Consider the following 72089-nt stretch of genomic DNA (forward strand, 5'->3'; position numbering starts at 1 on the left):
TTTTATGGGACCCTTCCCTATTTCTCAAGGTTTTCTATACATTTTAGTCGCTGTAGACTATGTGTCCAAATGGATTGAGGCACTTTCGCGTGTCTCGAATGACCATAAGACTGTCGTTGAGATTTGTAAAGAAAACATTTTCTCGTTTTGGTGTTCCCAAAGCTATCATCGGTGATGGGGTACACATTTTGTAACAAAATTTTTGGGTTTTAATGAAGAAATATGGAGTTACTCACAAGGTTGCTACTCCATACCACCCACAAACGAGTGGCCAAGTGGAAGTCTCCAATGGAGATAAAGTCTATTACGGAGAAAACTGTCAACCCATCAAGAAAGGATGGTCTCTCCGGCTTATCGGATGCCTTGTGGGCATACCGAACACAGCATTTAAGACACCTATAGGGATGTCTCCTTACCGCGTTGTTTTGGAAAACCTTGTCATCTGCGCGGTTGAAACTTGAGCATCGTGCCTTTTGGGCCATCAAAAGCCTCAATTACAATATCATCGAGGCGGTGTGAAGCGAAAACTGCAATTAAATGAGCTTGAGGAGATTGAGTGATGATGCTTATGATCTCTCGAAATCCTAAAAAATATGAAAAGAGTGCACGACAAGCACATTTTGCGTAAGGATTTCAATATTGGCCAAAAAGTTTTACTGTGTCTGACTCCGTTACACATCTTTCTGGTAAAATTGAAAACCGATGGTGCGGTCCTTTCATTGTGTGTCACCGTGAAACATTATGGGGCAATCTCTTTGCTTAATCAAAAGATAACAATGAATTTCAAGTCAATGGACAACGCCTAAAACATTACCACAATTACGCTCACCGGATGTTGAACGGACTCTTCTTCGAACCCAAAGATATACATCGACTAGATGTTTTTGTTTTTGGCGTACTCAATCTTGTTCTATAGAATGGTGCGCCATTTTGGTAGCCGGGCCATCTTCTATCTTATGATCTCCAAAGTTCTTTGAAGTGTGTGGTTGCAAGCGCGGAACCTTAGTCCACGGAAACTCTTTTTTCGAGCGGATTATAAATGTGATTCCAACCGCGAGCAAACGTGCCTTTTCGTAAACGATGGGTACCTAAAATTTCACCTCCTTCCTTTTCTTCCCTTTTTCTACTCTCTACCTCGCGAACTTCAGCTAATCATTTGGTGTAAGTCTCACCCATCACAAATAGGGAATGGTCGTAGTTCTTTTGCTCGTAAACGACGTGCGCGAAGGATGGGCTGGTGTATGCATTGCCAAACACCCCTCTGTCTAGGTCCGGACTTCCTATCCGATACTAGCCAGTTTAAGGTATACTTTTGTCTAACACCAGCTGCGCAGGATAATCTTCGTCGCCACGCCGTTTCTCCCACAGGTTGGGATTCGTCTTGAGAATCTGACGTTAAAAGACTCGATTCGTCTTGAGGATCTGACGTTAAAAGACTCACTTTGTACATATGTTTATTTTGTTACCTTTTCCCTTTGCATTAAGTTTTGCACAAGGGATTCGTGTTAAACCTCAGATGTTGCATAATTGGAACACAAACGGGCAATGGATTCCACCAGACCAACCCTAGAATTGGTTACTTTGAGTCCATTGGGGCGGTTTGAGGATAGCCGTATGTAAAAAGGGCAATTTTAATAGGCGTATAGCATGTCGGTCCAGGATGGTACCGTCCTGCCTAACCCCATAATACATAGAGGTGAAGCCCGCGGTCACGGCTGGATTGGGTTAAGCTCGAGAGCCGACATGACAGTTGTCTCACGATTTAAGATGGTGACTCCACGGACATTCGGTGTTTTCACGTATATCTCCCTTGTATGTAAATAAAACCCTTACAATTTCCTTCAAAAAAAAAAAAAAAAAAAAAAAATTGTGACTTTTAAGAATGACTCATACAATTGGATAGAATTTTTCGTGCCGATCATTTCGATATCTCATTCGTCCAATTCGGAGCCCAAACGAGTCATGGGTACGCATTTAGATTTTTAGGTTTAAATCAGGCTTTAGGCTTGATTTGGGCTTCGAGAAAATTTTTGGCCCAACCCAAATATCGATTTCTCGGCCCATTTAAACCCAACCAACCCGATAACACGCGTCACTATTCCACGATTCGTCTCCCTAAAAAACCGGATCTTGCCCCCTCTCGCATCAGTCTCGCACGAGATAGGCCCACACTAAAACCAGGTCTCGCGCGAGACCCTCACAGCTCCGATCAAAATTTCCTTCCGTCAGATCATCCCAATTCTCCCCCTCATCAATAATCCATAGCCATCCTCCCTCTTAGATCAGCAATGGCTGGAAACAGACGGATTTGTGTGGAAAAATTTTTGGAAATTTGTTTGAAAACGGGATGTTTGCTCCATTCTTTGATCCACGAAATTCACTCTAGAGGATGGGAGAGTTTGTTATATGCCAATGGAGGGCTTTATTCTAAGGATTTGGTGATGAAATTCTACGACAATGGAAGCTTTAATGGCGACCATTTTTGGATCACCGTCGAGGGTGTGCGCCACGAAGTCACACCGGTGTTGCTCTCCGGATCACGGGCATTCCAGCGGTGGACCCGCGGGACCGACTCCGGCAGCGGTCCGTGTACCCACGGACTTTCGACCTAATGCTCGACACGCTTTATCGAGGGAGAGTACAACATCGACGGAAAAATCTTGGCGTATCAACGGCTTCGGTCGAATTTTAACCAAATTGATAACTTCAATGGTAAAATTTGAACGTCATTGGCACCTCGAAGCCTTCCGACATCAACAAGACCTTCCTCCACCTTCTTTGGATCCTCCAAGGCGAAAGGGTAACTTCTCGCATCGTTACCTTTCTTTTTGATATTATCACACATGCCACTCTTAGAATCTGCGCCCCTTGCCGTTCTAGTAACGCAAGTCATGATTAATCTGGGATTTTTATGCGCCACCCCACTACTCCCTATACCACAATATGAGAATATCTTTGGTGTTTAAGAAATGCATACAAGACCCTTGGGAACCCACAAAGACCTAGGGCAGCCGAAAGCGCGCTAAGCGTAGGATCCTCTCACCCACCATACTTTGATGAGACTGCCATGAGTAAGATCACCCAACCCATAGAGGCCCTACGTCGCGGTGAGCGATGGTCGAGAGACATGTACACTCGCCAGGTATCGATGAGACGTACCTTGGGCGAGTTAAGGACAGATATGACCACTCGCCACGAGTCGATGACAGACAGCATGGGTGAATTCCAGCAGGAGATGAGAGCCTCCATGACTACATTTCAGGACAGTATGCTTTCTCGCCAGAACCAGTTTCAGCGAATGTTCATGGCGAGCCGAAAGATCGATTTCAGGCTCGGTGATGGATACTCTTGGTGATATCCAGGCGATTAGCCTCCACGGGAGCTCTTTGCCGCGGCGACGTCGGGACTCCCTTCTTCTTCTGCCCCCCCGAGGATTACGCTTTCTGACACAAAGACCGGAGGATCATCAGTAGCTAGTTTTATTTATTCCGGTCTTGTATAATATTATATCAGACATTTTATTTACGTGTTTGTACTTTCTAGCTTAATAGAGATAGTTCCTAAAATATTTTTATTTTGACATATTAGCTATATCTAATATTATAGTATATAGGTAGGAACATATATTAGTAGTAATAAATTATATACATATATATATATATATATAAATATATTTCATATGTCATACTTAAACAACAAATTTTAACGTAACTAACACGTTCAGAAACCAATAATGAAAACGCATCTATAAAAACGGTCGAAAAACGGTCATGAACCACATCTAAAAACGGTCAGAAAACGGTCATGACCACATCTAGAAAACGGTCAGAAAACGGTCAGAAAACGGCAATTTTCTTTCTATAAATAAGTTCAACTCTTCCTCCATATTCACTTATATTCTTCCCTCTACACTTCTTATTCTACAATCCGTTTTTGGATCACTCCAAGCTCAAGATTCATGGATGCACTAGAAAAGTTTGAGCAGCAACAGCTTGAATATGCTACTCAAGTTTTCATGCTCGGTTGTTTTATTATAGTCATGTTGTTAATGTGGCATATAGTTCTATCTAATATTTAGGTTTGTAGTTAAGTCATCGTATCATTATGTTGTGTTTCCATACCATTGTACGTTCTTACATCCTATTGTGATAATATATCTACGTTTTCCTTGTCCTTCTACTACGTTTAAAAAAAAAAAAAAATAAAAAAAAAAAAAAAAAATAATAATAATAATAAAAAAAAAATAAAATAAAAAAAAAAAAGGGCACTCCTTGTCATATGCCCCATTCTTCTTATCCACACTTCATCCACTTTTGCGCATATCTTAGAAGATACACGTGGTCCCTGTGACACCTCGATACGTATCTTTTACATTTTTCGGATGGGTGCCTATTTATACCAAGGATAGACACCTCAAAAATTTAACTTCCCTGTTTCCAAAATAATTTTTCACCACTCCATCTTTAATGGCCCTCACTAGAAGTTTCGTGCCTGAGCAAAATTTTATGGAAAATTTTCAAAATGGTCTTTTCATCCTTTCTTTGACATCTTGAAATATTACGTAGAGGATGGTACCCTCTTTTTACACCATAAGCAAACATTTTATTCCGAGAATTAGTCTTGTTATTTTATAAAAGCGGTTATTTCCAAAACGGACAATTCTTTGTCCGCTAATGGATCGGCGTGAATTGACTATGGAAATCATCTCGAGGTACTTCAAATTCCTATTACAAACCAAGGAGTACACCTTCCGGATTCACCTTTTCGATAATATCCGGCATCGATGTTTGCAACTATCCTTCACGGCCGAATACAACCGAAGAACCGTATTGTTTATCGGCGATCCTTACAAAAGAACCAATTATCTGTGATCCAATGGGTAGCTCATAATGTCCTAGGCACATCTAAGACTTCGAAATAACAAAACCACTCCTCCATTTACTCAGGGTGTTGCGGACTAACCGCAATGAATTTTGCATTATTAAATTTCTCCGGAATCACGATTGCGTGCTAGGAAAAAGGCAGCTCCTTTACCAACCATTGTAACACTTATCATGATAAATTGGGGTTTTTCTAGCAGTTCTCCTCATACACCTCTTGAGCGGCTAACATTCTTACCATTCACTCAAGTGTAGGTAACGGATTACGAACCCCGACGTTGCAAAGAACCATGTCGGTCACGGGGACCAAACGGCGATTGTTCCACCGATAACATTTTACTGAAAATGCATTATGCAACGTATTTAATCCAATGGAAGGGCTTCGCTTTAATTCAACAAGGACTGATGACATTATTCAAACGTCGAACATTATTATCACCCGACCTTCTTGAATTTCGGACTGCGGACAATAAACGAAGAGGAACAAGCACAATTTTTGCACAGCCACAACCAGTTCTTGGCAAATCACACTCTCATAATGGAGAACCACGCCAAGATTTACCAAACAGAAAGCAAAATGTTGCAACAGGCTGTTGCACGGATTGACGGCATAGAAAATCTTATAAACGGATCCCTTCCACAACAGGATCCTCGCCGTTACTTGGGCCAATGAAACCATTTAAATTTTGAAATTTTATATTATTTATCATTTTCTTTTTAGTTTTTAATTTTCGTATGGTAAATTGTTTCTACGTAATTATTCTCATCATGCTCTAATATTTGTTTATCCTTGTCTAAACAGGTCACATTTTTTTCACACAATGGAAGCTCCAAAGATGATTCCAGAACAATCCTTCCATTCATTGTTGAATTCTCCGGCATATGGACATCTTTTCAGAGACTACATCACTCAAGTTGGGTGGAACTCTCTCATTCTACACCGGCGAGACATATACCCCCGTTTTGGCGTTTTATTTTATAATAACATGGAAGATCTACCACCTGTCCAGGGTTTCCCTTTGAATGGATTTACACTACGTATTGGAAACACCCGACACGCTTTTTATGAGCCAACAGTGGCTATGGCTCTAGACCTTCCTCCTCTTCAGCCAGACCTCCCCATCCAATACATGATAGAGAATGACCTTAATGACTACTCTAGGGAGGATTTTGCTGCCCGCTATGGCGATGGCCTTGCCCACGTCAAAGAACGTGCCGAAGCTGGCCGATGGCCAGAATTCACTATTCCACTAGCCAGTATGACCATGAATGTGGGAACTGCCATGTTATTTATTCTTCTACAACATCATGGGAGATTGGCATTTTCCCGGCATCAAAGGAAGCGTGTAAGACATTCCATTCATTGGCCCGAAGAACGTACCACCTTCGACATTCTGAACTAGTAATTGAGAATCTTAAGAAGGTTCGGTCTTTTTCGGCAAGACTATATCACCACCCGATTCTGATGCGGGATAGTGAGGACATACTTCCCTCGAGTTTGCAGCCACCTTTCAAGACTGGGTAAAGGTCGACTCTATGTGTCCAACAAACAAGATAATTAAGTTCCTTGCGATTTGGGACATGGACACGCCACGCAAGGTATCTCAAGAAAGTTAGTTCGTTCCTAATAATGATGATAAAATGATAGCTCATCTAGACAATGCAAAGAAAAGGAAGTGGAGTGAAGTCCGGAAAGCTATGATAGATTGGCGGGATCTTGAAGGAATGGCATTTCTCTGAGGACGAGGCAAGGAAGGACTATCCCCCGTTCAAGGCGGAGCAATGTGAGTTGATGCATGTACATATTTGTTTTATGTTTTGATGTGAAATAAATAAGTGACCTAACGATTGTGCTACTCTAACGATTGTGCTTCTACTTTTATGATGTATAATGTATAGTGTGATACAATAAATTTCTGTGGAAGATGTCAGCTTTATTTTTGCTCAAAGCCTCTCAGGTACACTCTTTCTTCCTCTTAAACACTTTGAGGACACAGATGTCCGGATTGTTTGGGGTGGTGAGAACCTTTTGCAAAAATTAGGCATGCATAGTTGTATATAGTTTACTTAATATCTAAATAAACGTATTTAGTGACAAATTCTCGTTTCTCTTTCTATGATGAAAAATATTTAGAAATCTTACCCTAGCATCAGAATTAGGACTTGTTCTTAGAAACTTAATTTAATCATTATGCAATAGTTTTTACATCTTTTCATGAGCATTCATGCACCGACTATCATTAAATGTATCTGGCCAGTAAGTTTAAGGACCCAAGGTTAGACAACTTAGTTTCCATATCCCCGTAAGAATCTAACCAAAAGCCTCAAATGTATGATATATGAGTAATGACCGCGAGGGAGTAGTTCTTCGAATAGAAAGTTCACACGTCTACTTACTTGATCACTACCCAAATCCTAGGCGAGAATTTAGGCCTTCTTTGGATCGATATAGCCAAAAATTCGCACTGTAAAAAATTTTTTTTTCCGCTAGTAAGCCCAATTGAACCTTTCATTAATCCTTTCTACTTCACCAATAAAATCATTACCCATCTAGTAACCACAAATAAATAAGCCTACCTAGATGATGAGTATGAGAAATAGGATGAAGTCTTGAAAAATGAAGAGAAAACCTTGTCACAAATCAAAATCGGTTACTGTTTGAGAAAAAAGAAAAAAAAAATAGAAATATGTTTCCAAAAATCAAAAGAAATATCAAGGTTAGAATTTCCCCCAAAGATCAAATCAAAAGGGAATACAAAAGCTTGAAAAATCCAAGTGTGGAAACCATGTTAGAAGCAAGAAAGAAAAAAAAGGATTTCTCTAGTATAAATATCTCGAAGACCTTATTCTCTCATACTTATCATTTTTTTGAATTTTCCATTTAAGTTTCTTTTACACTACCACCTAAGCCCCATAACACCTAATAAAGACCTCTAGCTCAATTAGGAATAGGATAGTGTGATAATAAGTAGTAGTTGTGACTTCTCGACCTCGACCTCGGCTCCTCATTTGTCATTGAGTATGTGAGGAAAGCGTGTGCCCACTGCACACTGGAGATAGCAAAGCTTGAGTGGAAAAATAAGAGAGAAATTGTGTTTCGACACATACCTGTGAGAACCTACTTAAGGACGCTATCCAAAGGATCCAGAAACGGCCCTGCTCGTACATTTCATTATTTAGATCACTGCATGCATGCTCATACGTAGATGTTTCGATTATTGTATGTATATTAACTTGAATTTCGAAAGAATAAAATCCTTGTTTCCCTTGCTAGTGAGATGTCTAGATACCTGAGATTAATTAAAGAAACAAGCCTTTGTTACTGAGTCGTTGTAGTATAAATGAAGTTTGTGAGTATCTTCTCTGGAAAACTCTCACGAGGCTATAACTCGTCCACTAGGGAATTCCTAGTGGTTCAAGGCCTTGTTGCATATGGTCAATGCAACCGCACTCTGCGAAATGAGATTTAGCTTAGGACAACACATTTTTGATCACTTATCGTTTTAATGTCTCTTCTTTGCTTGAGGACAAGCAAAGTCTTTGTTTTGGGGTGGTGTGATAAGCACCCAAAACCTGTAATATTAAACCTCGAGAGACATAGCATTTTGGTCATTATGTGTTTAATAATCATGTAATAATTATATTTTCGTACTTTTGCGGTTTCCATGAATTAAAATGAAGATAGCGATAAAACATGCATCAAAGTACGAGAATACGGGAATATTTGGAGTTTCCACTCGACCCGTAAAGTCGAAGTTTCCAAAAAACGAACGAAACCCGGTCGAAGCGGGCCCACATATGAAGAAGCTTCGAACTTCCGATGCTCGATCGGATAAATCTAGGTGCCGCGTTGGCTAGTGAAGTCGCCAAATACAAGAATCTGGGAATATTGGAATTCCCGCTCAATCCCCGTAAAAAGCCAAACAAAGCCCCGACTAGAGCGAAGTTTCCAAAAGAAACGAGAACCGGTCACGAGCGAACGGGCCCACATATAAAGAGGCAGGAAACTTCCGAAGCTCAAATCGGATAAATCTAGGTGCCGACGTGGGCTAGTGAAGCTGCCATAGCGACCCGGGCGACGAACTCTGCGCAAGGACAAAAGTAGTAAAAACGCCAATTTAGTGCCGCCATCGACACACTAAGTGGACACACTCCGGAGGCCCGTAAGGCATGATGAGTCGGCATAGGCGGTGGCAATTGATGGTTTCAAATTGATACCATCTGTCAAGAAAGAAGACACGTATCAATTCAAACCTGGTGGTTTGAATTAACATAAGCTAAAAACAAAACATTAAAATGGCAAAAGGACAAAAACTTAAAACCGTTGAAAACAAAGTTTGGTTTGAACCATTCAATTAGCAAAAGAACAAAATCTTAAATATTCACGGGTCTTTTTTGTATTGCCTATATATATGAAGGCTTAGCGCCGTTCATTAGAAGGCCTTCACATTTTCATGCTTTAGCTTGGCTTCAATTTAGTTTCTTTCGATTACTTACATTACATCATTTTTATTTCAAGACTTAATACGATAAGTTATTTTACCTTAATAACAGTTATTTCTTTCCTTGTTTAATTTACGTCCGCGAATTATTTACTTAATGTATACAGACAAGTTTTATTATTCCTCCTATGATGATGAGCTAATCCCCCGAGGGGAGGGTTATCTTTGCTCGATGTAAAAATCGGATTGACTTCGTTAATATTCTAGAATCACTACTTAGGAATTAGACATAGAATTAACATCCGGTCCCAAAATGGCCGAGGCAGTACAAAGTTAGATCTTTGATGCTCGGAGACGGTCTGTAGCGACCAAAAAATGTCTCGCGACTTTCTGCAGTGTTAGACATGACTCTCCAATTCGTCGGTGATGTGAACTGTGCGGGGCGAAAATAATATACCGAGATGAGGTATTATCGAAACTCCTTATGCTAGTGAAATGCGACCTAGAGATGTGGGCATGCACTAGGGATCAATACGGCGGCGTCGTCTCGAAACGAGACGAACTAGAGATATAGTGATTTAGTAATAAAAGCTGTTGAAAAATGATTCTTGCATGAGCATGATTAACTCTCTCCCTGTCTCTACTTTTTATTTACCTACATATAATCGCCCGTAGTAATTTATATTATTTGCATTACCGTTATTTTAATTAAAACCAACTAAAAGAAACCTAAAAAATCCTACTCACCTAAAGTTGTAACTCCGGTGTGAACCTTTCCGAACCCTTAGGGTTGGGCCATCCCTTACCCGACCTATCCTACCAATCCCACGGGAGTAAGGTAACTTGACTAAAACGTTACGACTATACGGACGTTGGACTTTGGACTTTGGACTTGGACTGTGGACCTCGGACTTTGGACTGTGGACCTCGGACTTAAGGAAATAAGTAACTGAAACCAATAAACGTGCCTAAAAAGCGTTTTATCACGTCTCCTGCGTTCACTACATCAACATTTTCTACATCTCTTTATTCTCTATCCCATCAACACAAAAGGTTCGGGGAGGAGCTTTAAACATCAAGAGTATGGAGAATTGATTAGTTTTTAGTCGTTATGGTATAGTATTAGAAAGATGGTAGAAGTAGTAGTAATAAGTTTATTTCCTGCTGTCATGGGCTTAGTTGTTTTTTTTTCTTATATTATCAATAGTTTATGAATATGATTTTTTTTTTTTTTTTTATGAATAAGAAGTTCAATTTATATGAGCCTAGAAGTGTTATGTGATGCATCTGTATCACTGCGTGAACTAGTGAGGTGAAATTCCTCTCTGTTTCGGTCAAGTGAGGTAGAATACTTTTGTGTTTCGGAACCAAATCCTACTCTAAGTATCGATCCAGTTAAATGGGCCTGAATACTATAAAAAAGCCCAATAAAAAAAAAGAAAAAAAAGACTGATCTTTTTCTTCTTTCAGCCGCACCCACCATTCCTTCTTCTTCTAGCCGCATTCACAGCTCCCTCATCGTTATCACAATGAGTTATCCTCATAACATAGGATCCACCACTCCCTCATCATTATCACCACTTCACCCCACCCATTAATAGGCGTTGCAAACTCCAGTGATCGTTATCAGGACTTGCTAACTGGCAAGATTGACCGCCGGTCAGTTCCCAATTGTTTCAAATTCTATATTTTGGAATTCCACAATTCCAAACAGTATTTCGGACATCCTGCTTTCCCGATTAACCACTTAAATTTTTGCTAGATACATTGCTCAGCTTCGGTTGCGGGTTGTCAAAATTCTCGATTTGAATTTGGGTTTCTATCTTTTTAATGTTGTATGGAGGGAGACTGTAGGAAATAAAGGGCGATAATGTGATGAAGTATGGGTATTTATTTAGGCTTGAGAGGATTTTGAGAGAAAGAAGTTCCTGAACCTTAAGGACTTGTTCGCTCTTTTGTGATCCAATTTTGAACTTTAATGACTGATTCACCATCCTTCACTGATTCGGTGTGCTGTATTGGTTTTTTTCTTAAGTTTGGCCAATATATAATACGCCAGCTCAAGGACAAGTTGGAAAACAGTTAGACATGACGACCGAACGAAAAATTCAGGCAGAACTATGTTATGGAGAATTGTTTGATAACAATGACATGAATGGATTTTTTTAAAACAAGAATGTGAAAATCGTCGTTGGGATTGTTTCTTTTATTCTAAGGGGACAAATGTCACGAAGATATTGTTTGATGTTTTTATGATTGTCGAATCGATTATGAGAAGGCGAGTGGCCTGGGAAAATGGAGTTGTATTGGGATAATCAATTCGAGCTTATTAACTGATTTTCTGGTAGAGAAATTTGGACTCTCGCAGTTCCGCATTTTCTTAATAAATATTTTTTATCACTCGTGTACTTGATTGTCTAATATGGCTTTATTTATTTTTAAGACAGAGACAAATCTTGTATTCCGTGCAACAATGAAATTATTATTATTATTATTATTATTATATAATAATTATTATTATTATTCATTGTTTAAATTTTTATTTTTATTTTTCAGTCATGGCATTTGTACATGTGACTCTTACATTCCACTCTAGTACATTTTCTCTGTCTTTTTAGAGACGTATAACTCTACGGATTGAGCACGTGACAAATATTTAGTTGTTGTAGTAATTATTGATCCTTATGAATCATCACTCTTATTTGTTTTGTTAAGGATATAAATTCTACAGATTTTAGCTGATGTAATTTTGCACGCATTTAAGGTAATATCCCTTCTTCTCTAATCATTTAAATTATGGTAAGCTTTCAGTTATTTTATTTAGTCATTGAGGACAATGCCTAATTTGGTTAGTGGGGTGAGAATTAAAATTTTGCAATATTTTAATTATAATATTTGGAAAGTTTATATGTGAATTATGGTGATTCTAGGTGAAAAGTATATTTTTATCGTTTAAACTGGTTAATGAAATAGGAAATTATAAGTCATGACCAGGATTAGTAAGACTTTTAGACTAAGTTTCTATTACTAGAAATAGATCTCACTAATAAAAGTCTTAGTCTAAAGTAAGTTCATATAATACACCACTAGAGGAATTTCAAATGAAAGAGCAACTTAAACTTCTACCAAACTAGAGGATTAGTATAGAGACTTGACCTGTGAGACTTGAGCCTTTCAATTTTAATTCCTTGGAGAGTCTTTATGTAAATTTGAGTCGAAGTTGACTCAACCATTTTTTTGTCCTTAAATTCGTTGTGTAGTCTCATTTATTCTTGATTTGGTCAATCACGAGGTGGCATCAACTGGGGAGATAGCCATTAGGTCTTGTAGTCTATTCAAAGTGGAATATCATACTGATAAGTTAAGTAGTGAACCAATCAGCCTTTATCCCACGCCTAGTAGGATTATCATGTTAACCACTTTTGAGCCTTATATATTAAACCTTTTATTCTTAAACCAATCATCTTAAACCCAACTCCAGATAAGGAGTATATCCCATATTATTAGCCTTATCCATATTTTTGAGGATTTCTAAAGAACTAAAGAGAAAGCTAGAACGAAGAAGATTTTGAAGGAAATTTTACCAAAGTCAAATGAAGAAAATCATTCCTTTTTCTCAAAGAAAAAAAAAAAAAAAAAAAAAAAAAAAAAAAAATATATAAATAATTGAGCAGAAGTAGTGATAGAGTTTAAGTGTTGCAGTCTACAAGTGAAAAAAATCTCCAAGAAGATCAAAAACAAAAAGTCTTTAGTATATTCTCAGAAATTTTTGAATCCTTTTTACCATTTTCTTGTTAACCTGTCCTAATCCCCGTTTTGATACCCAGACTTATCACTAAAGTATGATATGAAGTTTAGAATAGGTGAGAGGATGCTAAAGTGAAGGACCCAACACTTCAAATGTGATTGACATTCTTTCCATGAGACTTTATTTATATATTTGTAAATTTCCGTCTTTCTGACTAAATATGTGGGATGCTCTACTTTTTACTCATTTCCTTGCATATGGAGGCAAAATATAAAACTTATCTGAGAGAGATTTTCTTGTGAGTGTATGAAATGGTGAGATTTGAAGTCAAAATACTAATCCAAAGGTGAGGTAGAAATTTCGTTGCTTGGAAAAGAGAAAGGAATCAAAATGGTTAAAAATGAATAAGCTCTAGTTAGGATGATTAGTCAGTCTTTTCTATCTTTATGAATAGAACCTTAGCCTAATGTTTTATGATTATGGGTATGATAAGTAATAACTTTTTGATTTAGATATTTTAACTGAAAAAGTTGTTTTATCTAGATTTCACCATAGTTCATATATAAAATTGATTTTGTGGGTATATCAACTGAAAACCCTCACGAGGTTATAACTCGTCCTTTAAGGGTAACTTAAAGGTTTAAAGCCTTGTTGCATATGGTAAATGCAACCGCGATGCCTGTGAAAGTGAGTTAGTTTATTATTTAATTAGTATTGTTAGCTTTGAATACTTCTCTAGTATACCACATATTTGCTAAGAGACTAGCAAAATGCTAATTGGGGGTTGTGATAAGTGCTCAAAAGTAATGATTTATAACCCCAATTATGTGTATGTTAGTCTCTATTTTATAATTAAATATTATAATATGATGCAATTTGTGTTTTTACAGGTCAAAGAACCTAAATATAAAATATGGAGGGAATAGAAGTCAAACAAGTCAAAAAGGAGTCACTGGGAATTACAGCTAAAGGCCTAGGGCAAAAATGTCATATTTGTCTCTATAAGTGTCAAGCCTAATGAGACTCTAAAAGAGGATAATAATTGAGTTAGAAGAGTCTTCAATCTGATCTCAAAGCCTTAATTTCGATTTCATAGGAAGATGAGATCAACATGGAAAAGAAGTCAGAGTTTCACAAGAATTAGGAAACTGAAAGCTGTCAAAAGCTGCGGCTTGGGAAATAACCTGCAAGGCAAAGTGGGCCACGTCCAACTTTGGTCCAACCAAATTTAACTTTTCTAGGATTGCTTCTAGAAAGATTACAGAGAGTTTGACACCAAATAAACATAGGATTCGAATCTCTATCCAGACGAGCATGTAAGCCAATATATAAGGCACAAAAACCTCAGTTTACATCATCTAGGAAATTGAGTGTTTGCATCTTAGATCTAGAATTAAGAGAGAAGAAAGTTGAGACCTTTTCACCATTAATAGCTATAAAGATTATTCCTTTTCATATTGTGTTCATAGCATAGTATGAGGTGCTAATCTCCCTTCTCTTGGGAGGGGAGATGAAGCCTTTTTCGTATGTTTTAGTTTAATTCTTCTTCTATCATGTTTGAGTTTAAATCCCTCATTGAGTTTCTTCTTATTCGTCCATTTATCTAACGCTCCTATGGAGGTTAGGAGGTCTTAGGGTAATTCATGATTGTGTAGAGCCAAATACCACAAACCTTAGATTCTTTTCTTCTAGTTTTTAGCGTTATAGTGTGATGATTGGATTCTTTATGGCACCTCAATTAGTTGTATGGTTAATGTAATGCCCGTATTTAAAAATACATATTTATTTATTAATTAATTAATTTATTTATTTATTTAAAATTCGCTGAATTGGATTTGGGATATGTGGGCACGGTTTAAGGCCGGCCCGAAGTCATGGTTGGCTTGGGTTTCAAACCCAAGTATATATTCGTATTGTTCGGAGAATAGGGTTCTTAGATAATAAAATAATAAAATGGAGGCGCTTGTTTGCTCGGCGTTGGAACACGGCAATTCCAACTATGATGAATTAAGTAGGAGCCGCTATCTGGTGCGAGTAGTTAGTTTTTCTACTTCACGTGTATCTGAAAACTTTTTAATGTTCAATGTTTTCACTCATTTTTACTTGTTCGCTCTTCCTCGCCGCTTTGTCGTTATTGTTAAACTATGTTGAAAACTTTGAAATCGACATTTAACCGTCGAAGTTTGATTGGCTTGTTAATGGCGCCGTCCTTGAGCCCAAGATAAGGGAATTGTCCTACCTTTACTTGCCTTATTGTTGTTTGAACTTTTTCATTGCGGTGGGTTTGTATTGGTTGATGTCGGGGTCAAATGCTTGATGATTGGTTATTGACGGTGGTGTGGGTGTTGTTGGAAGACTCGAAGAAGTCATTAATGGAGGCGCCAGCCCATAGAAATCGGCCCATGTATCTTTGCTTGAACTTTTAAGTACATTTAATATGCTGTGTGTTGGTTGGATGATGTTGGGTGGTTGTGGGGAAGTGTTGGGTAGGTGGTATTGACGTGGGTTTGAAGGATGTCGAAGCTTGAAGGAACTGTTATTGGCGGCATGCCCAGACATCCTCCAGTAAACTAATTAGAACTGTTTTTGGTTGATTTTGTTGGTTGATTGATAATGGGTTGAAGTGGGGTAGTGTAGGGTGTGTGAGGGATGTCGGATGGGGCTGTCGGAGGTTGTAGAAGCCATTAATGGCGGCCATAAATTTCCCAGATCTAGTTTTGGTGAAGATGGGGAATTCAAGAATTGAAGTTTTCGCTTTTGTTAAAGTGGTTGGGGTTTTTCCCCTGATCATTTTCGGTTAGGTTGGGAATTTTGAGGGTGGCTGATTAGTGGTGGCTGGCGGTGGAGGAAGAGAGCTGGTGAGGGAGATAACCAGCTGGGCTTGGGCTTTGGGCCAAAGCCTTTTGGTTTTGTTAGTTGGGCCGGATTCATTCCTATTGTTTTGGGCCTAAACATGAGTTAGTGGTTGGGCCAAATTCTATTATTTAGTTTTGGGCCAGTTCAGCTTAAAGTTTTTGGGCCGGTTTCAGTTCAATTTTTGGGCCGAACCCATTTGTGTTTTGGGCCAGTTCAGTTTAAGTTTTTGGGCCAGTTTCTAATATTGTTTGGGGCCAGTCCATAGGACTTAATAGAGATCCAAATAGGTCTTTCAACATTTAGACTTTTGGGTTCTAAGGTTTTGGGTTTGGGCTTGGCTAGTTGGGTCTGAACCATTTTTCCTTAGTCATGAGCCATGCATTTTTGCCCTTAGCCATGAACCATGGCGATGACCCTGAACCTGTTGAACATGGAAACGACAATTTGACTTTGACAATGACGTGTTGATTTTGACTTTGATCGTTGACTGTTGACCGTTGACCGTTGTCTATGGAATGTTGACTTTTTCCAATTTTTCACATATTTAAGAATATGGGCAAATGTAGTATTAAAATACTGTCGAAATTGTATAACCTTGTTTGTCATTATTTAATTAAGATTTGACGTAAGTAGTGTGTAAAGCATATAAATATTGGCACGTAACAAGAGGGGAATTCTGATAATAAGACTTAGATATATATATGTTTTTATGAGTATTAAACTACATACGGACTTAGATTCATGGACTTTAGATTTTTGGGCTTTGATTGTGGACGGTGGACTGTTTAATTGTGTTACGTTTTACGTTGTAAATTGTATGGACAAATCAAATGTTAAAATGTTGTGGAAGCTTGTATAAATTTGGTTGTCATTATCTAAGAAAGATTTGACGTTGATATTGTGTATATTTTGACACGTGACGAGATAGAAACTTTAGGAGATACAATATTCCTAAAATGCTATAAAAATGTTATGCGATACGTTTGAAGCAATTGTGACATTATATAACATGTTGGGATATATATATTAAATGCAATAGTTTTGGAGAAATAAATGGATATAAACGCTCCATTATTATATATGTGAGATGCTACTATGAGGTAGTATAGTATGTGTCGATATTTTCCCACGGGATTGTGGCTCAGTGCAATAATATATTGGCACGTGAAAGAATGAAAATTGTTATGAGATGTATTGAGATAATTCTAAATATATTTGGCTTAGTGCAATAATGTATTTGACATGCACGGGATATAGTGAAATGATTATTATGAGATATAAAAATATGTCACCTGAATAAATTACGTAACGAAAATCCTAGAACCTAGCTACCACAACTCATATGATTTGGCCTTTGTGATGGGCGTATGTGATATAATTGGCCCTTCGGGCATTTCAGTGAATCTGAATGGCCCTTCTGGCGTTTCAGTGAAGCTGAATGGCCCTTCTGGCATAGCCGAATGGTGGCTTGATTATTCCGTTCGCAAAATTAGAATGAGACACGCGATATATGCCGAATAGTGGCAGTACTTGCATAATGGCTTTCGTGTGAGGGTTACCTGGTGTGCGGCATTCCGCTCAGGGTAGTTACGCACGGTGTGGTTCATTATGTGAGGGGAGGCATGTGGATGTACATGTTCGGCGTTGGGAAGCGATTGTGGTAGCCATGGAAACTAGGTAAGACATATATACAACATGAATTTTAGGGACACACAAAGAAAGCTTTAATTAATATAATTATGGTAATATGTTGGTTAATGATATATCTTTAGATAGATGATTGTATATGGTTTGGCAGAAGGGTGGGTCAAACTAATTACTTGTGCAGAGACGACTCACTCTGTAATTGAGCATGAAATGCGGTAAGTATAGAATATACTTGGCTGGTTATTAGTTTAGTTAGAACCTAAGGCGCCTCGTGGAGGAACTAAATGCCTTTTATTATGCGTATGGTTTGTTGTGTGGTTAGTGGGAAGTTAAGGCACCTCAGTGGAGGAACTACCTGCCTTAGTTATTGTACTTAAGGATCTTTGTATTAGTCGCTGAAAGTTAAGGCGCCTCGGTGGAGGAACTAACTGCCGTATGGATTGTGTATATATTTGGTATAAGTATATGTTGTATTTTAGAGCTACTCACACCAGCATTTTTAAAATGCTGACCCGATTTGCATGTTTGCTTATCGGGTGTGTTCATTAAATGAACATAGTTGATAAGTCTTGACAGGTTTAGTGTTGAAGAAGATTGGTTGCTGCTTGTGGTTTGCGTTAGCGTCGCATTTCAGGATATGTTTTGTTTTCCCTTGAGGTGATATAGATTTTCAATTGAGACAAGATTATTTGTATTTTCATTTGTAAATTTAAATAAAGAGTTATTGAAAAGAGATTTGTAACCTAATCTTATTTGTGAATTTTTGTAATGAAGAGGACTTTTGTTTACTTGAAATTTTTATTAGTTTTTAATTATCCGCATATTTAAACTGTTTATGGATTTTTGGGAGTTGAGAGTGCGTCACAGCTCGAAGATCGAAGAGTCGGGAACAAATATTGTTTTTTCCGAATTCTGTCGAAAATTCGGGGTGTGACAGTTAATGCCACATGTGGATTTTCCATGGCACCTAGAGTTGTATATTGAATGCCACTTAAAGCACAATTTGGTTAGATAGAAGATATCATTAGAGATTGAAGAAGTATTTGATGGAAAGATAGAAAGCACATTGAAAGCCACATATTATCATCATGGTTATGAGCATAAGGTTTGTAGGTATGGTGAGTTTCTATTGGTGATTTATATTAAACATGATAGGTAGATCTATTAGACTAATTCTATGATTTTGGTGGATTCATCTCTCTAAAGATATTCTCTCTCTTGATTCATATTCATATATTTAAAGTAGTTTATTTTATGTATAGTTTAAATCTCAAATCAAATCAACCATATAGTAATTATTACTTAGCCACATCACATCTTTTACTTGCATCCATTAGAGTAATTTAGATTAGAAATTTCTATTATAATCAACTAGTTATTTAGAGTAGGATTGATACCTTGTTAGCCACTATACTAATCAATATTTAATAGGCTAAGTAAGATTTGCAAATGATACGTAACACAAACAACGACATAAATAATAACGTGTTGCGTGCTTTTTCAAATATATAGTGCTATAAAATCCGTATTTGGATAACCTGAAAATACACGCTTAATACGCTTTTCATCCCTATTTTGCTTTACTTTTACAACATGTGGAAAGAATCCAATGATCAAAGTGACTTAGGACATTTAGGATGTTGCTATTAAACTGACATTTAACTCGAATGTAATAGAAACATTTATAAGTGTAATGAATTTAAATGTAAACAATTAATTTTAGCCTATTATTTTTTCAAGGACACGGTTACCTGCAGTGCTTCTCCAAATGATTTTCTTAGATGAAGAACTCAATAATGAAAGATAATATATCTTATAAGAGAAGAAATGAAGGGAAAAAAGATAGGGGAAGGAATTTGGGGGGAAAGAAATAAAGTTTTCATTGGAGACTATTGTTAAGAGAGAAGAAGAAACGTTCAGTTTGGGTAAGAATAGGAGAGAGAAAAAAACTTCTGATGTAAAAGATGTGACAAGAGGGTGTATATGTAAATTCGTATAATGATATATTATATTTTCAAAAAACAAAACACTAATACCTTGAAGAGTATTAGGGATATTTCATATACAAGAAATTGGCTATAGAGCTGCTTCAAAAATAAAATTACTTTTAAAGACCTGGAAATATTATTTTTGGGTTTTAATACCATTTTGGACTTTTTCATTACTAAAAGTCGTTATTTTTAAAATGTTTTCGAAATTGGGGGTACGACTCGAGACCGACCGCGAAACCTTTTTTTTCAAACTTTTTCGTCTTCTCTTTTTACCCTTTAACCGTTTTTGATAGAAAAAAAAAAAAAAAAAAAAAAAAAAAAAAAAAAAAAAAAAAAAAAATCTATTTCACAATTTCCGTGATTCATATTCTTCACTTAAATTCCTTCTTTTTATTTCTAATTTATTTCTTCCACAATCTCAGTGTTCAAAAAATTTGTCAATACTCCGGTATTAATAAGGTTAGACTCTTTTCTCATTTTAAAATGCATTATATTGCTATTTCACTCATATTTCATATAAGTGCATATTGTGTTGAAATGGAATTGTTTTGAATTGTTAATTCACTCATATTTCATACATACATCATAAGAACGTTTTTTTTCGTGCAATTGCAATGGAAAATACTAATACACATACAATTCAAAAGGAAAATCATGTTTTTGCTGTGATATCATATATGTATGATACACTTGCTATTCGTATTGGGTTGGATTCTACAGTTAGCGCACTAAAGTGCAACATATATGATAAATGGAGAGATGTTACCCCATTGGCTTGTAAGCTTTATTTTATTCGTGATGAGAAAAAGTCTTCAATTGATACTGATTCAGAGTTACAATCATTAGCTTTATTTCTTTGTGCAAAAGGAATTTCCTCCTTTAAGATTTTTGTTGGTTTGGATGACTCAATTCAAAATTTAATTTGTGATGAGGTTGAGAATTGTAACATGTTGTTTGCACCAACTCCGAAAGTATGCAAGCCTTTGAAATCTAGTTTGTGGGCAACATTGATTACTGGGGTTGGACAAAGGTTTTCTGGTGGTGCGGTTGAATTTAGGAATATTTTATTGAAATATTGCAATGAGAATGGATTTGTTTACAATCTGAAAAAGAATAACCCCTATTTAGTGACAGCGGTTTGTGGTAACTATATGGAGATGGGGTGTCCTTAGAGAATTCGTGCAACTGCGAGGTTTAAGATTACCCAATTATTTGAAATTACTAAAATGGAATCTAATCATACATGTGGTGTTGTTTTAAGGATTCATTGAATCCTAGGATGACGAGTCAACTTGTGAAGAGTGTTTTTATTGATCAAGTGAAGGACAACCTGCTGTTGAAACCCAAAAACATAATAAAAGAATTCAAAAGAGATTATGGATTGGATTTAAATTATTATTATGCGTACACAGGTAAAGAATTGGCTATGAAGGAGGTATATGGGGATAATGTTTTTTCTTATACACTGTTGGAATGGTATATTGATGCTTTACAGAGAACCAACCCTGGTAGTCATATTCAGTTGGAGTTGGACAAGAATACACGCCAGTTTGTGAGACTTTTTATATCATTTGAGGCATGTATTCATGGATTTAATTATTGTCGTCCTATGGTCTGCTTGAATGACACTTTTTTGAAGGCGAAATACAAGGGTTGTTTGTTATCGGCAACATCGAAAAATGCTGATCAAGGTATGTTCAAAATTCATTTTATAGATGTGTTAGTTAAATAGAATGTAATTTTGCTTTAATATTTGAGCATCAAATTTTTTACTTTTTTTTTTGGTGTTGTTACTTAAATGATTGCTACTAAGTATTTCAATTATGAACTTAGGGATATTTCCATTGGCCTTTGCAATAGTAGTTTCAGAGGATGACGCAAATTGGGAGTGGTTTTTAGAGAATTTGAAGAAGGTTGTTTCGCCTCAAAGGAGAATTACATTTTTTTTCTGATAGGCATCATGGGTTGGTTACATATATCCCAAAGGTTTTTCCTGACTCATACCATAGTTTCTGCCTTTGGCATCTAAATAAGAATGTAGTATCAAAAGTCTCAAGCATGGATACAAGGCGTTCCTACATTGAGAAGTTGTTTGCAGATTGTGCTTATGCTGCAACTCATGATGAATTCCTGAAAGCCATGGAGGTTTTAAGACTTGTTAGCAGTGGAGTTATAATTATTTGAATGAGGATGTGCCTTTTGAGAATTGGGCTAATGCATATTTTCCGGGAAATAGGTACTTATTTATATTATTGTAATTTTGTTTTTTATACTATTTAATCATGTTAAGTATTGCTATTTGAATACATTTGAATATTCTACTATTTGATTTTGTTTCTTATTTTTTTTTAATTATCGAATTTAATTATTTATTGGTAAAATTTTCTTTTTAAATAAGGTACGGAGAGATGTGTTCAAATATTGCTGAATGTTTCAATTCTTAGATAGCTGCTGAACGATACATGCCGGTTACATCAATGGTTGATAAAATTCGTATTAAGATTATGGATATGATATCTAAGAGTCGGGAAAAATGTAGGGGATGGAGTTGTAAGCTATGTCCTAAAATGGAGAAGGTGTTGGCTCAGAACACTACTGCAGGTCAGACATGGAAAGTGACAAAATCATCTGATTTTGTGTTTAAAGTTCACTCTGAGCAGTCTCACTGTGTTGATTTGAGTTGTTTAGGTGCAGTTGTGGACGTTGGCTTATTCAAGGGTTTCCTTGTGTGCATGCTTTACAATGCATTTTACAGATTGGTGAAGATGTTTATAAGTTATTGATAAGTGCTCAAAAAGTGCTATTTAACCCTCGATTATGTCTCTTGTTTAGCCATCTTAGTGGACTAATAGTGTTTATAAGTTGTGTTTTAAGATTCTACAGGTGAAAAAGAGAGTTTTGTAGAATATTAGAGAAAATGGGGTAAAACGGCAATTCGAGCATTAATGATCACATGGGAGGTCCGTGGACAATCATGGAGAAGGCCAAGGAATTGGAGCTATTAAATATGCGACTTGGACCTATTTTAAAGTCTATTTGGAAGCCCAAGGCCAAAGGATTCGTTGCTTGGACCAAAGCCCGCAAAAGAGGATAGAAGGATAGAGCAGAAGAGAGAAAATCGGCTTATCGTGCGGGGATGGATGGATCGGCGTCGGATGCATTGATTGCATCTGGGACGCATAGATCGAGCGTCCAGACACATCGATTAAGTCTGGGACGCATGGATAATGCGTCCAAACGCATGAATCGACACTGTAGCCAATTCCTTCTCAGTTTTGGACATGAAGTTGGACTTTGAAAGAAGTCTATTTGTATTAGGAAACAAATGACGGTTTGGAATGCTTCTAGAGCTCATTGTAACCCCTATAAATAGAGGACCTAAGTGCCTCATGTAATTTGCCAATTCACTTATATTCTTGTCTCCAGAACTTGAGGCAGAGAGTTAATAAATTAGTCTTTCTAGTCTTATGTTCTTCAACTCTTCTTCTTCTCGTCCTTCGTGTTCTTCCTTCTATATGGAAGGCTAGTCTTCTCCTTCAAGGGAGGAGATGAAGCCAGTGCTTAAGGTTTAATGATTCTTTTGGTTCATGGTGTTCTTCAATCAGGTTAGTTCTTTATGTTTTTAGTTATTAGTTCTATTGCCCACACCAGGGGATGGAAGTATAGATTAAGGTTTTTATTTATTACAATTGAATATCATGCTAGTTTAGGGTTTTATTTATTGCAATTGAATATTTGCTAGTAACATGCTTTTATTTATTGCAATTGAATATAATGCTAGAATAGAGTTTTATTTATTGTAATTGAATATTATACTATTATTCTCTACTTTTCTTCTAATTGTGTAGTGTTTTAGAGTAAGGGAAGTATTCCTTGTGTTTGCCTTAGATGGTGATTCATTGAATAGCTGCCCAAGCTCACATAAAAGGAAAGAAGATACTAGTAACATGAACATAGGAACAACCTTAAGTAGAGTTAATTGTTTAACGATGTTTCACCCAAAAAGGCATCAACACTTGCTTGATTGCCCGATTGTAGTCTACTTGGAGAACAACATGAAGCAAAAGGTCATTGAATCAAAAGCATTGGTGGATTCTAATATCTTGAATTCCCTCTCTTATAAATTCTCAATAGTTTAGTTAGTTTAACTTAGTTTAGTATCTACAATCTCTACAATATTAGTTTTAATCCCTCAAACCCTCTTTCCAAATTCTCGTTCTTCACATAACATACACTTAAAAGTGGAACGATACCCTACTCATCCTTTACTTATTGAGGGATAATTAGGTTTTGATACGCTTCTTTTTGTTCAACGACCATCATCTATCTACATCATCCATATACCACATCTCACACACAAAAAGAGGCTGTGTCAGTTATGTGATTCATATTTTTTAGTGAATGCATTTTGTGAGTCGTACTCACATGCCATTGAGCCGGTTCCTGATTACGAGAAGTCGCTAGAGGTGCTCATAATTTGCCCACTGAAACTAGGAGAACTCCAGGTCGTAGAAGGAACAAAAGAATAGAGAGTAAGGGTGTGAAAATTAGAAAGCTTCGCAAGTGCAGTAGGTGCAATCAAAAGGTTTATCATAATCGTGCTACTTGTCCTTTAGAAATATCTTAGTCAATTTATTAATATTTATGTATTATTTGTTTTATTTCTTTCTATATGGGATTTGTTATATCAATTGATTGGTGTTATATTATTTTAGTATTAAAGTTTGTTTCTTGTTTATGTTCATATACTTTAAGAAAATTGCAAGAGTTGTCAAATTTTGGTTACTCTTGACGATGTTAATTTTGAATTACAAATTACTTGCACCAAGACCTGCACAGTGCATTTTAAAATGCAATGCAAATATTGTAATTTGCATCTTAAAATGCATAACAAAATTTGTGAATTGAAGTATATGGTTTAGGTATTTAGGGTGTAGGGTTCAAAGTTAATGATTTTTGGTTTATTGATTAGGTAGTTTAAGGTTAAGTTTTTAGGGCTTTAGGGTTAAACTATGAAGTCATTGTTTTAAAAAAATTGCAAAATTTGGGAATCACATTTTAAAATGTGGTTTAGTGTTTTTATATGCACAACAAGAAAACTGTGAATGCATTTTAAAATGTGCAGCAAAAAATGTGAATTGAAGAGCATTGTCTAGGTGTTGAAAGGTTTATTGTTTACTAGGTTTAGAGTTTAGGGTCTAGGTTTTAGTTGGTTTAGGGTTTAGTGTTTAGGATTTATGGGTGTTTAGTGGGATTGGGGATTAGTAATAGCTTTGTCATGTTGCTTAGCATTTTGAAATGCATAGCTTGTTTTTTACCTCCATTACTTTTGATTTATAGTTTGAATTCGTGCTGAGATGAAGAAAAATAAATGTGAAGCTTTTCAAAGTACTGCAACGATATTTGTAGGTATTGTAAGTAAACATGTATAGTTTTCAACGTAGCATTGGAATGTAGAATATTTTCTCATTGAGTTAATTGTCTTTTTTGTATATATTAGCTAGCTATATGTTGGTAGCTTATAGATTATTCAAGAATGACAACACTTATCTTTTAATTGCAAAGAAATGCAGCAGATCCTAAATAAACAATGACAAAGTCCGCGACAGATCGAAATGATTCCCTAGTATAACAGCAAAGTGTGTGTTTGTCAGAAGCATCGATGTAGGAATCAAATTTCTAGTAGAACAATTTATAGTAATTCCAAACTTTCAAATTCACATACATTATAAACTAAACTTGAAATCCAAAATCGAAACACTCAGTTTCAAGTGATTCATTCTTCCTTTCCAATCACCGCATTATATTCAGGCTTTAAGCTCCAACTTCTGTTCTTGTCAGACATGATCTTGTATGTCAACTTTGCACGAGCTTTTTGAATTTTTTCTCCACAATTGCTTGTTGTGAATAAGAAGGCATTGTTTTTTTTATACGACTATTGCATGAACTTGCATACATAAATTGCACAGTCCACCCTGAAATCATAATTGATATTAGAGTCCTTATAATGAGTCAATAATTTACAGAAACTTTAAAAGTATTGGGACTATGGGCATACGATGATTCTTGTTGGGGGCAGTCCATAACTTGAATTGGCGAATCAAGAAGCCACAGTTTTTTGCCTTCTTTACTGCGATGTTTGTTAACCAACTTGGTCACTTTATTTCTCTATAAATTCAATCATTTAGTTATACTAGGGAAGAATAACAAAGGCAGATTAACAATCAAGAAATTGGGTCAATGAGCTTCTTTTAGAAAAGTTTACAAATCTATATCTTAATATTAAAGCTCCCACAAGGGGTATTTTTCAAGCTCTATTAAAATTCCACGTCATCTCCTATTAAAACGGAAATTTCTCTCTTATTATAATGGGAATTCCTCTTATATTAAAACAAATTCTAGCATTTCTAATTAAAGCGGGAATCATTCTCCTATTAAAATGGGAATTCCTCCCCAATTGAAAAGGAAAAATCTAGCATATCTAATTAAAATGGGAATTATTCTTCTATTAAAACATGATTTCTCTCCCAATTGAAAAAAAAGTTTTTTAAAACTTAATTAAAACAATTTGTTAGAAAATTAAAACGGGTTGGCGACTAAAACGGTAGTCCCAATTTTCTAAAAAAAAATATAAATATTTTCAAAAGAGTCGGTGCGTATGCACGAGCTTACAAGCTAGTAATCAATTATAACCACCTATTTTGCATTTTTAAATGCATATTGCACAAATATAAACCACCAGAGTTAAAATACTAATGCATTTTAAAATGTATATGCGTAATGATACGCATTTTTCACAAAATGCATTTTATTATTTAGTAGTTTCGACCAACTATCATGAAATGCAATGAGTTGGTTTAGGGTTAGTGTCTAGAGGTTTAGGGTTTAGGCTTAGGGTCTAGTTTATAGGGTTTAGGATTCAGTGTCTTAATATTTAGGGTTTATGCACTTGGGGTTTAGTGTCTAGACGTTTTTAAGGTTCAAGCTTAGGGTCTAGTTTATTGGGGTTTAAAGTTTATTATTAGGGTCTAATTTACAGGGATTTAGGGTTTAGTGTGTAGAGGTTTAGGGTTTAGGCTTAGGGTCTAGTGTCAACAAGTTTAATTTGTGATACACTATATGCAATTTAAAATGCAAAGTTATTGCTAACACTCTAGGTAAGGCAGCAAAAATGAAATATGCAGAATGCAAGCCCCCTTATACATAAGGTGCCAGAACCAACACAGGTTGTTATGGAACTCCAATATACAATTTTTTGAAAAAAAAAATGTTCTCCTATATACAAGAGGCTAAAAACATTTCTCTAGTGTGCCTCAAACTAACAATGAAAGCCCAATGAAATAGGCAAAGAGCCAAGCCAAACAGTGATATGGGCAACTACCTGCTGGGCAGTTAAACTTTAAGTATGTTTTGAGCTAAAAAATGAAATTTTTGGAAAGCAATCAAAAACATTTTCAGCTTTCTGGTGGAGGGTGCCCCTGATGCATGTAAACAAAACAAAAGCAGAATCAATAGGTAGATGAATCCTAAGATGAAGATTGCCGAGTTGATGAAGACGCCAAATTAAGAAACTAATTAACCAACTAAGTAGCAATTAATGAAGCATCTGGTCAACAATTTTACTAAATGGTTTTGCAATACTGAAGCAATTATTATCAAGCAGTGTAAAGAGTTTGTTTGTCACTTCATATTGGTGTTTATATTTTGAAATTCAAGTATTTGTCATACTATTGTTTCAGCATCTCTTATGTACTTGTTTGATCCACTTCTTGGCTTCATTGAATTGAAAAAGAGTCATTCCCAAGTATCCCAATCCAGTCTGAGTAGTGTCCAATAGTAGCTCTCTTTCGACTTAATGGTTTTCGGTGTGTTCATTGGAAAGAAACAGAATTCGACATCATCATCAACTTCTTCCAAAACATCTTCTAGGAAGATCTTCACATATTTTTCGTTGCCTTGAGCTACGAACGTCTGTGAAAAAGAAATTACATTTACTGTAAAAGAAAATGATTAATGACTCGGTTAATATATCATTTGGGATTTTTGAGAACCTTTACCTTACACATTGCTCCAAAGAATTTGCTCTTTGCATTGTTTGTGCCATTTTCTTTCAAATAGGAGGTGAACCAGTCAATTATCTTATAAACCAAAAAAGTAATATGTTAATAAACGTGTGCAAATATTTTTAATTTTGATGTTATGTAAATTAGTTTTTAGAATAGATATTAAAATTCATTCACAAATATTACCTCGTCACTGATGAATCAATTAAACATTAGATCTTCAAGTAGGAATCCTTTAATGGTTAGATCACCGCTTGTCCATGCACTTGTGCTGCCAAATCAAATTTTGATAAAAAAAAAAATCAAAAGTAGAATTATAACAAAGGGATTTAGATTAACCAAAAAATCAAATGGCAATTACCTTTTAGTAGCTTGATTGAAGAAAGTTTTCACTACTAACTTTTGGTCGCCATTCAGATATACCTCCATAGTGGGCTTTTACATACGTCTTTCAATTTTTCTTTTTATATATCTAGTGCTGGTGTTTCATAATGATCAGCATCGATTATTCCTTTCCCTTTTCCATACTCGGTTCTTGATTTTTTAGATTCCGAGCCAGAGTAAACGTTGTCTGTGTGTTGTTGCTTTGTCGCTCTCTTAGACAATCTTATTTTCTCTTTCTCGACCAGATCATCACCCAAAAGGACTTTATCCATGTCTTCTCTTATGCTTAAATCATTTTCTGACTCTTTTTTTTTTCAACTCCATATTTTCTATTTGTGTCAATATGAATTGTTCCAGCAGCACATGCTTCTCAAACTCCAGTTTTCCAATCGCAACCCTTAGTCGATATAACTCTCCACCTTCATTGTCTTCAATTGTTGCCTCTCCTATCAGTTTTTTCTCTTCGTCATTTAAGGCAAGTATACATTTTTCTGAAACCTTCAAATATTTGTATAATCAACATTATTCAGTATAAAAACAAAATTGTATTTTGGTTACAATCACTAATCAATATACTAGCATAGTTAAGCCAAATATATATTATATTACAAATTTGTTTACCTTGTTATTCGGTAAGTTCAGTAGCATCTCCTTGGATATTGCTTTAGTAAGTTTTGTTAAGTTCCATCTTGCAACACGTGGATAGGTGATTGCATATATTTGTAGTGGCTGAATTACTGATGTATGCTCACACACACCTAATACTACAGTGCGAAAAAATTATTAAAAACAAATTAACAAGTAACCTAGGTATTATAGCTAGATTATTGAGATATAAGATTACTTATGAGAAGCTGCAAAACACATCCTATAACCTTTGTAGGCTTTGAGCGATGACTTCTTATTTTGCTCATTAAATCATGCTGGATTACAGAAGGCCAGCAGATGCCCTTAATGGTATCAAAATCATCAACGTGTTGGATAAATGAGCTTGCTAATGTCCCTGCAGCACTTGGGAAGAAGATGGATGCAGCCATTACATTATAACTAGTTTTACAAAATCTCCCAATGCGTACATATCGCGTCTAATTAATGAGTTCTTTATTGCATCCACCACAACAGATTTCTGTAAGACTCCTTCCCCCTCGAAATTCCTCAAATAGAAATCACTCTTTGGCGCTTTGTATGTGTTCCTTGGGAAAACTTGTACCATTTTTCCTTCTAGTGGGAGCCTAAACGTTAATGCAATATCTTTCTCTGATAGTTTCAAGAGTTTATCACCAATTCTGAAGGCATCTTCCTTATAAGAGTATGTTCCTATAACAGATATTATGTTGCTTGCTGTTTTGGTCACGATAGAGTCCCTATCAAATCTTTTTTTGTAGAACAACATGAAGAAACTCCCAAAAGGTGTACCTCTAAATAAGTACAAGTGGTGCTCATTGATTTTGTCCCGGATCCCATTAATTAAGTCGTATAGTCCCTTGAGATTGCATAAATATTCCCCAAATGAGCTACTTTATGTATCTTCTTCAACTGGTTTTGGAATCTCCTTCTGAACTTTATGTTTTGGATCATCTTCAAAATCTGAGTCAGAGTTTTCCCTATCTGCACTGCTAAAATGAAATACAAAATGAATTTGCATTTTGAAATGTATGACCAATGAAGGGATTTTACAATTTTAAATGTTGCCAGAGATTTCACATTTCAAAAAGTTGGCATATGCATTCCTAAAACAAATTGAAACATTTATTTACTAATTACAATGTAAGCAATGCTTGTAAACAATTCAAATTTTTTTTTTTTTTTTTTTTTTTCCCACAATAAAATAACAGTTAATGTTAACCAATCAAATAAAAGCTTTATAAAGAAAGTGAGTGAAACATCTACGTTTTTTTAAAATGTTTTTGAAAATATGAATTCTGATTTTGGAAATAAATGAGAAATTAATGGAAGATGCTAATTGCTATACGTTGAATTCACTAATTAATAAATTTCTATATATGATAATATTAATCTTTGTTAAAATTGGAAACAAATTTATTACATACCTTTGATCACGATTCGCAATTGACGTCTTCTTCATTTTTGATCTCTCACAAACTTAATTTTCTCGAGAATTTAGTTCTCTAAATTGAGCAACTTTTCATATCTAAATTTTTTGATTAAGTTTCCTTTTTTGTGTGAAAATCAAAATTTTGTTTTACATCCCACTACGTTACCGGATAGATAGTCGGTTCTGCTTGTTTATAAATGAAGATATTTTCGTATATTCATGGTAAAGTTGGGTAACAGGTGTCAGTTCCATATTCTAGTCAAATTAGGATATTAAATTTTAAAAAAATTTAAGAGGAGTCTTAGGACTACTAAATATTTATAATTACTAATTTTCAGATTTCATACAATTAGCACAAGTGAGCCACGTCCGGCAGTGGAATAAAATCTGTCTCACAAATTCAACGGGCTGCAGTCCTAATATATAACTCAACGTCCGATTCAGGCATTTTCCGATACAAAAAAGCCTTTTTATCCAACTCAACTTCAAACCAACCATGCTGAACTGCACTACATTTCCCTCCTTTCTTCCCTCTCCTCCTTTCTCTCTCCCCACGCTAAAACCCCTACTCAACTTCTGACCACCGTTTCTTCCACAACTCCAAAACCCTTACCCAAAACCGTAATTCCACTTTCTTTAGTAAACAAAGCAACTAGAATAAAAACACTAGTTGAAGAAGCAGAAAATGCTTTGACTTCACTAGAAAGTAACTTTTCTGCTTCAACTATCGTGAGAAACTTCTACAGTGGAATTAACGAACATGATCTTGATTCTGTTAAAGATCTTATTTCCGAGAATTGCGTTTACGAAGATCTTGTTTTTCCTCAACCCTTTGTTGGTCGTCAGGTAAAATTATTCTTTTGCAATTATTGTTTTATTATGATTCTTGAGATTTTCACATTTTGTTTGGACTTTGATAAATGTGCAGGCAATTCTAGACTTCTTCAAGAAATTTACTGATTCTATTAGTAAAGACTTACAATTTGTTATTGATGACATTTCTAATGAAGACTCCCTTGCAGTTGGTGTTACGTGGCACTTAGGTAATGTTCTTAAGTTTTGTTCAAGAATATTTAGTGCTTCATTTTGTTTTTTTTTTAAAAAAAACTTATTAACTGTGATGTTAACAGAATGGAAGGGAAGGCCATTTCCATTTAGCAGAGGATGCAGTTTTTATCGATTGGAGGTAGTGAATGGGAAGAAACAAATAATGTAAGTTCAACTTTTTCAGATTAGGAGGCTAATGTGTTTTTTAAGCAATTAAGCATGATAAACTAGAAATTCGCGTTCAACTACTTGATAAAAAAAAAATGTTACCACTGGGACAATAGTACAATCTATTTTGTAAGTAGTGTAGGCCAAATGTGAACGGAAATCCTGGTCATATCCCATCCTTTGAAATTTGTAGGAATGCATAAACTATTCTTGAGGAGTTTAAATTCTTGAAGGTTTTATGTCCAAACAGTCTCTGACAATGTTTTGTAACCCAAGTGTTGAAGATAGGGAAGCATGGTTTACGAGGTTCGCCTCCATATGCAAGATATAAACCTGTATCACTTTACAAAAAATGGTGTAATACATAAAAATTGACAAAATAGACATAATGATGTTTCTTTTAAGATTTACTTTAGCTAGGTATAGTTAGAAATTAATAATGGAATGATCATATAGATTTTCCACCCCCTTATGCTTGAACATATGTATAGATTTTGATCAGAAGATTTATCTTTATTGAGTGAGTTTAATGTAAGTCTTTGGTAAATCCACAGTATATAGCATATACTATAAAGTCGGGTATCTTGCCGCTTTTCCTCCACATAACATGGTTTCTGTGGAAGAAGCTATGGCATTTTCTGTAGCATCCTGAAAGGGTGATTTTGATTAGAAAGATAGTAATGCAGATCTTCTGTTGAATTAGTTTCTTCAACTAGCAACTAATGCACATGTATATTTTTTTTGCTTGGTAAGGTTAAAGATATATTGAAAAAAGGAAGAATGTACAGTGGTTTTGAGGAGAGTTACAGCTAATGTACATGTATGAACTTTACATCTTTTTGTACTATAAAACAGTTATGGGCGAGACAGCGTGGAACCATCTTTCAAGCCTGGAGAGACAGCACTGGTATGTGCATCATTACTTAGTTTCGTCACTAATACCTGGATATGACAAGTAACACAGTCTCAAAATTCTTGTTTGGTTTTATTTTCCTCTATATCTTGGGAAATCAGCTTGCTTTTAAGAAATTTTTTACATCTCAAGTCCATGGGCAGTTTTATAATGCACATAGACAAGCTTAATTTATATCAGATAAGTCAACATGCATGAGAATGAAATTATCTGTATATACAAGTCAACATGAGAAACTATCTGTGTATATAACATGAGAAATTGTCTACCCAGGTAAAAATCGGATAATTTAATACCAAAATTTTGTCAGCTGAGTGATTCTCTCTATGTTCTGTCACTACTTACGAAAATTGTAAAGTTGCCTTTGTTTAGCTCTATACCTTGCTCTATCTATTTTGGTTAGCTCTTATGAGCTGTTTTAGGACACTATCCTATCTAAATGCATCTATTGTTGAAGGAGTTACATCTGCATCCTCCCAGTTCGAAAGATAAGCTGTCTTAAATTTGACATATCCTTACTCTACAATGGTTCTCTTCAGTTTCTTATGTTTTTTGCATCATGGCTCTTTTGAGAGTTATTTTCAGTTTACACGTTTTGCCCATATTATACAGGTTGCTATCAAGGGAGTGACTTGGTTACTACAACAGTTTCCGCAGCTTGCAGACCGGCTATGATAGTATACTAAAGTGATGTCAAAACTCTAGAACTGTAATTTTAGTCTGTTCTGTACATACATATATACATAAGAGCATTGTAACTGTTTAGGATTTTGTTTCTACTATACAACTGTAATCAGCTAATTATTTTATTATACGCGGGAATACACGCACTGTGCTTCTCTAATGAAAGTTATCAGTTTCTGATCTTGCTTACCATCTTTATAGTATTTGTTTATCCAAGTTAACTTGTACAATGATTGTCAGTGAGAATCTGTTCGTTTTTCTTGGAGTACCTATGGATAGTGCCATGTAAGTGTACCTTTCTTCACCTTGATTGGTATATGTTGTAATAGGTTTGCCTGCTGTCTAGTACTCTAGTCTGAGTTCGTTATGCGAGAGAATGGGAGACAATACAACTCTGTTGCGGCTGAGGTCGAAGCATCTTCAATCCCTTTACCAGCAGTATCTTCCACCCCTGTTCTCCACCAAATCTAAACTCTGCTTGCGAAGTTATAGCAACAATGGACTTAAGAATGGCGCCTTTCCATTGTAGTGGACAGGGAACTACATTTAAGGGAATAGTTGTCTTATCTGTTACGAACCTGGACTCCATGCCCAGCACTTAATAAGAGATATGGGGCTCACAAAAAAAAAGAAAAAGAAAAAAAGGAGATATGTGGTTCTTCACTGAACATGCTACTATGGGGTCACTTGGTCTTGCAAATAGAGTTGCCGAGTTTGTTTAGTCCATGGACCAAAATATCGCCTATATATCCGATATATATCGGTATTTTGGTATACCAATATCGATATTTTTGATATATATCCACTGAATATAAAACTCTTTTTTTTTTATATATATTGGAATTTCCGAAATATTGATATATATTGACTAATATATACGATATATCCGATATAAATTATTGACTTTGATTGATATTGTTGATTTTGACCAAATATTGTTGATTTTGACCGATATATTATCGATATATATGATATAATAGACGATATTTTTGATATAATTGATAATATTTCAGATATATTGACATACAAAACAAAATTTTGATTGGTCACAAAAAAAATAGATATATCTAATATATATCGGTTTTTAAGTATACCGATATATTCATCCATATCGATATTTTGGGCCTTGGTTTAGTCAACTCAATTCATGACATCCAGGCATCCAGCATTTGATTACTGAACCTAATAATTTTGGCTACCCCAGTCCCCACAGCATCGATACCGTCTTGTCAATTTTCATTATGCTGGTCGATAAATTGAAATATATCTAACTATTGATATACATCTGGTGCGTACAAAGATCGTTTCCTTGTTTTTAGCACCCAGCATGAGCGCCACACGTAAACAGAATGACATTCAAGTCAAAGTAGTCAACCAACCGCCCCAACAACGACTTAAGGACTCCAATGTAAATTCACAGAGCAGCACAGCTATGAAAACGTTACCGACAGCAAAGAGAAAAGGGTCGACGTCAGACACCAGAGAGAGAGAGAGAGAGCTTTCGCTTTGGTGTCTCCGTCTTTCTTTCCTACATTCCAAAGTAAGCTCCCCATTTTCTCAAAACTCTCTTTCTCTTCTTATTTTTTTTTCATCTTCACTAAAAAAATTCAATTAACATTGTTTTAGCAGCAAAATGGCTGGACATGTTTCAAATCTTCCAGCTATTTCTCGTGTCAAAGTTTCGGTTAGTCATTCCGTCCGGAGTTTCAATATAAGGCCCAATGCGTTGTCTTTTCGCACGTGTCAATTAAATAAAGGATCATGCAAGATCATTTGTATGGCATTAGTAGATGACAGAGTGGCCAGCAGCGGTCAAGATGTGGTTAATAATAAGCAGTCTGAAATATTAGTAAGTAATAACATTTTTCGTTTATGTGTTCACAAAATGCAAGTAAATGAATGTTTTTTTTTTTAAAAAAATTTGCAGGCTTATGAACTTGTTCAAGGACCACTAGTAAGTTAACTCCATTTTGTTTATGAGACATAATTTGGATGCATAACTTGGATTTTCCCCCCGGAACAATCTATATAAGGGATGCTTGAATGAGAATATTAAGGTGTCTGCAGGTTAAGTGGAGTTCTGTTGCAAATGACTCAATATCTGATCCACCTACTGCTGTTCTTCTGCATGGTATTCTTGGTGGCAGGAAGAACTGGGGTGGGTATTCTTAAGAACTAGGTTAATCTAAAATAAATGAGAAACTCACAGGAATTTGCTTCCCACTACGTATTTTGTCTCTGCATGATACTTTGCAGTTGAACCATAGCCAAAGTCTTTAGCATGATGTCAAGTTCTCTTAGTGTTTTCTTGAGGGATGCATTTGTAATGAGGCACTCATGATACATAGTCCAGCTTCCTTCTAGCATCTTCTTTGCCCTTACTTGTATTACATTATCACTATTTCAGGGTCCTTTGCGCGGAGGTTGGGACAAGAATTTCCTATGTGGCAGGTATTTCACAATGAAGTTTCTGCTTTATGCAGTGTGTGTGTGTTTTCCACATCAAATTGATAATGTTTCCAATTAAGCAATATTTGTTTATCTTCATCCATACGCCATCCAGTTAGGACTTTTGGTTTGTTTTAGGCTTGTTCAACTGTTCGGGGACTGAATTGGGCTGGATTAGACTCATTTGCATAGCTGCAAAACTAATCCGTGACTCCGATTAGGTTTGATCATACAGGTCATCGTTTATTGCATATGGCAGGCCGGCAGGGACAGGGGTTGACTTTAACTGCTCAAGTAATTTAGACCATGTCTGGCATGTTCATGTTTGCACCAGTTCCTGCTGCCACTTAGCATCATCATTTCCGCCTGAGTCTAATTATTGAATCTGGTGAAGTCAGTTAATAGTGTTCATATGCTTTGAAGGTAAATTAACTTGTTTATGTTACATTACTTGACACAGTTTCTCTTGGTGGATCTGCGTTGCCATGGCGATTCCACATCAATTAAGAAGAGAGGCCCTCATACTGTTGCAGCAGCCGCTCTTGACGTTTTGAAGCTAGTGTGTACCGCCTGTAATTACTAATAGTAATATGTTTTTTTGACAAGGCCCTGATTTCCATCTATTAAGTTGGGTTTCTTACATTTCTAAAGAGTCAACAATACTAAGCTGTCCACACTTAAAATAAATTCCCCAAACCTTTGTCATGCTCAAATATTGTCAGTAAATGCATCAGAAAAGTATGCCAACAGGTAATAATCTTCTGTGTTCTTACATGTAATACATGAAAATGAAAATTGGCTGTTACAGAAAATTCATCAGTCCCTTGAAAATTCAACTTACATACACACTGCAAGTATGTTGCTCTTTCTCAGTAGACACCTTGAATAACCTACACTCGATAACTTTGTGAGCATTCTTTCTACGCTGTCTGTAAAGGCTGGTGGTCATTTTTTTTTGGTGGATTTGAAAAGTAAACTATATAGACGATAAGTTTTGTTGAGCTTGTCTGTATCAAGTAAAAACTAATAACTAAAACATTTTCTTGCAGCAGAATACAGTAGTACTGAAATTATCTTTTGCCTGGAACAGGTTGCACAGCTTAGAGTAACTCCGCGAGTTCTAGTTGGGCATAGTTTTGGAGGCAAAGGTATATATGTTTCTCCTTGCATGCAAATCCTTAGTAAAAGGGTATATTTCATATTGTTTGAATTGGTTCAAATTTGAATCATCTGACAAGGCAGCAATTAAGCTTCTGACTAATCATCTTTGCAGTTGCATTGAGTATGGTGGAACAAGCTGCAAAACCTCTTGCACGACCTGTTAAAGTAAGAATACACTCTGTTAATTTTTTTTGGTCCCAGGAAATGAGGGATGGCCTCAGCCTTAGAGGGCATTGATGTCATAAGTCTACATTCTTCTTTCTGTTTAACACTATTGTCTTGCCTGAAGGTCTGGGTTCTGGATGCTACTCCTGGAAAAGTCCGTCCTGGTGGGGATGGTGAGGATCATCCTGCTGAACTCATTGCTTTCCTAGCTTCAATGCCAAAGCAGGTGGCTTTCTTTTGTCGTCTTTATCTATCTAAGCACATGAACAAAGAAAGATGGAAACAAGCAACAAGAAAGCTAGGCTACTTCCATTGAAAACTAAAAACAAAATATAGTAGTACATCTTATCTCAAGGGTGTAAAGTGACTTTACCTAATAGCTTGCTTTGAATAGCCTGCTAATCTCAAAAGATCAACCATATTTTGTATTCTAGAACCTATACTTGCTCAATTTATTTGATTTACTCATATGATGTCATAAACTTTTATTATTTTTGAAAAATGGTGAAACACTAAAGATCTTTTATTTTGGGGTTAGGTTTCATCAAAGCGTGAAGTTGTGGGTGCTCTTATTCAAGCTGGGTTTTCTAAAGATGTTGCACAGGTAATGCAGAATATGAGTAATAGAACTTTTAGGAAGTACTTAATTTGGGTTAGATCATATATGTTTAGAAATTTTCTTGGTGTCAAATAGGTAACTATGTTGGATCTTGAAGGCACAATTTGAAACTTTGCGACCTTTTTGAACTTTCAAGTCAAACACAATGGTAGAATCTTGCAATTGTGTATGTCTAAAGGGAAGTTAAGATGGGAAGGTGGGTGAGGATGGTTCCAGAGGCCTAGGTGCTTGTGGACGAATGGAACGCCAAAGAGGTGGTTGGTTCCTGTGGGTTCTCTCGAATACCTTCTGAATGAAATACCTGAAAAACAGAAAGGAGGGAAGGAAGAAGAGAATAAAAACCAATATGTTGAATTCTGATGGGGTTGTTGTTGGGGTGAGACTAGGGTGGTTGGTTTGGTGCTCTATGTAAAGTATTGAATAAAGGAAGCACCAATATTCTATGCTGATATTTCTTTTGACACTTTCTTTCAGAGAGCACCCATCCTCTTCTCAGTACATGTATGCATGAAAGTACATGATACACACTTTTTAGAGAATTCTTGGTTTGGCCACATTATGAAGCCTAAACTTTCCTTTATTCAGCCGCAGAACTGTTTGTGTTTGTATGTTGCTTGCTTTTTACATTATATTCTTATTTTCGTAGGGAAAGAGTGCACTGATTTAGTTTTTGCTACATGGATAATACGTGTAGCGCACCAGACGCATGATATGTTCTTATGTCCTGTCTTGATTTCTTCATAGTGGGTGGTAACAAATCTTCGCCAGACCAGCCTCCCAAGTTCCTCTTCATCAAGCTTCTCATGGGTCTTTGACCTAAAGGGCATCTCTGAGATGTATAACTCATATGAAGAAACAAACTTATGGTATTGCCTCAGCAGTGTGTTACTTTCTGTTCATTTTTTCATTTTGTGAATTTTCTACTGTTTAATCAAAAGAAATAAAACGAATCCTCTCATGATCTATTTTCTTGTTATATAAGTGAATTCCAATCGCTCACCAAAATAAGTGAATTCCTTATGCACATTATTCATTATCGAACTTCCAGGAATGTTGTTGACAGTGTGCCTCAAGGAGTTCATGTCAACTTTTTGAGAGCTGAACGGAGCTTACACCGATGGGCTCTCGAAGATATTCAGAGGATTCACGCTGCCGAGGATCTGGCTTCCAACGAGGGAGGTGGGGTTGAAATGCATGTGCTTGAAGATGCGGGACATTGGGTATGTTGCGGGCTGACAATAAAACTTAATGCATAATGTGTAAAATGATGATGGTTTTTGCTTAGACTATTTGGGTTAAAAATATTCTGGTAATTCTTCTTAAAAGAAATTGAAGTATTTTAATTGCTATAGGATAGGGCTCTCATACCTGTTGAATTATTTCATTGCATCAAGTAGTGTTTCTCATACCTGTTGTGAACTTTTTGACAGGTGCATGCAGATAATCCAGATGGTCTCTTCAAGATACTGTCAAGTTCTTTTCAGTGAGAAACCGTACAACTTTACAAGCATATCCACAACTGCAATCTAACTCAGAAGTATTCAGCTTAAAAAGAAACAAGAAATAGGAAAAATAGCAGAGCTGTTGTAAAAACGAGAAGTGATTTACAGTAGTCTGTTCCTGTATAATGGTGTATCCATTTCCATACCTTTTTTTTTTTTGTATATTGTTGGTATGTCCTTTGTCTATGCAACTTTAGGAGTCCATTGTTTATGAAGTTATATTGATTTCGTCATCGAGCAATCTAAATCTAATCTGAGTTCCATTTTGTCTTTGTAACTTAATTTTTCCAACAAAAAGAGTGGAGTAACTCGCCAGATACTGATATACTGGGGCGGCGGGCTTTTTAAATCCACGCCTGCCAATCTTGATGCTGCCCAGGATCGAACTGGGAACCCTTAGTGTGTAAGACTAACGTGATAACCACAGCATTATTTGTTGGCAAAAGTGAGAAATCACTTAACTTTCATTGGCTATACAAACTTGAATTAATTCAGTTGAATACTTGGGATTATCAAGTAAATAAATAAACTGGAATATGTTTAAGAAATGGAATTGTTAATAAAATGGACCAGAAACGAGTTTGTAATTTGATCTTTAAAAAAAATTCAAAACTGTTGTCTATGTCTGTATGACCGGAAGGTATAAATACACGCTGCAAAAACCAGGACCATAACCCCATGCCCTCCTCACTCATTATCCACACTCTGTGGACATGGCTTTCCCAGCCTTTTACCCATTTCTCTCTCTCTCTCTCTCTTGGACTTTCACTTTCTTTTTTTTTTTCCCTCCACCATTTTCATGGCTTCCACAACTTCAAGACTCACCACCAATTCCTTCCCTATTTCTCCCTCTTTACATCAAAACCCGAAGTCCCTCACACCCCTTCTCTACAAACTCTACTCCAAGAAATCCTCTTCGTCGCTTTCGAGGTCTTGTAACTTGTTCAACAAGTCTAGACATGTTGTTGTTTGTAAAGCTACTGAAGTTTCTGTAGCTGAAGAAGAATCTCCTGTTTCTAAAGATGGGAAGAATTGGGTTCCGGTTGTTCCGCTGGCTGCATTGCCGAAAGGGGAGAGGAGAGTGATTATTCAAGATGGGGAAACTATTTTGCTGTTATGGTATAAAGATGAGGTGTTCGCTATCGAAAATAGGTCGCCAGCTGAAGGTGCTTATAGTGAAGGGTTGCTTAATGCAAAGCTAACTCAGGTAATCATAATCATTTCGCGTACAGTTATTTATACATTGTCATTTTTCAACACATTCAATGTGGAAAATGATACATGAGAGTTAGTGAGGAGCTGCATATGCATATTTAGAATCGTAACGTCCAGAGTATTTCCAAGTTGAGTTTGTGCCCGTCAGGTTTGAACCTATAGTTTATGAAATTTTTTGTAGGCATTTAATTGAAACCATATAACGAGAAGAGTGTCTGGCCCAAAGAATATGAGAAAATGGACTACAGTGGTATATAAACTGAAGTTGGTCCCTGGGCTATATTCTTACAAGACACATGTTTCTGGCACAACTATAAGATTGTCGCTATGACATAGTTTGGGCGGATTTAAAGCAAAATAATCTATGATACTTTTCTTTTTCAGGATGGTTGTATAGTTTGTCCATCTACAGACAGTACATATGATCTAAGAACTGGGGAGGTGAAAGATTGGTATCCGAAGAATGTTGTGCTGAGAGTCCTAACACCCTCTTTGAGACCGCTCTTTGTGTATTCTGTGAAATTGGATGCTGATAACATTTACATCAGCTTGGAAGACGGTGTTCCATATGGTGCCTCTGCCGAGATTGTCTTTAGTGGGAAGGCTCAACCAGGTGCAACTGCATCTGATGTCAATGTGGATGAGGTAACTGAGAGTTGATTGTTTCACTCAAAAAGACAAAATATTTCTAAGTACTAATTTGCGTTTTACAACTTTTTCTCTGTTCATGGATTTCAGGTAAGAATGATAGTTGATGAGGGTGAAACTGGTTTTGGTTTCACAAAGAGGAATGAATTAATAAATGGAAAGACAGCCGCAATTGGTTTCCTCTTGTTGTTAGATTTTGAGCTCTTGACTGGTAAAGGTCTTCTCAAGGGAACAGGTTTCTTGGATTTCCTTTATGCTGTTTCAAATGCTTTCAATTAGGTGTCAGTTTTCTCCACAAAAGCTGCAGTTACACAGAGGTAAAGACCGTTTTATTCGAAGTAAAACATTTTGATAGAGGTGGATCAATTCTTTTTGCACTAGTCTGGTTTGAGTTTAAAATGGTTATCACTGACTTTTAGTTATAATGTCTGGTGTTGGATTTCGGTTGGTTTCAGCTAGCTAAAGGTAAAAAGGACGTCGGTATATGTCTGATGTTAATGATGGTCTTAATTGGACATCAAGGGGTCATTCGTTCTTTGCATATGGCCTATGGCTACAGCAGTACAGCCTACAACAGCTTAGTAATAGTGTTGCTAAGCTAGTGTGATTTTACTCTTTTCAATTCTCAAATTCATAAAAAGGTTGTTCAACAATAAGGTATATATTGGAGATAAACATACGTCCATCAAACATGTATCACTTTCTTGATAGAGCTAGTTTTGGAAGGTTATTAATCATTTAGGTTGCATATTCCATAAACTGGTATGAGACAGAGCTCTATCATTTTTCTCACTTCATATAGGATAGGATGGTGATGAACCTGCCTTGTTGACTGAAACATTGTGAAGCTTGAAAATAAGTTAACTCCTTAACATGTGTGAAATGTGGATGTTTAAAGCCTAGCATGTGAAGATGTATTGTCATTGTTAATTGTAAATCTTTCAAGCTTCTGCTATGTACCTTTGGATTTGAAGTACATATCTGCTCGCCTCTTTTTTTTTTTTTTTTTATCCTGACTGGTCTCTAAGTCTAGTTCGTTTGGCAGGAAAACCATGATGGTCGGAAGGATGAGTTCGATACTACTTGTTTGGAAGAATGGCTCATCTACTATATCAAAGTGCATAGCACCCCAGATTTGGTTTGAACTTTGAAATGTGATTTAAATGGTCTCAAATTTTGTAAAAAATAACCAGGAAAGACTCACAATTGTTGGTTCAGATCAACAGAAGCTTGTACGAGTTGATTGTCAATATTTTTACATCAGACATTGAAAGAAACATTTGTAGTTTCTCTTATTATAATGTCTCTCCAAAACTGTATACATCAATAAAATCTCCAAGTTGTATGAATATTGAATCTCTCTTAGAACCCCTGCAGTTACATGAAGTTTCTGAATCGCTTGAGTTTCAGAAACGATGCCTTGGCTATCTATAAATAGTCATCTCCAAGCAAAACCCTAAGAGAAAAACAGAGCACCAGGCCGTCATTAGGAGAAATGGAAAACGAGGAAGGATCAAACACCTGTCATGGAATCCTCAGTACGCCCCTACACAGTCACCTTCAACCTGTAAGAAGATCAATATTAAACAACATGTTGATGAGGGAGCTAGTGTTTGCAGACCTGCCTCGGCTATTACTTTTTACTTGTTCTTGCTTGCGGGCACAATATTGAAAATGTTCCTGAAATTACACTTTTGCTGCTATTGTGTTAGACAAAACATCTTAAAGGTTCACTAGAGTTATAGTTTGTGACGTGCTTCCCGAATATCTGTGCCTGGAGGCTAGGTATTGTCTGGTTTGGATGTTGGTGGAGCATTTCACAGGCTAAGGTTGAATTTGTATGGTGTTTCAAAGTTATTATTGACACACGCTTTAGATATGTGCTAGTGACACCATAGAGATCATCATTATAAGAATTAACCATTTGAATGTTTGTGGCCTACAAGATCACCATAGAGATCAACCATTTGGATGTTTGTGGCCTACAAGATTTTTTGCAAAAACTAACCTTTAAATTTCTCTTATTTTCTTTCATTTCCATTTCGTTTTCTTAATATTGAGCATTAGATTTTCATCACCATTTGGATGTTTGTGGCCTACAAGATTTTTTGCAAAAACTAACCTTTAAATTTCTCTTATTTTCTTTCATTTCCATTTTCGTTTTCTTAATCTTGAGCATTAGATTTTCATCAGCTGTAGGATACAAATAGGAAGGATTAAAAAGTAATCTTTGTTGATGAACAATTTATTTTTTACAAAATTGATTTCCACATCTACCGTTTTTTTATAATGCTCACTCAAATTCACAACTCATGTGTGGAAAATTCTTTTAATCAAGAAATTTATACAAAAGAGGATATCAAATTTGAAATGTCTCCCCGAGCAAAAATTTAAGACAATAAGTGCATAACGTTTACTCGATGGTTAATCATTCTCGGCTATTTTATAGGTTTTCATCACACATACATATATATTTTCGAAGGGAATATGCTTTTAGCATATTATATTACTAACGAGCTACCACTCAAATTGACTCCAAAAGTGGTGAAGTATAAGTCAGATATATCGACGATTTATAGTGCAAAGTGCAAACAATTTGCTGCCAACTGAAATTTCATTTCGAGCTATAGCTTTCATATTGTAAATGTCCCATCGTTTGCCAGCTATACTTTTCGAACTCTCAAAAACTCACCAAAGCCAATTAACAACAAAGCAATTGCATGCGTTGATCATAACGACCGAACTTTTCAACGACCCATTTTACGCGACCAGAACCATTCGTTTCTACGCAAATAACAATGATCTTCATTCAGCACGACACGTGTTTGATAAAGTTCACAACCGAAGTGTCTACCTTTGGAATTCCATGATTAGAGCTTATGCTCAACACCACCAGTTCAGAGACGCATTCTCTTTATTCCAAAAAATGCGTACTTGTTCTCAAGTGAAACCTGATAACTACACATTTGCATGCATTTCACGTGCATGCATGGAGAACTTTGATTGTTCTAGCTTGAGAGTTGTTCATGGGGGAGTTATAGTGATAGGTTTGGGATTGGATTCGGTTTCTAGTAGTGCACTTGTTACGGGTTATTCGAAACTAGGCCTTGTTGACGAAGCTTTTAAGGTGTTCAATGGGATAGCTGAACCTGATTTAGTTTTATGGAATACAATGATTACAGGCTTTGGGTGTGTTGGTGTTTGGGATAAGGGCCTTGAGTTGTTTGGTAGGATGCGAAAAGTGGGTACGAAGCCAGATGGGTATACGCTCGTTGGGCTGGTTTCGGGGTTTGTTGATCCTTGCTTGTTAGAAACTGGTCAAGGAATCCATGGTCTTTGCTTGAAATATGGATTTGATTCTAATCCTCATGTACGAAGTTCTCTTGTGAGTATGTACTCAAGGTGTAAATGTTTGCATTCAGCTTATACCGTTTTTAGTAATTTGTCCTGTCCTGATTTAGTTCAATGGTCTGCTTTGATTACTGGATTTTCTCAGTTTGGAGAATGTGAATTTGCATTGGTCTTATTCAAGGATATGAATATGGAAGGAGAAAAAGCAGATAATGTCTTGATTGCCAGTGTACTGGCTGCGTGCGCACGGTTGGCAAATGTGAGGCCAGGTAGAGAAATACATGGTTATGTTTTGCGACGTGGATTTGAATCAGACGTTATGGTTGCATCTGCTGTTATGGACATGTACTTTAAGTGTGGTTTTTCTGGCTTGGGAGTTTGGGTTTTCAAAACTATGAGAGACAAAAGTGTTGTAGTTTTTAACTCTGTAATTCTAGGTCTTGGTTCACATGGGCTTATATCACAGACTTTCACAATTTTTGAGGACATGCTGGGCAAGGGAGTTAAACCTGATCAATCCACTTTCTCTGCTCTTCTCTGCTCTTGCAGTCATGCTGGGCTTGTTCAAGATGGTAGGGAAGTATTCAGAAGAATGGAAGATGAGTTTGGGATCACACCAAAAACTGAGCATTATGTCCACATGGTGAAGCTTCTTGGCATGGCTGGAGAACTAGAAGAGGCTTATAATTTGACCCAGAACATGTCTGTGCCCCTCAGTTCAGGTGTTTTAGGTGCATTATTATCATGTTGTGTGATTCATGGCAACTTGGAGTTGGGTGATATTGTAGCTAGTCTACTCTCTGAGATTGAACCTGACAAAACTGCTTATAGAGTCATGCTCTCAAACATATATGCATCCAATGGAAAGTGGGATAATGTGAAGAAATTGAGAGAGAATATGTCCGGAGAGGGATTGCAGAAAGTGCCTGGGATTAGCTGGATTTGAGGTGACAGTATAGTCTTAGACCGGTAATCGGTAGATGAGTTTCTGATTTTCTACTAAATTAATCTTTTGTTGTTATATGTATGAGAATAGAAGCAATTGATCCACCAAAGTATGAAACACTGTTCCAGCTAGTGAAACATCTAGTGGCGATGGGATCAAGAGATTGCAATTGTAGTTTTTGTCCATGATTTTTTGTTTGGCATCAACACAAATTCCTCAACATGGGATATGGTGAATTTCTTCTTTGGTTTGTCAGCAAAGGTTCTATTAGCCGTTCTAACATGGAGGCTTTTGGGGACGTACAAGTTGAATTGCTCGTAGGTATGGAGAAGGGGCTTTTTGGAGGAGTAAAAGAGGAAAGCTCGTTAGTCCCATTTTATATATGTGTTTGATCAAGTTTACGAGGTAAGTAATTACTGCTATTACTTTGAATTTTGATTTTATTGTTTTTTTTTGGATACACAATACCTATTTGTACAATTTGAGTTTTAATTCGCCATTTTTCCTTTGGTAGGGTGATACCAAAATAAGCACAATCACAGCTTCAAACCCTGAGTTAGTTGGTTTTGATTATCCAAGTTTTGCTATTATACCGGAAGGCCATGGAGAAATTACATCAGTAAATTGGTAACAAATTCAACAGAAAGACAGTATTCATTTTCTGCATTATTTCCTACTTACGGGTTTAGTCTTACACTTGACAAGTTCACTTTGCGACCATCTGAAATCAGGAATATAGCAACGGCCGCTGGCAATTCCTCAACGGAAGTTTAATGAAGTGTAGTTATGTCCAACCTTTTACCTTAGTGCCTGAAACTTTTAAATGTGCTCCTTTAACTGTAAATTCTAAGTTGTTTTTCATATTTCTTCACAGCATTAACATATATATTCCTAACAAAGCAACAACGTTTCATCTGATATAGGTTTGGATTTGGACCATACACAAAGGTTGCTCCATCATCCATTTGATGTAAATACCAAGTATGGGCTTATATTGAGTTGTCATCAGGGCCCAAAATTTCGATCCAAAGCTGAGAGAACTAGAGACTACAAGTCACGTGCACATGACGTGGTGAACAAATTTCATTACGCACCGAAACGAAAAAGGCGTACATAAGTTACATACATACATAATAGAAGGCAAAAAAAAACAAAATGAACTCCCCAACAAAGAAAAAAAAAAATAACTTGATGTACGTCTCTGTTTCCCGTCAAAATTAGGGCGACAAAATTTTAATTACCCCCCAACTTATTATTATTTATTATTAATTTTTATTGAGCCGTTGAATAATTATTAGTGATGAAAGATCGTTACGATCGAACTAAAGTTGTGCTAAGGCACTTACCACCAACACTTTCTCACTCCGTTTTGACCGAACAGATTGATTCTCGTTTCTCTGGTCGTTATAAGTGGCTCTCTTTTCTCCAGGGCAAAAACAGGTTTGCTTTTTTATTTTTATAATTTTATATTGTACAAGTTATGGACTTTAGGGAAGTTTATTTTTGTTTAATTATTTTTTGCAGTTTGAAGCATCAGAAATATTCTCGGGCTTATATAGATTTCAGGAGGGCAGAAGATGTTGTTGAGTTTGCTGAGTTCTTTGATGGACACGTCTTTGTTAACGAAAAGGGTAATCCACATATTACATTTGCACCTTTCTTACGCCTACTTAACTCACTGTTTTAGACTGTATATATGAATGTGTGATAGACGATTCTAAAGGACTTAAAGTGAAATTGTTATTATCATGCTAAATCTGTAATTCAGTTGACACATATTAAAGGATGGCTTTCCTAATAGGTATTATCAATTGTCAGTATGAACATACAAGGCACGGATTGTTGTTTGTATAGCTTTTATACATTTTTTTAATCTTCATGACATTCATCGTTTGTTATCAACAAATCTTTGTCAGGAACTCAGCTTAAAGCTATAGTTGAGTATGCCCCTTCGCAACGAGTTCCAAAATCATGGTCCAAGAAAGATGGCCGTGAAGGGACAATTAGTAAAGGTACAAACTCGAAGGTTCAGTTGTTTATTATACTAAAGCATTTATTTAGTCCTTGTTTGCGTGCCGAATTGCTGACTTGCATATGTTGGCTGTTTTGTATGCCAACTATTTTTCTGTTTTAGTCATTGTCATCTTTTTGTGATTGTTAGATCCCGAGTATCTGGAGTTTCTTGAAATACTTGCAAAACCTGTTGAGAATCTTCCAAGTGCAGAGGTACAATTGGAGAAACGAGAAGCAGAGCGAGCTGGTTAGTTGATTTACTCTTAGAGTTGAAATGAGTACATAGTTTATTTGAATAGGAAATTATCTGAAAAGGAAAGCACTTATGAGGATGATTATCGAGTCCTCTTCCTTGTCTTCTACTTTATGTCTCTCTTCCCCACTCCCTTTCTAATATTTTTTTTTCAGGTGCTCCTAAGGAGGCTCTCATAGTTACACCACTAATGGATTTTGTCCGCCAAAGAAGAGCAGCTAAGAGTGGATCCCAGGTGCATAGATGGGTTGTTTTTTGGCTTGTCATTGTGTTCTTTAACCATTAGAATTTTGTCTAGCCAAAAATTATTGATGTTAAATTCTCTAATCCTAAACCCTGAATCATTAATTAAAAAGTTAGAACTTTAGAAATCCGTAGGGATTATTCAAGGTAATAATATCGTACAAAGCAATTTTAACTAGTCATTTTTTTATTTTATATTGTAAGCACAAGAATACTAGGCCATATTTTTAATTAATATTACTAATCAATGCGTTTTTTTAAACAATGATTATAGTTGTGACCTTATGTTGTAGTTTGTCCCCACTTCACTGTAAAAATTGGTGTTCTAATGAAAACTGTCATGACAACATAATCGATTGTTAAAATTAGTGGTGCTTATTTTGAAGTAATCTGCTGTCTTAAAACATAATGGCCCATGGAAAATTGTTGTTTTTCTTTAGTGAATTTTCTTTAGAAGCCATTGTTACCACTTTGAAGTTCTTTTTCAGAACTACTGCCTATACTAGATACTTGCAATCCAAAATTTCATGACTTCCATTGTCGAAGATTCATGTTTGTATTTTCAGTACAACAGTGTCTTTGTAACTTATAGAATGAATGTCCTGTGTGGCAGAGATCATCATCTAATGGGAAGCCCAGTAGAAGAACTATAGGAGCTTCACCTGGAACTTCAAGATCAGCTCCCACAAAACGGGGTTCTGAGAAGAGAAGAGCGTCGACCTCAATGGTATAAATTTTAACTTTCTTTTCTCTTCTTTTCTTCTTTTCCTTTTTGGCTTTGGAACTTTTTCAGTAGCTTCGGTTTGGGATCAATTGTGAGTAGTTTCTTATACTGGATTTGATGTCACTGTTTTCTTATTGTATCACTACAACACTTGGTGGAAAGGTTGTGTTAATGGTGTGTTTTAACTAATTGAAGCATCCGCTATTGAGAACACATCAATTAACCTCTTACTTAGTTGCATCAACTTTTTCAGAATGGCGTCGCTTCTTTTCAGTCTATAAGTCCAGCAATATTGCAAAAGATAGCAAACTCCTTAGTTGATTATCTAAAGAAGTGAAAGGATCAAGACCCCAACTCTTAAGTTAATTTACCACCTACCTAATACACACTCGGAAACTTTGGGCTCTAAGCGAAAAGGCTTAACATAAATGTATTTTGACAAGTTTATAGGACATCATTCTTTCTGGATAAGTATGAAATAATGAAACATTCAAAAAAATTTGTAATTGAAAATATTAGTCCCGTGCTCTGGGTCAATAAGCTAATTTTGTTGCTGTTCCATATGCTTTGCCTTGGTCCATTAGGTAACAAGATGTAGCTCACAATGTGGCATATATTTTAAAAAGTAATGCTAAATTGTGGCCACCCTGTGTATGTGATGAACAATGTGTCTGTCGTGGCTTTCAGATGTGTTATGTTATTACTTTATTTTTTGCGGTACAACCTCAATATTATAGTTGTTTTTAAGTCTTGCGTGCTGTTGACCCTTTTTACTTGGGCATTTATATAGAATTTACGTCATATGCTTCTTATGCAACTTTCGTTGGATGGTTGATTGAGTTGTTGCGACTTGCAATATGTTTAGAACTTCTAATCCCAGAAAAGAAAAGAAGAATGTTGCCTTTATATGGTCAATACTAAGATGAGCTTGATTTTCGACTTGTAATCTATCTGATGCCTAGATGAAATGTTGTTCTTATATCCAAAGCAAATAGGAGAAATAGGTTATGATGTGTGACCTTAGTAATTTTTTTCTCACATGTGATACCTTGGGTGGGTTTAGTTCCACATCAGATGGGAAGCTGTCTTGGATCCTGGTTATTATTGTGGCGAGGCCTTTCGAGAAAACCCACACCTATGGATGGTCAGGCTTTGGGCTCGGGCCTTTGGGTGTCTAAGTGGTGGAAGTATCGATTTGTGGTTGTGGGTCATTACATCACCTCTGTTCAAAGGTTCAATAAAACATGTCATATTTTGATTACGAATTATGATTGGTAATTGGTATGAAATGTTTTGTAAGTTTAATTTAACACTTTAAAATAAGTTTTGTTGGACGGTTTCATTTTTTTCATCCATGAATTGCCTACATTCAATTGGTATTTGGTCCATCTCAAGGTAATGTTTTGGCTTTGAATGATATATTTTTAAACTCTTGGGTGCTTGCACTTGATAGTATGTTGTTTTATACTGATCTATATGTTCTATGCCTCTATGTCTATAGAAGGTACTGTCCTGCTATATGTCTGTTTTTGAATGTATAAACATGTTTAATGAAACAGTATGTCATGAGAGATAGCACAAAGAATGGCATTGGGAAGGACAAACCAGCATACATTCTAGTTCCAAGGCATGAGGATCATCCGCCGATGGATAGATCTGTTTCTGTAGCTACAGAAAGTGGAGCTGAAATAATAGCAGATGAAAGTGGTATGCAAGGGACATTGACTCCTAATTTATTCAGTGTTATTCACCAATATTAAACTCAACAATTAACATTACGAATGTTGATGTTAGGAACACGTCTAAGCATTTCAAAATTTGCATGTTAAGTAATGTCTTTGACATCTTAAATATTGTAATTACTACATTGCAACATATTGTGGGTGTGTCGAAACTTGAAAGGGTGGAGATTTTGGTATAATGGTGAAACTTTCAATCAAATCTCGAGAAATGATAATTTACACGAAAGTTATTCTTAACCATGCTTGTATGGTCAGTATTTATATTAAGTCCCTTACCTTTTCACAGTTAGAGACATGTTTCCAACTCTCTGTAATTAGTAACTTGCTGGTCTTATATGCTATATGTATATTCCCAAGATTTGTAGGGATTATCTATAGTACAATTGAATGTGGTTTAGCTGTGTTTGACCAAGAATTAGTGATGGAAACAGTCAAGGTAATGAGAAAAATGCCAATTAATGACTTGGAACATCTTTTGACTGTAGCATGCCGAGGCATGGATGTTGAAAATATAGAATCGACAGGTCAAGGAAATTGTGGGAAAAGGGGGTAAAATTGTTGCATATACATCAAAAAGTTTGATATGCGGTTACCTGATTTTGTGATATATATAGCCAGTATAGTCCGATAGGTCGGGATTTTTTTGCACATGGTGCCAGGGTAATGGTAATGAAATTGCACACATATCTGTGGTTCGGAAGTTGTGAGTCTATGGTTATTGCCCTGCACCTTTACGGTCGAGAAGCTTATGCTTGTATCCTGAGCATGTTTCTGTTAGTACGTGTAATTAGTAGAATGTATGTTCGCCCTCTTTTACATAGTAAGTAGATTTCAGTTGCAAACATTGACGGAGCTATTGCAGGAGCTTCTGGGACTGTCGATCTTGGAAAAAAGAAAGTTATACTTCTGAAAGGGAAAGAGCGAGAAGGGTCTCAGGTAAATTTTGCATCTCTTTTCTCATTTCTTTCACTAAAGCTTCAAGCTGAACGTGTTGTTGTTTCTAAGGACAACAGTTTGTTTTTTCATTCTGACTCAAATGATTTCTTGTCAGTCCTACACAGGTGTTTCACAACAACGAAATGTGACAGCTTCAGTGAGAAACTCTGGTGGCTCACCTGCTTTCAAACAGGGTCAGCGAAGTGAGGTTGGGGGAAAAATTATCAGAAGCATACTTATAAACAAGGAACCGCGTCAGAGTCAACCATCTACAGCAGTTCAGTCTGAACAGCAAATCCAAAATCTGCCGTCGGAGAAAGAAAAGAGACCTCCCCGGTCCTCTAACATCCGCTCAGCTTTGAGGGATAACCTCTCCAGTGTTTCACACCCTGCATGTGGTGCAGATTTTGACGGTAAAAGGACTGTAGATGTTATTGGGAGTGATCCACATGGTTCAGGTTTTATGAATGACAAGCGCACCAAAAACAAGGATAGACCTGATCGTACTGTTTGGATTCATCGCCGTTCAGATGGATTTCATGGAAATGACGACACCTTGTCACTGTCAGAGTCCTTGGAAAACATGTCCATTCCCCATCATACACTTGCCACTGGGACTAGTAAACTAGGGGATGATATTAGTGGGAACCATCGAAATCCCTCGTCAAGTCATGTAGATATGAGGGTTGACCAGCCTAATTCAAGCAGGAGTGGTGAAGCTAAAACAATTGGAAGCATTCGTAGCTCATCTATGGAGAATGGTTAGTTATCTTTAAAGATTTTGCGATTAATAATTATTGAGATAATCAAGAATAATTAGTTCTCGCTGTAAGATGAACACATTACCTATTATCTCCAATTCATGTCCAGGTTCCCACAGGTATGGTGGTCGTCGTGGTCCTGTGCAGGGCATGAAGGATGTTGATGGATCTTTATATTTAAGTGAGGGCAAGCCTACGAAAAGGGGAGGTGCTACTGGATATGGTTCCCATGAGGTTGGTGATAGTTTGTTTTCCTTCAAGTTATCCTAGTATCACGTTATGTGTTTAGTTGGACCAAAGGTAATTAGTGTGAGTTTATGCATGTGCAGAAGCAAGTGTGGGTTCAGAAGTCTGGCTCTGGAACTTAGTATTTCTTAATCTGGTAAGATATATTCTCGAATGTCCTTCTTAGACTCTTGTAATAATTATATTCATATATTAGGCTTAGCGTTTATATTGTTCTGCTTTAAAAGCTTGAACATAGGTGTGACATTTTTTTAACCTATGATGTATCACACAGTCGTTGGCAGAAAATAATGCTTTGGACCTTATTGATTCCTGATCAAAGTCATTGCATAACATGGCTACATTGGCATTTTTATTTTTTTTCTCTATTCTGCTGCTATTGTTAGTGCTATGTTCGTCAGTAATGCTGTTATTGTTATTATTATCATCACTAATGTTTTGAGATATGATAGTGGAGACAAGGACTACTGTTTTCTTTTGGATTTCTCCTAACATCATCTCACTGCCATGTTTGTTCTCTTCATGATTTTTGCTGGTCAGTCAAGTGACAAACATTGTTATTGCTTTTATATTTTGGTTACTTGATACTATAACTTCGCATGTTACAATTGCTAGTTGTCCATTTTCTGTCTAGCTATTCTGATTCATGAGCAACAACTAAAGATTTTGCAATCAAATACTGACCCCATGGGTCTAACCAAGAACATTTTATGTGAGTTGATATGCCAATTTCATTTGTCTAATTGAGATATTTTTACTAGCTAATTGAACCTTCAAAAAACTTTATACTAATTATTTGTTTTAAGATACTTCTCTCCCATATGCTTACTGTGAGAGGCAGGAGCCGCAGCATGGTATAATGTTGAAGTGTACTTCCCTTATTCCTTTCTCACTAGTATTTATTGTTTCTGGAATCAGCTTGTCACCAGTTGGGACTTTGTTTTGGTGTTTGAGCCTTCTCTTCTAGATTGTTCAAAAGATTTCTGGTTCATGACCTTGTTGGTGTAGAATGCCGCCATTTTTCAACCTTCAAGGTTCAGAGATGGTGACTAAACAACCTCTTACTGGTAGAGAGAAGATCAAATAGGAGCAACATATTAGCAGGGAAATCTTTCACATGCAAAAGATGGATGCAGTTGATCCAAATGGTGCAGCTACCAAGGCGGTTCTTTTTGTGCATTAGAGAATCCTATGTCCTTACGCTCATGCAGAGTTACAGTTGAGGTGAAGAAAGAAGAGTATATACCATATACAACACAAAAAATATCAATGCAGGTGTGTTTATAATGGTACACATACTCCATTGAAGGAGCTCTGGGTTCTGTGTTGGGCGATATAAAATGGGATCGGAGCTTTACTGTTATATAGGCATCGTGGCTTTTGGCTGACTTCATTTTGCTTAAACTGTAAATATATATATATAAACATTAGAACAGTGAGTGTGCTTGCTCTCTGTCTATAAATGTGGTCTGTGAAGAACTTCCTATGTTACTGGTCCAGGTAAATAAGTGTAGTTTGTACTGGAGTATAGACAGGAGGAAAAACAATGAATCAGGCAGGATCAGTTACCATGGATTCAACAGTCAGATCTCTGCTAGGATGATTTTGAAGTTTAGTACGAAGCGTATGGTGTGGATTGTGGACTCAAATTGAATGTTGTTGAGGCATGTGTTTATGGCTAGTGGGTATGGTGTGGACTCTGAATTGAATTTTGTTGAGATCATGTGTTTATGGTCTGGCTAGTGAGAAATGCTTCACCTGTTAGGGGTTCCACTGTATAATATCCCAGTGGAACCAAATGTGTCTCAGCTATGATATTTTGCCGTTGGATGGGTATAACTTTTAAGTGTGTAGTTAGAATAACTTTTAAGTGTAGTGTGTGCATCTCAAGAAAGTATAACGTAGTTAGAATTTTTCTGTCTTCCAGAACCTTCTTAGATCCTCCTTTCGGGGTAAAAGGAAAATACTCTCTAACGTAATCCATTCTCCAAAATGGCTTATGCACGTTTCTGTAACATCATTGAGCAGTATGCTAGGAAATAAATACACCTCGTTGTGTGTGCCTTAGTTCGCATTATACTATGCATAAGGGATCGTGATTAACTAATGTTATTTGGTCATAGCCACCAAAATGATACTTTATAAAATAAGAGAAGATTCAATTCGGTGTCGTTCATGAAATTTTAATTTATGCTGTAGTTAGGTTGCATTTTGGTAAACTCACGTTTTGTTTTGTTGTTGTTGTTTTTTTTTTTTGGGTCAGCAAGTAGGGTTTTTGGAGAGGTCCTTTGCCTGTTTTAATTAAATAGAAAATCTCGTTACATTCTCAAGTATTGTTTGCCATTGGTATCATAATAAACAACTTTCCTAATGTCTTTTGAGAAAGAACCAGGAGTGATTTCCACGTAAGTGGTACTAGGCAAGGCCCGAAATATCTGATATATATATATTTTTTGGTACACCGATATGGATATATTCGATATATATATCCACCGAATATTGAATCTTTTTTTTTTTTATATATATCGGAATTTCCGATATAAAACTTTATATTGCTGATATAATCAATATATGCGATATTTACGATGTATATCATTTGACTTTTTGACCAATTTTTAATATAAATATTTCCGATATATCCGATATATAGTTGATATTTTAATAATGCAATTGAAATTTAATTAGGACAACTCTATTTATAGTCGATATTTAATTAGGACAACTCTATTTATAGTCGATATTTGAATAATGCAATTGATATTTGAATAATGGACAACTCTATCCAAGTTATGAATCTGTTGGAACTGCACCTGGATTTGTTGCATTGCGCCCAATGTATACTTACACCAACACTTTTCGAATTGGAATCATGTTAGAATTTCTAACACAAAAATATGAGTGACATGTTCGACAATTTCTCGACGGTGGGTATAATTCTGTATATACTTGGGTAGGATATTGTGAAGCAATTAGGATTCAAGAAGCGGGCATGCAAATTGACCAGCCACGTCACTCGTTTATGTATTGATGTAACTTATTTATCCTATTTTGTAATTTGAGACTTTGAGTACATTAGATTATGACATTGTGGTTAATTATTTGTCAATATTTTTTTTATGGTTTTCTTGATAAATAAAGGTTGCTATTATGTCCTCCGATACATCCGATATTTCCGATATTTTAGATAGTTTGGACGGGTCACCAAAAACATGGATATATCCGATATTTATGATATATATCGGTTTTTGGATACACTGAAATATTCACCGAATTCGATATTTTGGGCCTTGGTACTAGGAACATTTGCAGCGAGCCTGTCAGCCAATTTATTGGCTTCTCTGTATATGTGCTTAACATCAAATGCTTCAAACTGAGTCAGTGATCTTCTGATGCTCTTCATAACGTGTATGACCTGCCAAGGATACTTATGTTCTTCATGTGAGATACAACATTTGAGGAGTCAGTGTGTGCATGTAGTTTTGGCTAACTTGATCCCTTGTTCTAATCCATGTAGTTCAATGCAATCAATAGATCTAAAGTCAGACTTACCCTTTGCAGCTGCAATAACTTCTCCCAAGTGATTCCTAATTACTGCTGCCCATCTGCCATTTGTGCCTTGTAGTGTACCATCTGTGTTAAGTGTAAAGTAATCTGGCATAGGCTTCTCCCATGTACACCACACTTGAATTGGTTGCTGGATCTGTATATCAATTCTCCACAATTCTACTAGTCTCTTTCTTTCCATTCCCAGTTCCATCTTGTATTCTAGAGCACATAGCTTTGTTCTGACATCACCCAGAATTAAGCTAGCCATTTGTGGAGCCAGGCATGTTTTCTTATAAAATATTCTAGTGTTTCTCTCTTTCCATACATGAAGCTATTGAACATCAGTCTGAATGCATCCTTGCTGCACCCCTTACCAGTTCCAGTCTTAATACACCATTGAATTTCCTCATGCCATGTCAGAGCTTGCTGTCTAGTGTATCCTGCCTCTTGTAGGAGATGCTTCCATACCCATTTAGAAAAAGAGCACTCACAAAAAAAGTGCATTTTTGTCTCACCTTCTCTCCAACACAGCACACACACATTGGAAGTGGTGACTCCCCATTCTGTAAGTTTAGAGAGTTTTCAAATCTTTTTGCAGTGCAAGCCAGCTTATAAAGGAGTGTCTCGGGATTCTGTTAGGAAACCAGATCAAAGCATGCTGTGGTACGGGCTGTTTTGTCTGCCTAATGGTTTCATATGTGTCTTTCATAATGTATTCCCCATGCAGTGATGCAATCCAGACCACTTTATCTTCATCTCCACCAATTTTTATGTTTTCTTCAGCTCTTGCAACAATGTCAGGTGAGTGCATTTTGATTCGACGAGAGAAATGCCACTGGCCCTCCCTAATAACATTGAATACCTTAGAATTTAGGTTGCTAGTGCTGTCATATAACAGAGCTTGTGGGGAGTACTCCTTCAGAATACCATCATAGTGCCAAGGATCTAGCCAGAAACTAGTGTTCTTACCATCTCCAATGACATGTTGCACAATGTATGCTGCATCCTTCCTATCTTTCAAAATGCATCTCTAGCTCCATGAGCAGTTGTGGGGAATGTTTACATGCCAGAAGTTCTTGCCCTTCAGATGGTTCTTGTTAATCCATGCAACCTAGAGAGTATCTTTCTATGAGACTATGTGCCATATATGTCTCAAATTTGCTGCCTTGTTTGCTGTAATAAGATCTCTAATGCCCAGACCACCCTCATCAAAAGGATAACAAGTGTCTTCCCAACTAATGAGTGCATGAGAAGTGGTGCAATCAGGGCCATTCCATAGAAAATTTCTACACATTCTATTCACTTCCTCTATAGTTTTCCTCGGCAACACAAAAGAAGAGGTCCAATATACACTTAAGTTATTCAAGACAGATTTGAGTAGTTGCAATCTACCTGCATATGAGAGTAGTTTGCCTTTCCAACTCGCAATTCTTGCAGCGACCCTTTGAATCAGAGGTAAGCAGTCAGAGTGGTGTAGTTGGGTAGTGATGAGAGGAAGGCCCAAATATTTGACCGGCAGTGTTCCCTTTGGAAATTGAATGATAGTTCTTATCTCCTCACATAGATTCTCCTCCATGCCAGAAAAAAAACAGTTGACTCTTGTCCATGTTAACCTCAAGACCAGTGGCGTCTTTGAGGTTATTCAAACATTCCTTTAAGCACAAAGCAATGTTTTTTTCCCCTTTCATAAATGCAATAAGGTCATCAGCAAAGGAAAAGATGTGTGATGATAGGATCTTTGCACTTGAGATGCAGCTTGAACCTTCCTTCACTAACTTTCTGCATCATAAGTTCTGAAAACAAGTCCATGACCAATACAAATAGGTAAGGTGACATGGGGTAAACTCACGTTATAAACTGTGTCCTTTAGAGTTCTCATGTTTGAAGTGCAGTAGAGTAGTAGTGATCCGAATAACTGATTGGTATATTGCACAATACATCCATCTAGATTTAGCAGCGGTGACTGTGTAGTTTAAGTTACGAGCATAGTCAAAGGAAAGTAGTCCCCGTAAGTCATTTCCATTGTTTTTTTGCTAAGCTTGAGCTTGCTGATATCCCAGTATACTAACTACTAAGACGACCACTGATTGCTAAAGGGTCTTTCACTCCTCCAGGCTGATACAATAACAAACATTAATACCAAAAAAAAAAAAAAAAAAAAAAAAAAGAAATGGGCATAGATAGATATAGGGGGTGTGGGGCAGTCTCCACTACCACATAACTAATTGTCCAGAAATTTTTTCAAATTATAAGGATTCGCACCCCTCCTCCAAATTTTTTTTAGCAAACTTCTACCGCACTCCCAAAATTTTCACAACTATAGTGAGAATATAATAATAATAAAAAAATATATATGAAAAAAAAAACTAATAAAAAACATTCCAATAAGCCAACGATTTTTTTTTTTACTTTTCTTTTTGCCCTTACAAAATTATCATTTATAATTTATTTTGAGTCCAAAACCATTAAAGACAGACAAATATGTCTTTGAAGGTTTGATTGGTTAATGAGACTAAAATAAATAGCCAAAGGCCCAAAGCTAACCGGTCAGTTTGTATAATTCTAATCACCCATAACAAACCCGTAAGCTCTATCTCATTTTTTTTCACTCTCAATTCTTAAACAAGCGTCATACCTCAACAAAAAACAAATTCATAAAGGACTTGCGACGTAGCTTGTTGCATGCTTGTCTTAATTATTTGTAAAACTCATTATCATTATCAATAAAATTTTCACTTAAAAAAAAACAAAACAAAGTAATTTTTTACTTTCAATGTTAATCTTTTATAGTTTTCTCCACATAATAGTAGGGTTATATAAACTTATAGTATTATAGGAAGTTAACAATTTGTTGAATTGTTGTAGACTTGTGGACTAGATTATATAAATATATATAGACATAGTGATTGTCCTAATTATTTGTAAAACTCGTTATCATTATCAATAAAATTTCCACTTAAAAAAACAAAAAACAAATATATAACAAAACAAAACAAGGTAATATTTTACTTTCAATGTTAATCTTTTATAGTTTTCTCCACATGATAGTAGAGTTATATAAACTTATAGTATTATAGGAAGTTAACAATTTGTTGAATTGTTGTAGACTTGTAAACTAGATTATATAGATGTATATAGACATAGTAGTATCAATTAATGACTTAAGCAGTTAACTTTGTCAGTCAATATTAAATTTTTAGTAGTCAACACACTCTAATTTTGTGAATTGAAATAGATGCATAATTTTGTTGATATTTATTGTTTAGATCTTCTGACAAAAAAAAAATGTATACTTTTATTTTTTTTTTTGGGGTGGGATGGGGTGGGGTGTGCACATAATCTCGCATCCCCTGGTTTAGAATCCTGGCTCTGTCCCTGGAAATGGGGACACGAGGACTTGATTAAGGTCTTCGTATTCTCGCAGTGGCTCCGTCCCTAGAAATGGGGACGCAAGGACTTGATTGGGGTCCTTGTATTCTCGCAGTGGGGCCTAGGACATTGCGATGTATCAAAAACTGATAAGGCTACGTCCCCGTTAGATTTTCGCAAATTAAATCATATATATATATATATATATATATATATATATATATATATCATCTAGAGACGTTTTCCAAACTTTTTTTTAAAGGCCAAACTACACAAGTCCATTTGCTTTATTAGTCCTTCTCAGAACCATTGGGTAATTATCACAGGCCCAATTGACGAAACTCAGGCCTAATTAAATGCCACAATCTTTTTACCTGTGTTGGGATTTACTACTTTAGCTTTAGGATTTCTCCTACCATCATATCATATCTCACTGCCATGTTTGTTCTCTTCACGGTTTTTGTTGGTCATTCTAGTGACAAATATGCATATTCCCAAGATTTGTAGTGATTATCTGTAGTACAATTGGATGTGGATTAGCTGTGTTTGACCAAGATTTGTAGGAATTATCTATAGTACAACTAGATTTTTGGACCCGTTCAACGAACGGGGACCGTTTTTATATAATTTTTTTCATTTGTTTTATTATGTATAAAAAATCTTACTTCCAAACTATATTGAAACTCGGAAAGTAAATTAATTGATTGAAGTTCCCAGCGCCAATAATTTGTTAGACTAAATGGGGGTTTTTATTTTTTTTTATCAATAGGCCTTATAGTGTATTAAGATATCCAAATTTTGGGCTGTCTTTTAATTTTCATTTTTTTAATGGGTTTTATGATAAATGTTGGCTTAATTCTTAGCCCATTTGTATACTTAATTAGCATGTGGTCTCACTTTCACCACTTGTATCTCTAATTTCCACACGTGTATTCTCACTTTTATTTTTTTAAGAAAACAAATGGGTTAACCTATAGGGCAGGAATCGGTCGTTTGAGACCGAACCGACCGACCGAACTTCGAATAATTCGGGTTTAGATCAATTTTTATATCCGTTTATTTATTCGGGTCGGGGTCGGGTCTGTCGGATTCGGATTCAGGTTCGGATATATTTTTTGGGCTTTTTTTGAATTTTTAGTGTTATCCGATCGGATTAGTCGGATATAATCGGGTTCGAGTCGGGTTCGAATATTAAATTTCGGATATAATCAGGTTCGGGTTCGGATTCGGATATTATGAAACTATTCGGATTCGGATTCGGATATAGCCATATTTGACCCGAACCCGACCCGATCCCTGCCCTATTAACCTATCTCTCGAGTATCTATCTTCAGTTGACTTTAGCAACAAAGTAAATTCAGTCGCTCATAAATGTACTTTTATTTTTCCCAATATCCTTTGAACTTCGCTCGTTTTTATAGTTTTCTAATTTTCTATCGTTAGTTCGTTGTCATATTCATGATAAAGCTTCTTGATGTACACGTAGTGTGTAAAATAAGGTTCTCAGATAATCGAGTGTGTAAAGTAAGGTTTTTAATCTGTCACGGAAAAGAAATCCAATGCTAAAATTTATAGGTTGTTGGTAGGATATTTATAGATTTTTCATCTCTTGATTGATTTCTAAAGCATTTGCGCTAAGAATGACTACACGAAGAGTTAAATCTGTCAAAGTATTAATGTATTATGAGGGGTTTACGGCTGGTTTATCTGCTGGTGTCCTTGAGTAGTTGTTTATTTTTCTACTATTAATTAATGTTGTGTTCTCATACTTAGTAACAAAATTTGCTAATTTCTGTCAAATTGAAAATTCTATGTCTTTTGTGCTCAAGGCTTGATCATGTTTTTGGAAATGGATTTTATTGACATTTAATTTGTGGTGCTCATAAAACGAAGATCTCATCATTAGTTGTTCGTTGCCAAGTTCATGATAAGCTTGATGTTGTACATAGAATGTATGAAGCTTGCCTTTTTTCATCTGTCACGAAAAAGAAATCCAATATATGCTAAAACTTATAGGTTGTTGGTGGGTAAATTGGGAATTGATCATGAAGGTTTTGTAGATAAGAAACGGCTACTTAAGCATCCTATGCTTTTTTCATTGAGTGAAAGTTTGTATACCATATAGTTGTAGTGTACTTGGATATTTAAATCATATAATATTCTTAGTGTTTTGATATCTTGATTGTTTTTAGTTTTTAGAGGTATCTTTACATTTGAAGAATGTTTTGTTTGAAGTTCTTCTTGTCAAATTTTAGTAAAGTTTTTTCCCATGTCTTATATGTATTTTTATTTATTTATTGTTTTATAGGTTCTCTTGGAATTTACTGAGCGGGTGCCATTAAATGAAATTATTTTTTTTTGCAAGTATTTATTAAAAGACTTGCAAGTATTTGTAGTAAAGCTATAAACATGACACATTAGCCATTAATCAGTAGATTATATACTTTTCCTTCAATAAAAATTTCATTTATTCATGAAATCATGAACAATTCTGATCTATACATGACTTGCATGAACTCTAAAAATCTTGAGTCAATATCTACTTATTCAACATAAGTTTCATTATGAAGTCAGTGCATGAAGCTTAGGCCACGCTCAATGAAATGATCTGAGAGAGTTAAAAATTTGATATACCTTCGCATATTCGTAAAAAGTAAGAGATGATTTTACAGGTGCAAACTTCTCTAACTACAACAGAATGCCACTAACTTCAACAGAATAGCATACACTTTCAATAAAAGTAGGAAATGAAAACATAAACCAACGATTAAGATTAATAACACTAAAAACAATTTTTTGCAAGTACATTGAAGTCCAATGACTTCAAATATAGTCATCTACCTTGATCAAGTTGTCATCTATGTTGATTATTATATATCCCTTTCGGCTTTCTCCAATTGAATCTGTGCTAATCAATTATATACATCTCATTTTGTATTCTCCAATTTTATACCAACTAACTAAAATAGGAAGAAAAAAAACAAAGATAATAGGGTTAGGCAAACCCTCGCCTGCATTAAAACCTTATGTAAATCAATTGATTAACTTTGTTTGTTACAATATCAGTTAGACTTTTATCCAGTGGAAGAATAGTACATACATGAGAACCTTTATGGAATGAGATAAGTTAGCCATTACATCGGGTGCACCATTTACTTCTCAGCACACATGGTTGTAGTTGAGAGTTTGATCCCTGAGATATTTTTATGGCTGCAAGCAAGTTTTACGCAATGCCATGGTGCGGCCTCTAAGCCCTTTGAGATTTTGAATTTTCTTAAAAGTGTTTGAACAGACAGAGACTTTATTGATGCTTTGCTACCCATATAGATATTAAGTCCTAGCTCCATTGTTTTGAGTTCCCGGTACAATACTTACTCATCTCTTTGACCCTCCTCATTGTATAAAAATATCTTTAAGCTCATGATTTATTGACATGTTGATTGTGCAATGTTGTCGCTAGCAAAAACCTCAAGTTCAACAAGATTGAAAAGTTAAGATGATCAAATCACTTAAAACATAAGCAATTTACTACAAAGGAAAAATATTTCCTCCGGTCAATAGATCTACAAAAAAAAATACCATACCTATGGAATCATAAAATAAAAATATGGAAAAGTCATATATAATCACTAATTATCGGGGGGAAAAATGTATATATAATCACTTAAATTGGTATAAAAGACGTATAGTTCTCCAATCTCATTGACCTACGGACATGCAAATTAATATTTAAAGAAAGTCACGTTTAGCCTATTAAAAATGAATTACTCACTTGAAGGCCTCAGGTATATGTAAATACCAACTCTTCTTTTATGTTTGAACTTTGCAGACAACCAAAGAACTTGCCTTATGGCATGGGCACTTGTCGAACGTTGCACTGCATTGCTTCAACTGAAAGGTGCACGTAGTTTTGTGCAATGAGCTATGCTGTGATAATAGTTATTATAGTTCAGAAAGAAAAACAAACATACTAAACGCCAACATAGTATAAAACAAATATCTAATGGCAGCCCTATATATCACTCTTATGCTATGGTTGTTGAATTCATTGCTCTAAAAATCAATATGCAACCTTGCTCCACACTTCTCAATGTTCCCCCTGAAGTGAATTGAATCTTCCCGCATCACCAAAGAATTTAATTAGTGAATGGTATGCATTGACACACAATAGGTCCATAAAGAACTTGGCATGCCATGAGAACATTGAGAAGAGGGTAATAAATCAAGATTGTTCAAAGATCCATTTTCCCAAAGAATTCAGGAACTTCACTAATGGACTTATATTTGAAGTCCATTAAAGACAAATATGAGGAATGTGGCCTAAACCCAAAAAGAAAAAGTGAAGGAAAGAATACTAATGCCATTTTTATGTACCTTAATCAAACATTGTTTAGATGGCCATTTTGTTGAGATGCTATAGTGATCTATATACGATAGCCTTTACAATGTTATGCATGTGTTAATTCTCCACAGAGCCTGACATACCACGCGACATTCCTATAAACATTTCGATAATAAATATGTTCATGTCAGTAAGCAATTTACTAACCCATAACCATATCTAGCTTATCAATAAGCTTCAATTAAGAGTTCGATTTAAACCCCACATGTATTCCTTAACTATGTCAGGTCCTTCACAACTTAAATAGTTTATTCCAATGATATTTGCAAATATCTGGTATGTATATAGTATTCTTTATCCTAGGAACTTTATAAATGGATACTGCTTGAGATTATCCACAAAGTGAATTAAGAGGCAACGCTGAAGTACATAGTACAAAGTTTAAAATCCTCGTGGAGATGAAGTGTGAGAATCCAATATTCCATTATGTGCTCTCTTTTTGGAAGCATAACATCCATCTCCCATTCAATCCTCTCTTGGGACATTCTTCATCTCATCACTTACATGTTGTGCATGATTAACGAAGGGTAAGCAGTAACTAAACTAACATTAAAATTGATCTTTTTAATTAAACAATTAAATCAATTCAACCGACACAGAGATCAAAACTATGAGAAACAATAAATTCATAAGAACAAAACTTGCCTAAAAATAAAGCTTATATCGAAGAGACTCTTTTTACATTTTTTTATTTGATAAGACTGGTCATGATTATCACCATTTTATCAAATTGTGTAGCATATTGTAAAAGCACCATATATAAGGATCCCCTTCTTACAACTACAACACCTTTGGCCAAGTGGGTTAACCAAAACATTGTGAATTTGAGATACAACGGTCATAAGTTAATTTCACTCTTAAGAAGTAAAACCATTAAACCTAAAAAAAATGACTTCGGTTGTGTTTTATCTTTAATTTTCTTGGGTAATTAAGTCAGTAGCATCCAAAATATTGAACCACTTCAAAATATGGTTTTGCCAATACTCACTTCCAGATATAGAAGGTGAGACCATTTGTAAGAAGGTTCATAAAAACCATATAACGATATTTCATTTATTATACACGATAAAAGTAGAATGCTTACATTTGTAATGGCTTGGTAGGATTGCAAATATGATTTCCATCAGTTTGAACTGCTCCAAAAAATTCTGCAACCACGATAACAAACAATAGGAATCAACACTTACAATTTGAGTTACAAATATATTCATCAGATTACAAAATTATTATTTCATGCAGAAGCATTCCATTATAGTGTTACATTATATTGTAAAAAAAAAAAGTATTGGTAACAATTAGATGCATGTGCATGGACACACTTAATAACTAACATTATAACATTATATTCATATAATATATCAAAGCCAATAGATGATCATCATCTACATATTACATAATCAGATTCGTGACACAATGTTTCCATACACACGTGGTTAAGAAAAAGATTATATGAGTAGAGAATCCTCATATTCGATCTTTCATCGATTTTTATTTTTATTTAAAAAGAATCTAAAGATTAGTCAACATTTTATACACTTAACACTGCAACTTAAGTGTATATAAAGAGAAACACAAACATTGACAAAATGGAGATTACCCATGCCACCGATTGCATAAGCCGTGTGATCTCTATGGCGATGAAGAAGATAATTGCAGTGACTCCAAATCCTATTCAACCAAAAATTCCAGCAATCAAATATAATCAACTTATTCCATTCCAAAAAAAATAAAAATAAAAAATAAAATAACACTGAAAAATGAGTGACAAATGTCATAATCAACATCGAAAAGTTGAACAAAATTTTGTCAACCTTTTTTGTATGTAATACTTGATGTGTGTTTTATAGATGTGCCCGAGATGTTTAGATATTTACGATACTGAGTTCAAGCTCACGGAAAACTAACTCAGTTATTACCTCTTTTCAGAAACAGTGTTTTAATTCAAATTCATAAGGGAGAAACTGAAACCAAGAAATTTGTTGCAATCCACCTTTAAAAAAAAAGATTAAACACATAATCAATACTAAAATCAGCCATCAATGTAGATACTTGCAACCTATAGCAAGAAATAAAGTTCAGGAGAATAAAATTTTGTAGAGACCGATTACAATTGTTTAGCTTAAATATGAATAGCACTATCCGAAGATGAATATGCTCAACTACGTTATAGCTTTTGTGCTCAATGAGATGCATAACTTCCCCAAATGACGAAGACCATACTTAGCATATCTAAACAGCTAAACCATATCTAATTCTATAGTGATATAATATGTTTGACGAAAGCACTACCCGAAGATAATCACATTCTACCTATGCTAAAATCAAGTTTGATGCTTTCATCATTTTTATCAAATAGTAAAACAATCCAAAATAAACCAAAAGTAGCATTCCAACATTTCGTATCACTATTAAACGTAACTTACAAAGACTAAAAGGCAATCCAATTGTTACATTAAGTTATAGTAACTCATCACTATAAGGCGTAGGGTAAAAATATAGGCCAAGTGGGACTAAGGGGCACCCAAGTGTTGCTCTACTTGATAAAAAAATACTCATGGAGATAAACGAAAAGTAGAACCGCTTTTCACTTGCACAAATGGTGGTCAATGCAGAGAAAAAGTGTCTTTATGCTTCTAATGAATTCTCACAATGGCTTGTCAATCTTAATATATGTCATATATAACCTTGATAGGATATGATACCAAGACGAAAGGCTACTTGAACTGGAAAGAAGAGATCCATGTCATTTTTATTTCTACACGAGTGACCGTAAGATATGTGTCAAGCAAAAACGAGAAGGCCCAAGGGTATTGATTCTTGGGTCAAGAAAGTTCAAGGGGTCACCTTGATGCCCAACATTGGTTATGGATCAGATAAGAAGACTTGCCATTACTTACCAAATGGCTTCAAGAAATTTTTGGTGCATGCACAATGTCTCAGACCTCTAGATCGTGATGATGCACAACAGGACTTATTGTGCTGAGATTGCACACAGTTAGCACTCTAGACACAATCACACAATGCAGTAATGCGCATTATAGATGCCATTTTATTTTTCATAAACCAACTTGTATATTGATTAATTCACAACACATATCTCATTTTCAAAGTTGGTGTTAATGTAGGCAAGTAAATATGAAACTGAAAGGGGCCTTCAATTAGGGAAGAAATCAGTTGAGAGTAGGCATGGTAGCCCAAAGAAGCAAGGAACTAATGGGGTCATAAGAGAAACACCACAAATTCCAGGAGAAGTAGGGCGATTTTAAAACATTCCAAATCTTAGGCGTTAAAAGCCCTGTCCTCATCGACTTTAAGCAACTTTTTTGCATTTCCTGCTGAGATCCCAAGTCTCAAAGTGTGGCCAATAACAAACAACCAAAAATATGCCGGAAAAGCAAAGAAAAGAAAAACCACATAAATGATGCCCATTTCAGGGCTTGCTATAAGGTCTGCATGCAGTCTTAAATAAATATTTAATACATGTTCTCTTGAGAATCTCCTTGCCAAGTCTTCAAGTTATGTAATCAAACTGAATTTTAAATTAAATCTTCCAATGAAAATAGTACACCATACACACAATGTATCTACCAAACACTATTGGGGCACTACATATTCATCCTATTTATCACCATCTAGTTAGTACAGAGTGTTAATAATAGTTCAACATTTGACAAAACATCTTTGCCTTCCTTGAAAAAAGCACGAAGCAAAATATGCCTACTACAACTTATAAAGCGTAATCCTTCATTCCTTCAAAGTTTTTTCTAGCTACTTTCCACATCCGTTATAATCTCTATGCAATATTTCTCCCAAAAAAGCAAGCATTATAGCCAGTAAATGAATTCCTACCATACTTTATACCATATGTTTTTGGTTGCCATTAAAATAGGCAAGACATATGCAATAAAAAAAAATACTCAATCCATAAACATGCGCCGCGGTACCCCACTAACCTAAAGCATAATAACAATTTTATGAGTCACATATTTCGAATACAAAGTAGCAATTAAAATATGGTATGAAACAAACTCATAAATTGTTGAGCGAAAACTAAGCAGAAAAAAAAAAAAATTGAAGAGATAAAAAGGAACATAACAACTAACAAAAAATAAGATAAAAAGATGCTTTCGAAAAAGCAAACCCAAGGGGTGCTTTTAACCTCTAAATATTGAGCTTGGCCTTTATCCTAATTTTTTCTAACAACTCTTAAGCAAAGTGCAAACACATTGCCATGCATGTCTTTCAAACTATGAAATAAAATATGTGGATGTGTTCTCAAATTACGGGCCGCATGACACAAAAATTCAAAATGGTTGATGTGGGTATATAACCTAGATGGATGAAGAAACAAATGAAGTTCAAAGGAAGCCACATACAAATAATAGAAATTAAACCTTAGTGGCTAATTACAACCTCACGTAGCCACGTACAACCTCGTGTAGCTAATTAATACTATTTATCCAACCAAGTTAGTGTTCATTAGTGGTTGTGTTCACTGTGGCAGCACAACTCCCACGAATGAAAAAAAAAGGTATACAATAACATAAATACAAATAAACGCGCACATGAATCACAAATCAATTGTCGGGTAGGTGTGCACCTATTGCTGCCTTTTGCAACCAGATTGTGTTTCCTCTAGAGATGCATTTTTTTAGGGTTAGAAATCCTTCATATGGGTAGCAAAATTTGAATAAATCTCGACGCTTCTTTATAGATGCTCTTATCTAGTCAGTCCTAAATCAACTCAAAAAGTTTTCTTAATTCACATATCATAATGTAATCTCAATTGAAGAAATAATATGTTACTATAGCACGAATAGTATACATACCTGAGCATCTTCCACAATTCAATTGCGAAATTGATATCATACCCACTCCCAATGAATTTCAACTACTATTTGTTGTTCCATAATGACTACAAAATTCAAAGAATAGAAACCCAAATTTAAGAACATAATCAACATGAAGAACATTGATTTTTTGCAATTAAATCGAGTAACTTAGAATCGCTCGCTTAAAAAAAGAAATAAATTCAAATTGTACTGCTTGAAAGGGGAAATTACTTAGATGATTATTACCTTTCCATATACTAAACATCATCCAAGCTTTATTCAACCTGCAAATCATTTGGCAAGAGTAATAGCTTAGAATCTTTAAATAAATGAAGCAGACTTTAGGGATATAAAGCAACAAATTGCCACTGAAAGTTCGTCCCTCTAGAAAACTGATGTCCTTGAGTCCAATTCAAGACCGCTTACTATTGCTATCCCACCTACAAAGCCTATTATTATCCAAACCCAAGAATGTCGATACTGAATGGTCCAACTGAGATCCCTTACTATTGCTAATATCATGCCACTTTTTCTCAAAATTCCATTCTGAAACCATCCTCCCCGTTTCAATATCAAGCTAATGAAGCCCAATCGAAGGAGAACTAACCTCATAATTAGAATAACTTTTTTCGGTGTCGAAATCCAAATGGCCAAAATGTGAACCAAATCTAGAACTCTCATTATCAAACTTCACATAAACACCCTTCCATTAATCCCATTACTAAAATTCTTAACAACCTTAACACCAGAACCACCAACCAAAAAACAATTCTTCAAAGCAGCCAATGCCAAACTCTGTATTCCTCCTCCTCATACTCCTCCATCAAATTCTGAGTAGCCTCACCGACCTACCCCCATCTTTTACACCCTCCCAAATCGAAAATCATCCGATACTCTTCTCCATTTAAAAAACTTCATTAGCTAAACACCCGGACACACACAAAATCCACCCTACATTGATAACCAAACTTTTTCAACAGTTTCAAGACGACGACCATTACTGACTAAACATGCAAAAAAATGGACTAATAACATTAAGAAAAAATAGTAAGAAGCATAGCAAAACTTCATTTCGTCAAGCATGGTCAACTAAGGACACGTAATGTAATGTAATGTAAAACTTACTTGAGACTTTCTTGGTTAAGACGTAAAAGTGATGCCCAATTTAACTTTTTTGGTTAAAGCACGCTTTACCATAAGCAACCTTTCCAATTAATGGTCAAAGTCGAAGTTTTGATTCTTTGGACTTGATCGACTGCAAGTTCGTCATTGGACCTGTGTTAAGAACAAAAAAGTTACTTCATTGAGGCATTTTAACAAACAATATTAAAGATTAGAATATAAATGCTTCTATTAGGCACTTCAACAAACAGTCTGGGAAGTTTAATTCTAATCCCATATATTCAATAAAGAAAACAACAAATTAGAAATGAAGAACAAAACCAAAAGATAAAAAGAAATTTGCTTAGCCAAGAACAGAGCATGTGATTCAAGTGAATAATCAAATTAGAGTTAAACCAAGGGTACTTAGACACAAAAAAAAATTATATCTGAAAGAATATCATGTTGAGCAAGCTGCACAACTTGATATTGTTCTCACAAACAAACTGGCTAGGTTGCGTAGCCAGGAAGATGAATGATCTAGAGAACAACTTTTTTGCACTTGATCATACATCGTGGCAGCTGTTGTTATCTTTTGTCTTTCAAATTTTGTTTATGAATCATCCTTTAAACTCATGAGTTGATTGGACTTGATGTAAAGGTATTTATGAGGTTGACGAATTAGCACTTATGCGCTCTCTCTCTCTCTCTTCTTGTGCATTGAGCCAACTTGCACTTAGAAGAAATAACACTAAGCAGAGTTGACCGTGGAGGTATCTCGACAACCTCATGAGCTGATTGGACTTGATGGTTTTCATGTAACTGTTTGTTCATAACCTTTATTTTGTAATCGGTGAAAGGTTAAATACATCACAAATTCACAATATTAACGTAAGCAGAAAATAAACATTATATAGATTGTGGAGTTTTACAATTCATGTAAGAATAAAACGGAACCAAAGGGAAAAAAATACCTTAGCAAATGCAGCACGATCACTGGTAGAAGTAGTTTGTGTCTTAACCATGCTGAAGAGAAAATGGAAAACAAAAAAAAATTTAAGAACATGGCAAACTACAAAATATTGATAAGCAATAACTTGCTGAGCAAAAAACAAAATAAATATGATTGCAAAGAGTTAAAGAAGACACTTAACTATAATTCTCTACCAGTTTGATACTTTCCTAGTTAAGTTTTTACCAAAAAAAAAAATGATAGAATCACACGACTTTATCAATTTGAATCAATAGCTCAAATAGACAACCCTTGCAGATTTGCTTATTAGAGGACTTTAGCAGGAATAATGAATTGCAAGGGTTGTTATTTTGATGTTATCCGAAACCAAAAACAATCTATCTAATCAATAAGTAAAAAGAATTTCTGAAGTAACGGTTTCCATTCCAGAAGTTATTTTGATGTTTCAGGCATATCAATTGAAATTGTTGGCATATCTACATAATGTAAAAGCCAATGTAATACAAACATTTTCCCTAATAAGCTTTTGCTAGTAGTTTTGATACAATTGTTACATGATATTATGAACTATAAATTGTGTAGATATGCCAACAGCTTGTTACCACTAAAATCATTAACAAATAGTTGAACCCTACTTTAAAAATCAATAAAGAGAAGAATTCCCAACATGTGAATCTGTGATGAAAAGCTATGCTTCTTTCATAGTGTACAGAAGTTGATATCCAAAAAACTCATTCCCATTAACACCTATCAATACCGGTTGGAAATTGGGTAAGATATACTACCCGTTCAATGAACAAAACCGATCCTTTTGCTTGTAGTTAACTTCAAATTCTAGACCAAACCAACCTATGATGAGATTAGAATATGTATATGAGCAGTATCTCAGTAGTATATTTTAAATATAATAAAATGTTCTTACTGCTTATAAGGCTGCATCAAAAAATTCATACTTTTAGGCTTATTAGGATTGATTTTGTTCAACATGCCTAGATATAATGTATTTTAGCTTCTCTTTCATCCTTCTAGTTTTGTTTTGAAATGTTCTCATTGCTACAACTGTTTGAGCATTCTCTCATTCAATATTACACTAAGCCTTGCATCTTCTTAAAGGTTATGCCTCACTATGTTCTGGAATACTGTCATAATATTTTAAAGCATAACCCTATACAATAATACAATATATTCAATCACATACCAGCAATGAGAATATAAGGAGAACCCTAACCTCAGTAACCCTAACCTCGTGAACTTGCTATTCCATCTTTTTTCATCCTGTCTTGTTTGCTCCCGCATATGAGCTGCCCTGCCAATTAAGTGCAATGCAATGAGTCATTTGATCTTTTGGAAGCATTACTACGTTCAAATAAAATAACTAATAAAAACCACACTGTAAGTTTGATGAGAAAGAATGGGGTCCAAAAAAGGAACATGAAAATAATAAATTACCTTTACCAGATATAACTTCCTTCTCTATTCTCCACCTTAGCCCAATCTATCAAAAATCCATTATAAAAAATTCCACCTAAATAACGGTGATGGTAGAAAATCAATGCAACATTGACACATTTTATATATAATGAAGTGAGGCATACCTTTCCCTTTTTGTATTTTGACATGTCAGCAATGCAATATCTTCAACAGATTTAAGGATAAACTAAGACCCTTCAACGAACCCTCTCTTTACAACACAAGATAGTAATGGTTTTCATCAGTAACCCTCTCTCTTACAACACAATCAAAGTGAGGAGTCAGTATTGAGGAGTACGTCACTGGAGTTTGGCCTCCAATTAATAGAAAGTTTATTTTAATTAGGACTCAAAAACCCTTCATCCGACGGCCCAACTTTTGTACCCATGGTGCCAAGATTCGATCGGATCTGATGCGACGCTTTCATAACTCTTCACCGAAATCGGGTTGGTGAGAAGAACAAAAATCAGTTTACGCGACTTCGCTTAACATGTTAGTGTAAGCCGCCGGTACCGTTCGAGGTTTATATAAGAGAAGAAAAGGT

General features: G+C 35.7%; 5 protein-coding genes across 12 annotated transcripts; all 5 read left to right on the plus strand.

Moving 5' to 3' along the window:
• Positions 1 to 30487: 30487 nt before the first annotated feature.
• Positions 30488 to 33063, plus strand: LOC147491221 (Nuclear transport factor 2 (NTF2) family protein; the record flags this gene model as incomplete). Its single annotated transcript, XM_086567205.1, has 5 exons — positions 30488 to 30913; positions 30996 to 31110; positions 31198 to 31279; positions 32138 to 32189; positions 32808 to 33063. Coding segments are annotated over 5 exons (738 nt in total), but the record flags the coding sequence as incomplete, so codon positions are not given.
• A 976-nt stretch (positions 33064 to 34039) lies between these two features.
• LOC147491222 (alpha/beta-Hydrolases superfamily protein) lies at positions 34040 to 39040 on the plus strand. 6 transcript variants are annotated; one of them, XR_015198020.1, is made up of 14 exons: positions 34040 to 34419; positions 34509 to 34728; positions 34807 to 34833; positions 34947 to 35037; positions 35287 to 35330; positions 35788 to 35886; positions 36418 to 36475; positions 36601 to 36653; positions 36778 to 36879; positions 37192 to 37257; positions 37747 to 37877; positions 38017 to 38138; positions 38321 to 38492; positions 38703 to 39040. XR_015198020.1 is itself a non-coding variant. In XM_086564961.1 (13 exons), exons 2-13 carry the CDS (start codon positions 34513 to 34515, stop codon positions 38757 to 38759), a joined length of 1107 nt encoding a protein of 368 aa, XP_086421087.1. In that variant the 5' UTR covers positions 34055 to 34419; positions 34509 to 34512; the 3' UTR covers positions 38760 to 39040. The 6 variants fall into 6 exon arrangements, 2 of the variants coding, with proteins under 2 accessions (XP_086421087.1, XP_086421088.1); XR_015198019.1 differs by having other exon boundaries at positions 34055 to 34419; positions 37967 to 38138; XR_015198022.1 differs by lacking the exon at positions 37747 to 37877 and having other exon boundaries at positions 34055 to 34419; positions 37919 to 38138.
• Positions 39041 to 39364: 324 nt separating this feature from the next.
• LOC147491223 (Rieske (2Fe-2S) domain-containing protein) lies at positions 39365 to 41986 on the plus strand. The gene is made up of 4 exons (XM_086564964.1): positions 39365 to 39981; positions 40374 to 40634; positions 40728 to 40954; positions 41683 to 41986. The coding sequence occupies exons 1-3, from the start codon at positions 39574 to 39576 to the stop codon at positions 40914 to 40916; spliced, it is 858 nt and encodes a 285-aa protein (XP_086421090.1). The 5' UTR covers positions 39365 to 39573; the 3' UTR covers positions 40917 to 40954; positions 41683 to 41986.
• Positions 41987 to 43156: 1170 nt separating this feature from the next.
• LOC147491224 (Tetratricopeptide repeat (TPR)-like superfamily protein) lies at positions 43157 to 46121 on the plus strand. 3 transcript variants are annotated; one of them, XR_015198069.1, is made up of 3 exons: positions 43157 to 44022; positions 44134 to 45339; positions 45449 to 46121. XR_015198069.1 is itself a non-coding variant. In XM_086565041.1 (2 exons), the coding sequence occupies exon 1, from the start codon at positions 43282 to 43284 to the stop codon at positions 44932 to 44934; it is 1653 nt and encodes a 550-aa protein (XP_086421167.1). In that variant the 5' UTR covers positions 43157 to 43281; the 3' UTR covers position 44935; positions 45025 to 45108. The 3 variants fall into 3 exon arrangements, 1 of the variants encoding a protein (XP_086421167.1); XM_086565041.1 differs by lacking the exon at positions 45449 to 46121 and having other exon boundaries at positions 43157 to 44935; positions 45025 to 45108; XR_015198070.1 differs by having other exon boundaries at positions 43213 to 45339.
• UPF3 (Smg-4/UPF3 family protein) lies at positions 46046 to 53763 on the plus strand. Its single transcript, XM_086565040.1, has 12 exons — positions 46046 to 46374; positions 46459 to 46565; positions 46851 to 46946; positions 47096 to 47194; positions 47356 to 47435; positions 48057 to 48170; positions 49727 to 49874; positions 50772 to 50845; positions 50961 to 51606; positions 51716 to 51840; positions 51936 to 51988; positions 52771 to 53763. The coding sequence occupies exons 1-11, from the start codon at positions 46235 to 46237 to the stop codon at positions 51972 to 51974; spliced, it is 1668 nt and encodes a 555-aa protein (XP_086421166.1). The 5' UTR covers positions 46046 to 46234; the 3' UTR covers positions 51975 to 51988; positions 52771 to 53763.
• Positions 53764 to 72089: the final 18326 nt, after the last annotated feature.

The sequence above is a fragment of the Coptis chinensis genome, chromosome 6 (assembly GCF_015680905.1).
Source record: "Coptis chinensis isolate HL-2020 chromosome 6, ASM1568090v1, whole genome shotgun sequence".
Taxonomy (NCBI): domain Eukaryota; kingdom Viridiplantae; phylum Streptophyta; class Magnoliopsida; order Ranunculales; family Ranunculaceae; genus Coptis; species Coptis chinensis.

Coding starts and splice junctions, on each gene's coding strand:
- LOC147491222 (XM_086564961.1), top strand. CDS start 34,513: ATGGCTGGACATGTTTCAAATCTTCCAGCTATTTCTCGTGTCAAAGTT. Junction 36,880..37,191: donor TAGCTTCAATGCCAAAGCAG/GTGGCTTTCTTT, acceptor TTTTGGGGTTAG/GTTTCATCAAAGCGTGAAGT. Junction 38,493..38,702: donor TTGAAGATGCGGGACATTGG/GTATGTTGCGGG, acceptor ACTTTTTGACAG/GTGCATGCAGATAATCCAGA.
- UPF3 (XM_086565040.1), top strand. CDS start 46,235: ATGAAAGATCGTTACGATCGAACTAAAGTTGTGCTAAGGCACTTACCA. Junction 46,947..47,095: donor TGAAGGGACAATTAGTAAAG/GTACAAACTCGA, acceptor TGTGATTGTTAG/ATCCCGAGTATCTGGAGTTT. Junction 50,846..50,960: donor AAGAGCGAGAAGGGTCTCAG/GTAAATTTTGCA, acceptor ATTTCTTGTCAG/TCCTACACAGGTGTTTCACA.
- LOC147491223 (XM_086564964.1), top strand. CDS start 39,574: ATGGCTTCCACAACTTCAAGACTCACCACCAATTCCTTCCCTATTTCT. Junction 39,982..40,373: donor TTAATGCAAAGCTAACTCAG/GTAATCATAATC, acceptor TTTCTTTTTCAG/GATGGTTGTATAGTTTGTCC. Junction 40,635..40,727: donor CTGATGTCAATGTGGATGAG/GTAACTGAGAGT, acceptor CATGGATTTCAG/GTAAGAATGATAGTTGATGA.
- LOC147491224 (XM_086565041.1), top strand. CDS start 43,282: ATGTCCCATCGTTTGCCAGCTATACTTTTCGAACTCTCAAAAACTCAC.